This window comes from Ziziphus jujuba, chromosome 11, assembly GCF_031755915.1.
Source record: "Ziziphus jujuba cultivar Dongzao chromosome 11, ASM3175591v1".
NCBI lineage: Eukaryota > Viridiplantae > Streptophyta > Magnoliopsida > Rosales > Rhamnaceae > Ziziphus > Ziziphus jujuba.
Window position 1 is genome coordinate 2112015 of NC_083389.1, and position 72089 is coordinate 2184103.

The window sequence follows — 72089 nt, forward strand, 5'->3', positions numbered from 1 at the left end:
ACCATTACTTTTTGGCTTTTATTTATTTATTTTCTGGACAAATAACTTTAGGAAGGTTTCTATTTTATTCTTTCTATTGTAAATTAATTAATTCCTAATTTAATATAAAGGAATTAATTAATCAAACTTAGATTAGGAAAGGAAGTATACTTTCGGCCAACTAGGTTTCTTTATGTGTGGTGGCCGGTTTTCTTTATTTTTAGGGTTTTATTTTGTGGCTTTGTAGCCTATTTAAAGGCTTATTTTTCAATATGAATACAACTTTGATTTGATTGAGAAATTACTTGTGAGATTAATTATCTCTTTGTTCTTTGAGAACACCTAAAACACCATTAAAGAATTGGTTGTTTTAGCTTGACTTATCAACAGGTTTTCCATCCCCTATTGTGGCGTCTACATTATACCAAGGTTTCGAACCATAGGTTCATTAGGGGTTGAGGTCCATTCCATTAGAACTTGAACTTAATTGAGATCCGGGCTAATATAATACGGGTTTAGGAGCAGGTCGTCCTAGGTTCGTATCATTTAGTATCAGAGCTAAATTTTGTGTTAGATTTGATCTATCTTTATTTGCTTTATTTTTTTTGTGTTATTCTGTAATTTTAGCATTAGGTTAAGGTTGCATCCATCCCCTACACATTCTGCATCTTAAAAAAAAAAAAAATCATTCCTAGTTGAATTAGGATTTCCTAGTTTTATTGTATTTTTGTTTCCTAGTTTGTTGGTTATTTTTCATCATTGTTCTTGTTAATTTTGGTTTTTGCTGATTTCTCTTTGCTGTTTTAGTCTTAAATATTTGCATTCATATATTCAAAGAAGAAAGGAAAAAAAAAAAAAAAAAAAGAGTTTGTGGCAACATATTAAAAAAATAATAATAAAAAAAAACTGCACTTTTGTGTTTATTTGGAGGTCACGGGTTTGGTGTTTGTTTTGGAGTTGGAATTGCAATCTTGGTAATTATTCTTGCTACTTCAGTTGTTGTTTATGTTCTGTGAGTGAAAAAAAAAAAAAAGGAAGAGGTAAAGCTGAATAAAAATAAATAAAAAAATATTTCGATTTGTTGAACATTGATTTGCTTGCTGGAAATTTGTTGGAGCTGCTGGTTTTTTGCTTATTTATTCAATATTTGAGTTGCTGGGGAATTATTTTTGCTGCTGGATATTTGGATTTTGGGTGCTTAAATTATTTGGATTAAAATCAGTTAAAGGATTTGATACAAAAACTTGAATTACAAAGAACAACAACCAACAACTATCCTATATTTTTGTTCAATTTGATTCTTGTTCGTATTTGAATTTCTTTTTCTGGAATTTTATTCTTGAACTCATAATCTACTACCATCTGGTTCAGTTTTCAAAAATTTCAACGTTTTCCCATTATTTTGTGTTTTCTTGTCTAGAAAGCCGAAAAAATTAGGATTTGTTGGATTCTTTCGGTATTGCCGACTTTTTGCTTATTGTTTGTTGAGAAGTTTAATTAAAACATACTAGTGATCTAATTGCTATTTTGTGGGTGTTTTAATTAGAACTTTGAGATAATTCATTGAGTGGAAAAAGGCAAGACTGTGTGAGCTTAAAAGAGGGTAAAAGCCGAAACAAGTGTGCAAACATGAGTGTCGAGTCCTTATTTGAGTGAAACACGTAAGGGAGTGAAGTTGGTAAGGTCCTATTTTATTTCTATTGCATTATTATACTAACATGACAGAATCAAAAATGAGGAGAGGAGATCCACCTTTGAGGATCAATGAGGAGGAGTCCGTAGCATTCCATGGCAATGCCCAAGCGACCGGGAGTGGAGACCAAGTGGACATGAGAGCTGTTTTGGAGTCAATACAGCGGGTTAGTGCTCAAGTTGAGCATGTGAATCAAAGGATGGGAAGGCTAGAAGTTTCCCAAGGAATTCCAAACACAAGAAATAGGCAAGAATTCCATGGAGGACGAGGCCGAGGATGAGGATGTCGTGAGAGACCGAGAGAGGAATTTGATGAGGAGCCATTCGGTGGAGGCTTTGAGGAAGGTATGGACAAAACTTTTGCTGTCCAAGATAGAGCTGGCCGTAGAAGATATAGGAGGGAAGAAACAGATGACAGTCTTAGCAATATCAAGATCAACATCCCACCATTCATGGGAAAAAGTGACCCTGAAGCATATTTGGAATGGGAAGAAAAGATGGAGATGAAATTTGACCGCCATAATTATTCGGAGGCTAAGAAGGTGAAATTGGCAGCAATGGAGTTTGGCCATTATGCACTCCAATGGTGGACCAATGAGCAAAACACCCGAAGGAGAGTTGGTGATGACTTGATTACTACATGGCGACAAATGAAAGGAGCCATGCGGAAGCGATTCGTACCATCACACTATCATAGGTTGCTGTATCAAAGACTTCAATCTTTATCTCAAGGACATGGATCCGTGGAGGATTATTACAAGGAGATGGAGATGCTTATGATGAGATTGAACTTGAATGAAGATAGGAAAGCAACCATGGCAAGGTTTCTTGGTGGTTTGAATCGTGAAATAGCCAATCAACTAAAATTGCAACAATATGTGGAATTGGAGGAGATGTTGCATGTGGCTATTAAATTAGAGCATCAATTTAGGAGGAGGGGTGTAAGATCATGGTTTGGAGGTGTTTCCAACTGTGGAATGTCCAATTCAATTGGTTGGAGGAACAATCCCATCTATGAAAGCAAGCCAAAGCCGAAAGTCAAAGAAGAAAGTTCAAATTGGCCAAAGAAGGAGACTAGAACCGAATCTGTCCAAGCACCAAAGAATGAGGTAAAATTAGATCCTAAACCTTCTAGAACTCATGATGTTGTGTGTTTTAAGTGCCAGGGAGGAGGACACATTGCTAGCCAATGCTCGGATAGAAGAATCATGGTGTTAAAGGGCAATGACGAGCTAGAATCGAAAAGTGAAGAAAGTGAGGATGAAGCCAAGCAAAAGGAGGAGGACTTGGAGGATGAACCCGAAACCTTGCAAGCATCCAATGCTCAATTAAACTTGCTTTCTAGGAGAGTACTTGCTGCATACAAAGAGGAGGATGAAATTCAAAGAGAGAACATCTTCCACACCCGATGTGAAATTCAAGGTAAGATTTGTAGTATGGTTATTAATAGTGGAAGTTATACAAATGTAATTAGTAACATTGTAGTTGATAAATTAGGCTTAATAACTATTAAACATCCATAACCTTATAGATTACAATGGCTTAATTATAGTGGTGAAATAAAAGTGAATAAACAAGCCAAAGTAAAATTTAATATAGGTAGATATGAGGATGTAGTTTTATGTGATATTGTACCCATGATTGCTGGACATATACTATTAGGTAAACCATGGCAATTTGATAAAGATGCTACTCATTTTGGTCGAGAAAATAGTATTGTTTTCAGGTTTAAAGGGAAGAAGGTCAAGCTGGAACCATTATCTCCTAAAGAGGTTTACAAAGACCAATTACAAATGCAACAAAGGAGAGAAGCCGAAAAGCTCAAGGAAAAAGCAAGTATGGCACCAACGGCTTCACCATCCTTTCAAGAAGGTAAGAATGAGGTTGCTGATCAAGGTAAGGTTTCTAACACTCATATTGAGTGGAAATATCAAGGAAAAACCGAATGAGAGGGGAAAGAAAGTGGCAAACCCGAGAGCTTGGAGAAGGAAGGGAAATCTGAAGGTTTGCGTCAATCAAAGGGAGAAAAAGAAAAAGAAAGAAAAGAAAGGTCAACTAGCAACTTTTATTTGAGTTTATGGGATATTAATATGGTTATTGAGTGTAAGAAACCTTTTCTGGTCATGATTTATAAAGAAAATTATTTTAATGATCAAACTAACATTGAAGAACTTGAATTGCCAAGTTCAATGATTTCTCTTTTGAAGGAATTTGGAGATGTCTTCCCAAATGAAATTCCAAGTGGACTACCATCCAATCAAGAGGGAAAAGGTGAGCTTTCTATCCAAGGTAAGTATTCTAATACTCAGGTTGTGTGGAAAAATTTTAATAAAACCAAGAGTGAAAATTTTGGTGCAAAAGCCGAGAGTGAGGAAGGTGAGATGGCCTTGAGTGAGAAAGGAAAAGGAAGACAAGAAAGGAAAAATATAAAATTTTATCTTAGCTTTGGTAATGTTAATAAAGTAATTATGAATAAGAAATCATTGCTGACCATGAATTTTAAAGATACTTATTTAAACATGTCTTTATTGCATAGAACTTTATCTACATTGTTGAGAGTTTTACTTAGTGGCAATTTGAAAATTTGGGAAATATTGTTCGCTAACTTTAAAAAGTGTAATTTTTACCATAATGAGCATGTATTTCTAGATTTTGTTGTAATAGTGTTTGACTTAGGAGAATTGGTTTGGTTGCACTTACGAAAGGAAAGGTTTCCTAAACAAAGAAAGTCAAAGCTCAAGTCGCCTATGGATGGACCTTTTCAAGTTTTGGAGCCGAATAACAAGAATGCCTACAAGCTTGATTTACCGGGTGAGTATAACATGAGTGCTGCATTTAATGTTGCTGATTTAACTCCTTTTTCTGCAGATGATGATCTTGATTTGAGGACAAATCCTTTTCAAGAGGAGGGGAATGATGTGATTCCGCCCGAGCCCGCACCTTCGATAACCCGCTGGGGTGCTGACTCGACACAGATGAAGACTAGGCCAATCACAAGAGCTCAAATTAAGAGATTTAAGGACAACCTGGGAGTATTTATACACGGGGTAATCAATCTCAACAGAGCTTATCCATACTTGAAGATACAAAGCCTATTCTAAGCATCCAAGTGGTGGAAGCCAATACGGACCCGGGTGACGGTTTTGGTACATGTTTGGAGTCTGGGAAGCATGAAATGGTTCCAATTCTTTCTGGGTTCAGTACATATGCCTAAGAGGTCATGGAATCAAGTTAAAGCAGCCTCAAATGCAATCAAAAAGGGCTTGTACGGACAGCATCAACAATTTGGCCGAATTTGCTGTATTGCTTGCTATCTTTACTGTATTTTACTGTATGAGCCTTTTCTTATTTTTCCAAGCATGGGAAACGTGTGGGACTTCATATTCAGCTTATTTGGTATCCTAAAAAGCATCTAGAAGTTGATTTGGAGCTCAAAGAGGTCAAAGATTGATCAAAGTCAACTTGATCAAAAGGCTAGCATTTTTAGTTTCCCAATTTGTTTTTACTTTTTGTTTTAGGAAACTACCGTTACTTTTATTTATTTATTTATTTTCTGGAAAAATAACTTTAGGAAGGTTTCTATTTTATTCTTTCTATTGTAAATTAATAAATTCCTAATTTAATATAAAGGAATTAATTAATCAAACTTAGATTAGGAAAGGAAGTATACTTTCGGCCAACTAGGTTTCTTTATGTGTGGTGGCCGGTTTTCTTTATTTTTAGGGTTTTATTTCATGGCTTTGTAGCCTATTTAAAGGCTTATTTTTCAATATGAATGCAACTTTGATTTGATTGGGAAATTACTTGTGAGATTAATTATCTCTTTGTTCTTTGAGAACACCTAAAACACCATTAAAGAATTGGTTGTTTTAGCTTGACTTATCAATAGGTTTTCCATCCCCTATTGTGGCGTCTACATTATACCAAGGTTTCTAACCACAGGTTGGTTAGGGGTTGAGGTCCATTCCATTAGAACTTGAACTTAATTGAGATCCGGGCTAATATAATATGGGTTTAGGAGCAGGTCGTCCTAGGTTCGTATCAGATATAATTATTATGGAAAGCTCGCATGGCCCAATGATCTTTTATATATTTTTCCGATAGTAATTTTAGATACTATTGTATGTAACATAGGTTTAGCAGTTCTAGAACCATCAATGATTGGCGAACCCATGGATCCATTTGCAACTCCTTTGGAGATATTGCTTGAATGGTATTTCTTTTCTGTATTTCAAATTCTTCGTACGGTGCTTAACAAATTATTGGGCATTCTTTTAATGGTTTCCGTACCCACGGAGTTATTAACAGTACCCTTTTTGGAGAATGTTAAGAAATTCCAAAGCCCATTTCTTCGTCCAGTAGCGACGACCGTCTTTTTTATTGGTACCGCTGAAGCCTTTGGTTGGGTATTGGAGCAACATTACCTATTGATAAATCCCTAACTTTAGGTCTTTTTTAAACTGATTCAATTGTGAAATAAATAAATAAAAACACGATGCGTGTATCTAGGGAATAGTCGCTTCAAAGTGAATTCTCCCTAGATACATTTATTTATTCAATTAAATTTTGGATCTATTCCTAGTATATGGAATGTACTAAAGATTCAAAACTCATTTTTATCTTTTTTTTAAGAAAAAAAAATTAATAATCCATTAAAAGTTATGCAAAATGCTTTTCTATTTCTAGAATGTCCAATATATGTTTTATATTTTCTATGAGAAAATGTTTCAATTTTATAAGTCTTCTCTACTGTTATTCAAAAGGTCTAATAATGCATGTATATTGGACCTTTTAAGGCAATTATAGACCCTAGGGGGCAATTCTAATTGTTCAATAAAAATAGATTTCAATGCTATTTCGTTTCGATTTTTACGTGGTTTAGCCAATTTATCATGAAAAGTTAAAAAGGGGTAAAGTAACTTTGTGTTGGTTTTTTTCTAAATGGAAGTTTTCTTCTTCTGCATGTAAAAAGGAATAAATAAATCAATCAAATTCTAGAAAGCCTAATGAAGTGCTTCTTTAGGAGTTAAAGTTCCATTTGTCCATATTTCGAGTAAAAGTATCTCTTGTTTTTCATTCCCATTTGCATAAGAATGAATACTATGATTGGCATTTCGAACAGGCATGAATACAGCATCTATAGGATAACTTCCATCTTTAAAGTTATTTGGCATTTTAATACGATACCCACGATGCCTTTCGAGTTGTAATTCAATAGGCTATGTATTATCAACGATTTCCATAGAAGGTGGTAAGATGATGTCTTGAGCAATTACATATCGGGGACCTTTGACACAAATAGACGCATCACGAGTTCCATAAAGATTACTTCTCAGTACAATTTCTTTCAAATTCATTAAAATGTCATATACAGATTCTTGAATACCCACTATGGTAGAATATTCATAGGGTATTTTATTAAATTTTTGCGGTTGTGATGCATGTTCCTTCTATTTCTCCAAGCAAAGCTCTTTGAATCACAATGCCTATTGTATCAGCTTAGTCTTTCATAAGTGATGCCAGAATAAAGCATCCATAATAAAGACGCTTACTGTCTACTTGTGATTCAACGCACTTCCACTGCAGTGTTTGAATAGATACTGTTACCTTCTCGTGAACCATAGTAATATTATTTAATCACATCATTGAATTATTTACTTCTCTTGAAATATCTTCAATGTTTATTTTTATGCATGCCTTTTTTTAGGAGGTCTACAGCCATTATGTTGCGTAGGGGTTACATCTCGTATGAAACTTAATAGTATACCACTTCTACAAATAGCTCTTAATGCCGCATCTTTTTCGACACTAGGGCCTTTTATCACAACTTCTATCCGTTGCATACCTTGATCTATTACTATCCGAATAGCATTTCCCATTACGGTTTGAGCGGCAAATGGTGTCCCTCATATTGTACCCTTGAATCCACAAGTACTAACGGAAGACCACGAAATTGCCCGACCCCTTACATCTATAGTAGTCACAATAGTATTGTTGAAACGTGCTTGAACATGAATAAATCCCTTTGGTATTCTATGTGCATTTTTATGTGAACCAATACATCTATTCTTATGTGAACCAGTTCTTGGTATAGGTTTTGCCATATTTTATCATCTCATAAATATAAGTCAAAGATATATGGATATATCCATTTCATATCAAAACAGATCCTTTATTTTTATTTTTGTATTTGTACAATGGTTCCTTTAGATTTATAGAGTCCTTTTTAGTTTAGAAAGATTATCCTTGTCTTTGTTTATGTCTCGGGTTGGAACAAATTACTATAATTTATCATGCCTACAGATCAATCGACATGTTTCAGAAATTTTATGCACAGAGGCTCTTATTTTCATATTTATCATTCCTTAACTTAATTCTAACTTTCCTTATTGGAAGAAAATAAGTTGCTTGACATTTTTAACTTCGAATTCTATACCCCAGAAATGAATGTTGAATTTGAAAAAACCATCTAATCACTGGAATCTTTTTTCAGAGTCTATAAACTATACGTCCGCTGGTTGAATCATAAAAACTTGCTTCACTTTTGTTTCAATTTTCTCATCGTATACATATAAAAAAACTACTTATAATCGTTCCTCAAACATAATCAAGAATTAGATTTTCATTATCTAAACGAATTTAGACTATACCATTGGGCAGTCATGCAGAAATTCAACCTTCACGAATCCTTTTTTTTCTTTCATTTTAGATCAAACTTCTTGAGGTATCAACTAATAAGGATGGGTGATATTAGAAAACCGCCGTCTCTCTTTTTTTCTTTTTTTTTCACAAATATGAAAGTTCCGCATATAATTCACATATCAGAAGCAGTACCATATATAACACAAAAGTTCTCCACCAATTTATTCTAATCGAGCCTCTTTGTAAGTAATTATACCCCTAGAAGTAGAAAGAATTACAATCCCCATTCCGCATAAAATTCTAGGAATTCATTGATAGTTAGAATATATTCATAGACTGAGTCGACTGATCTGTTTTAAATTTAAAACAGCTTTATATCCTATTCCTTCTACGTCGTAGGGTTAAAACAAAAAAATCTTTGTTCTTTTCCTGATATTTCAGCATGTTTTCAATAAAACATTCGAGTAAAAGGATTTTAACAATGTTTTCAGTAATGTTAGTAGATGGTATTCGAACTGTTCTTTTTTTAATTCATGTCAGCATTTCGTATAGAGGTTATTATGTCAGCAGTAGTGTCTTTATTCATGATAAACTCATAATATTGTTGTACTCAAATTTTGATATAATCAACATGCTCTTTTTCTGTTTTTCTTTATTTTTTAATTATGAATTCTTAAGGGCATATACGTGAGACACAACCAATCTACTACTAATAATAAATCTCAATTTACTAAATAATCTTAATCAATTTCAGTTAAATACTCAGTAAATACTTAGTTAAATATTATAACTATGTTAATTATATTAATTATGTTATAATTAATTATACTAATTATGTTATGGTCTCTTCTTATAATACTTCAGGCGCTAATGAAACTATTTTAGTGAAATTTAACTGTCTTAATTCCCAGGTGATCGCACCAAAAATTCTAATTCCTTTTGGATTTCCTTCTTGAATAACGACCGCAACATTATCATCATATCATATTATCATACCGTTCTCACATTTGAGATCTTTATAAGTATGTACAATTACAGCTTTGATCACTTTTGATCATTCTAAAAGTGTATCTGGTGCTGCTTCCTTGATTACAACAATAGTAACGCCACCAATATGAGCATATCGTCGATTTTCAAGCTTCATTGTTATCTACTACATTCAAATGGCTTTGAGGTTGAATCACTTTTTTATCTGTTTTTTCGATTAAAACAAAGGGCGAAGTAAGAAAACAAAAAAAAAATTAAAAAATGTTGTTTGTTCAAAACAAAAAAGGAAACGTGCAATTATTTTTTTCATTTCATCCAAAAAACCTTTTCTTTTAGTTCTACATTTCGATACCAAAATAATGAATTGAGTTCGTATAGGCATTTTTGATGCTGCTAGTGAAATAGCCCTTCTGGCTCTGCTCATTTCATAAAGTATTCTACTAGGCTTGATGACAGCTACCCAATATTCAGGAGATCCTTTCCCTGAACCCATACGGGTTTTTGTAGGTCTTATTGTAACTAGTTTTTCTGGAAATATACATACCCATACTTTCCCACCGCGGCAAACATTTTGTGTCATTGCTTGTTGATCGGCTTCAATTTGTCAAGATGTGATCCAAGCGGGTTCAAGCGCTTGAAGAGCATATCTACCGAAGCAAATATGATTACCTCAATAAGATATTCCTTTCATTCTTCCTCTATGCTGTTTATGGAGTTTGGTTCTTTTGGGCTTATAGTTGATGGTTGTTTATTAATTCCATCTCTACTACATAACTGGACATGAGAGTTTCTTCTCATCCAGCTCCTTGCGACTGAAACAATTAAAAAATAATATCTATGTATTTATATTTATGTATTTAATGAATAATATACTAAAAAGTATATTGTTTCGTGAGATTTTTTGAAATTTCATCTAATCTATTAGAAACTTGTATATCTTGTTTTGATATATAACTAAACATGGATTCGATTTATAGATAATTTTTTATTTAGAGATACAGTTAGAGATAATAGCATAGATAAAGTCATTTTTATATAAGGTTATAACAAATCTTTATTTTGTTTTGCTTTTTATTATCATATCAGATCGGCCAAAATTTAGAAATCCAATAAAATCAAAAATTTTGCTGGCAAATATTTACTCTTTCAATATTCAATTGTAGGATTAGTTTATGACATGACCTTTCAGAATAAATGAATTGGTTTCTGGTTCATTCCACCATCCTACCCAATGAATCATTATGATTCATTTTCAATATAATCTTATGTATTCACAAGTTCTATCATTCCCATCGCTTCTTGATTAATGGTTAAGTCTGACTTCTACAATGGAGCCCCTAACAAAATTTGATTTGTTCTCGAGTCAATCCTCTTAGTATTTATTGGCTCGGGGCTCTTGATTCTTTTTCTATGAATGGCTTTGTATAGTTATAGACCAATCAGTATTAATGCTTTATTACATTCCTCGTTATGAGATGAATCATAGACCCTACATATTGGAATCATATATCATTGATATATATATATATATATTTTTCGCTCTTTCTCTCGTCCTTCCATTTATCCACATTTTTTTTTTCTTTACAACTCAGACTCAGATTAGTTTTTTCTTTTTTGTTCTTTGTTTATGCAAAAAGATTTCAGTTGCTACGTTGGTATGACCAATATATCATATCTCGACCGGTTTTTTATATCCAGATAATGCGAAATGATGAGTTGGTTATTAGTTCTATATTTATGTTAGTTTTATAATAGTTATTAGTCCATACTATGGGCTGGTACTTCTTTCTTTTTTTGAATCCTAATCTTAAAAAAAACCAATGAGTCACACATTAAGCATAGTAATTATATCAAATGATTAATCGAATTTTTATTCAACCTTATAGAATTGTTCATTTTTGTTTTAAGTTAAGAGAAAAAAAATGAAAGAATTTGTCATTTTCTGTTCTATTACTGAATGGATAGAATAGAACTAAAGATAAGTCAAGTAAAGGCCTATTATTCCTCTTCTATAAATATCAAAATTTTGATGCCTAATACCCCATAAATAGTTCAAACTGTATAGGAATAGCTATCAATTTTAGCTCGAATGGTTCGTAGAGGAACTCTTCCTTCTCTGATCCATTCGACACGTGCAATTTCTTTTCCATCAATACGCCCTGCAATTTGTACTTGACTTAACTAATTCAATAGCTTTTTTTATTGCTTCACGAAATGAAACTCTATTTTTTAATTGTCCGGCTATAAATTCCGTAAGAATATTAGGGTTTCCATAAGGGTTTTCAAATCTTGTAATAGCAATGTTGAGTTTTCAGTTCACACAATTATGTTCCTTTTGTATAGTCATCTATAATTCTTCGATTCTTCTAGGTTCTATAAATAGCTTTGGGAATACCATATAAATTATGACTTGAATCAAATCGATTCAATTTCTATACATGAAATTCCCTTGACATTAGAAGATATTTTCATATTTTTTTGTACATAATTCTTGATACAGTTTCGTATTTTTTTATCTTCTTTTAGATCCTCCGAATAATTTTTTGGTTGTTCAAATCAAAGAGAATGATGGCCTTGGGTTGCACCAAGTCTGAAACCAAGTGGACTTATTTTTTCCCCATAGTCCCCCACTACTATACATATCATGACATGTCATATCAATGTACTTTTTTTTTATTCATCCATGTTTTTCTAAGCATAATATGGCATATTTTATTTGTATTTTTATTATAAAAAAATATTTGTCATTTAACTTTAACCTTAAAATTCTTCAAAGACAATTTTGTTCTTTAAGTAGTCTGTATAATAATATACAGCTGTATGTTTTAGTACAACAGTTATATGATAAGTGGGTCTTTTTATTGGATAACCTCATCCCCAAGCTCGATGTTTTAATTTTTTTCACAGTAATGCCTTCGTTGACTTTTGCTTTACTAATTTTTAACTTTGCTTTGGTGAAACCTCTATTGTGATTAGCATTTGCTGCTGCAGAAGAAACCAATTTTAAAATGGGAGCACATGCTCGATAGGGCATGAGTTCGAGTATCAGAAGTGTTTCTTCATAAGAATGCCCATAAATCTGATCAATTACGCTTCAACTTTGTGAGCAAACATATCTATAAATCCACCTATAGCGTATTTTTCTACATATCGGTCTGTCTTTTTCTTCTTTCCCATAAGGTTTACCTCTCACTAATGAACAATAAAACTATATTCACTTTTTGTATTTATTAAAAAATTATTAACGATGAGATCTATTATCATTTTTTGCATGTCCTCAAAAACTTAGAGTAGGTGAAAATTCTCCCAATTTATGTCCTACCATATGATCTATTATATTAATTGGCAAATGATCTTTTCCATTATGGATAACAATAGTATGCCCGATCATTGTCGGTATAATAGTAGATGCTCAGGACCAAGTGACTGTTATTTCTTTTTATGCTTTTGTGTTAATCGTATTTATTTTTCTTAATAAATGACTCGCTACAAAAGGATTTTTATTTTTTTTTAGTGAATGTGTCAAAATTAATTACTCCTTTTTTTTTCATAAAAACAATGAAACAAATTCTATTTACTATGGTAATGAAGAATCAAATTATCACTAAATTTATTCCTTTTTCTACTTCTTCTTCCAAGTCCAGGATAACCCTAAGGGGTTACGGTTTTTTTTGCTACCAATTAGGGCCCTCCCTTCACCACCCCCATGGGGATGGTCTATATGATACGAACCTAGGACGACCTGCTCCTAAACCCGTATTATATTAGCCCGGATCTTAATTAAGTTTAAGTTCTAATGGAATTGACCTCAACCCCTAACTAACCTGTGGTTAGAAACCTTGGTATAATGTAGATGCCACAAGAGGGGATGAAAAACCTATTAATAAGTCAAGCTAAAACAACCAATTCTCTAATGGTGTTTTAGGTGTTCTCAAAGAACAAAGAGATAATGAATCTCACAAGTATTTTCTTAATCAAATCAAAGTTGTATTCTTATTGAAAAATAAGCCTTTAAATAGGTTTGAAAGAAACAAAATAAACCCTAAAAACCCTAGGAAAAACCGGCCACACACATAAAGAAACCTAGTTGGCCGAAACTATACTTCCTTTCCTGATCTAAGTTTGATTAATTAATTCCTTTATATTAAATTATGAATTAATTAATTTACAATGGAAAGAATAAAATAAAAACCTTCCTAAAGTTATTTTTCGAGAAAATAAATAAATAAAAGCCAAAAAGTAATGGTAGTTTCCTAAAGAAAAAAATAAAAATAAATTACGAAACTAAAAATGCTAGCCTTTTTAATCAAATTGACTTTGATCAATCTTTGACCTCTTTGAGCTCCAAATCAGCTTCTAGGTGCTTTTTAGGATGCCAAATAAGCTGAATATGAAGGCCCACACGTTGCCCATGCTTGGAAAAATAAGAAAAGGCTAATACAGTAAAATATAGTAAAGCCAGCAAGCAATACAGCAAATTCGGCCAAATTGTTGATGCTGTCCGTACAATCCCTTTTTTATTGCATTTGAGGCTGATTTAACTTGATTCCATGACGTCTTAGGCATATTTATTGAACCCATAAATCATTAGAACCATTTCATGCTTCCCGGACTCCAAAAATGTACCAAAACCATCACCCGGGTCCGTATCGGCTTCCACCACTTGGATGCTTAGAATAGGCTTTGTATCTTCAAGTATGGACAAGCTCTGTTGAGATTGATTACCCCCTGTATAAATATTCCCAGGTTTTCCTTAAATCTCTTAATTTTAGCTCTCGTGACTGGCCTAGTCTTCATCCATGTCAAGTCAGCACCCCAGCGAGTTATCGGTGGAGCGGGCTCGGGCGGAATCACATCACTATAGGGTTCATAACTACTCCTCTTACTGCACGACACTTACCTAGCCAACATATTGATCCGACTCTACCCAAAATTTTTCGGTTCACCCCAACATTCCCCACTTGTCCGACTATTGCTTAGCAGTTTTTGGGCATCCCATGGACCTCTCCAAAAGGTAATTTTAATGTGGCTGATTTCCCCTTTTTTGCAATCAATTTTGTTATAGGACCTACTGCTCTATTTAATTGTCCACCCTTTCTAAGCATGATTTCTATGTTATGTATGGACGTGCCTAAGGGCATATCGGTTGCAGTAGATTCTTCTTTTTGATTAAGCAAAACCCCTTCCCAAACTATACAAGCTTCTTCCAAAGCATACGACTTTCTGGATGTAGATGATGATATCTATACAGATGGATCTTATATATATCATATAATGAAGTACCACATAAGTGGATATATAGGAATCAAAATCTGCCGAATCACTCATGTTATGATCTTCTAAATCCTAGGTCTTCCCATTCCTTCATCTGGCTTATGTTCTTCATGTAGCATTCATACCAAATGACTCTATGAAATTACATCGATACTTCCACATATTACGGGTAACATAGGAGACATCTCTCGTTTTCCCCCCAGGAATCCTTAGAATTACCAATGCTTAGCTTTCAATTCGCCTTTGACCATCAAATGAAATGTGAATAACCCATCCTCCTCTCTTTGAAACAAGAGGCGCTTCTGGTTCTTTCCGTGCTTGAAATAATTTTGTCTTCTCCATCTTACTATATCTCTATAGTCAATAATTTAATATGAGGAACTAGTGAACTCAATCACTTACTGCCATTACTCTTTAGTTTTTTGTTGAGGTCTATCCTGTAGAGGTACTCAAATTGGATCAGCGATCAATTTCTAGGTTTCGTCATAAACCTAATTGGTTACTTCCAATTATAGGAACTACACTCAAAGGTAGGGCATTTCCCATATTTATAGGAACTTTTGTACCACAAACAATGGTATCTCCAATTATAGCCCCTCTAGGATGTAAAATATATCTTTTCTCATGGTCCCCATAGTGTATGAGACAAATGTATGCATTTCAATTAGGATCATACTCTAGAGTTACGATTCTACCATATATGTCTTTTCCATTTCGTCAAAAATCAATTTTCGGTATAGATGCTTATGACCTCCCCCTCTATTCCATGCGGTAATGATTCCTCTGGAATTATGACCTTTATCACAAAAATGCTGCCCATAGATCAAATTATTTCATGGATTAGATTTCACTTGACTATTTATGGCTCCTTTGCATGTGCTCGGGGTAGAAGTTTTGTATAAATGTATCTCCATGCTATTATGTATTTTGATTTAAGTTCTTTTCTTTCTAACAGGTGGAATAGAATAACCTGGTTGAAGCATAATGATCATACATCTGTAATGCATTGTATGTCCCATAATAGGTCCCGTTCTTCTACCCTTTCCCGGGAGTCAATAACTATTCATAACAATTACCTTGACACCGAGTTCGACCCAATGCTTTATTTTTGTCCTAGTTGATTGTGATTCGAAATTAGAAGTATAGTGATTTTTCAATAATAACCGAATACTTTTGTCTGTAAATATTGCATATTTGATTCCATCCATAAATCTGTTTTCTTCCCTATGAGTTCTAGTCTCAATAAGAATGCCAGTTTTTACTGTTCATATGTTATGATATGAATAGACCACACTAATTCATTATGTATGGATGATGAGATTCCACTGATATAGAGCCAATTCCAATAGACTTATTTTATTGGAGGGTCCCATTGGCATGCATGTAGTGGGAATTGAACCTTTGGGCGCTTTAACCATTCAGCATGGATGCTTACTAGGGATCCTCGTACATGGTGAATAACCAAATTCCAATTCAAATGAAATCTTTAGGATAAGTCAATGCAATTTAGGAGGACTCAATGAAAGGACATCAATTCAAATCCTGGATTTTTGAATTAAGAGAGATATTGAGAGACAACAAGAATTCTCACTATTTCTTAGATTCATGGGCCCAATTCAATTCAGTGGGATCTTTCGTTCACATCTTTTTCCATCAAGAACATTTTGTAAAACTCTTAGACTCTCGAATTTAGAGTATCCTACTTTCATGCAATTCACATTTACAGGGTTCAATAAGTAATCGATATTTCACGATCAATGATGTAGTACTATTTGTCGTAGTGGTCCTTATATATCGTATTAACAATCAAAAGATGGTCGAAAGAAAAAATCTCTATTTGATACGCCTTCTTTAGTCGAATTAAGATCTCATTCAAAGAGAAAGATATCAAATATCTGGAGTTTCTTTTTGTATATTCTATGGATGATCTGATCCGTAAGGACCATGATTGGGAATTGTTTGATCGTCTTTCTCTGAGGAAGACGCGAAACATAATCAACTTGAATTTGGGACGGCTATTCGAAATCTTAGTGAAAGACTAGATTTTTTATCTCATGTTTGCTTTTCGTGAAAAAATACCAATTGAAGCTAACGATTTCTTCAAACAACAAGGAGCTGGGTGAACTATTCAATTAAATTATATTGAGCATGTTCCCATCTCTTCTTGAGAAACAAGTGGGCTATTTCTTTGCAAAATTATGCTCAATTTCATATGTGGCAATTCTACCAAGATCTTTTCTTTAATTGGGGGAAGAATCCGCACGAATCATATTTTTTGAGGAAAATATCGAGAGTGAATTCGACTTGGTTAGACAATGTGTGGTTGGTAAACAAGGATCGGTTTTTTAGCAAGGTACGGAATTTATCGTCAAATTTCAATATGATTGCACAAGATCCAGTTCTGTTCAAGTAACAAATTCTAGCCAATTGAAAGGATCTTCTGATCGATCAAGAGATCATTTCAATTCCATTAGTAATGAGGATTCAGAATATCACACATTGATAATCAAAGATAGATCCAACAACTAAAAGATAGATCGATTCTTTAGGATTCGTCCTTTCTTCAAATGAAACAAATAGAGATAAAATCAGACCGATTCCCTAAATGCCTTTTTGGATATTCCTCAATGTCCTAGCTATTCACGGAACGTGAGAAGTGGATGACTAATCATCTGCTTCCAGAAGAAATCAAAGGATTTCTTAGGAATCCTGTTGGGGTGAGAAGGTTATGACCAAGAGCAAGCTAGCTTGAAGTGTTAGCAACAAGCAAGCTTTTGGTGATGCTCTTGGGAATGGTTGTGTGTGAGTTGTGTTTTTAGGTTTTGGTTATGGTGTTTTCTAGTTTTTAGGGTTCCTAAAGTGTTCTAAGATGTTGAAGAAGAGATAAGAATAAGGGGACCACGTTGGCTTTTGAAAATAAGGCTTTGTTGTGTAGCCATTTCATTTATTTTACAATATAAGCTTCAAATTACAACTAGTTCACACATGCCAAGCATGTGAGCTTACAAAATGAGTAAAGTATTTGAAATTTAAAAAGTAAAATGGTCAACACCTAAATTTTCATACACAAAAGAGGTAAAAACCAGCTGCAACATGTCTATTCCAAATATGGTAAAAAGTGGCACATGGTTTGAACTAAGTTCCTATTGTTTAACTAGTTTGGGTAAACAACCAAACTAGCTTCACCTACTTAGTTCCCCTTTGTATCTGCTTATGAAACTTGGTTTGAAGTATCTTTGGTCATCAAGAAATATTGTTCCAAGAGCTAGGAAGGTTCTAGAACCGGATCATGGGCCAAACAGCTCCAAACCTGACCCATACTCTGCATACTGGGCCCATCAGATATAGCAATCTGTTTGGAATAGAAAGTGGACTTTCCCATGTCATTTTGACCTGAAATTTGAACCACAGTCTTCTATATATGTCTGTAGACATCCCTCAACATTTCAGCCCAACACTCCATTTGAAACCTAAGATATAAGATAAATAGTGGAACTATGTTGCTGGAAATTATGAATCCAGCACCATAGGCATTTCAAGCATAACATTCCTACTCTTTTGTGCATAATTTTGCCTATACTTTTGCATACATAACTTAGACACAAAACATTATCAAAATATACATTGCATCAATTAAAAACATACAAAAAATATAAACTCATAAAAGGAAAGGATTTGATACCAAGGTGTGCATGCTAGCCGGTGACATGCACCATCAAGCGGCAAAATTGCCACACTTCAACACTCCTCCTTGGCAATTTTGTATGAGACATTGAGAAGTCCTCTCAATATCTCAAATTTCTTCTTTCCCAATGGCTTGGTGAAGATATCCACCAAGTTCTCCTCAGAAGTCGCATACTCCAACTTCACTTCACCACTTGCTTCAAATTCCCTTAAGGAATGATACTTGACCGGTATGTGCTTGGTCCTCCCATGTTGGACTAGATTTTGTGCAATTGCTATTACTGAAGTATTGTCACACAATATTACCGTGGCTTCCTCTTGCTTCAAGCTCAAGTCCTCCAATAATTTCCCAAGCCAAACACCTTGATTAGCACTACTTGAGCAAGCAATATACTCAGCTTCTGCGGTGCTTTATGCAACGGTTTGTTGCTTCTTGGAATTCCATGAGAAAGGACCATTTCCAAGAGTGTAAATGTAGCCTGATGTGCTCTTGCTATCATCCAAAGAACCAGCCCAATCACTATCACTATAACCAAGCAAAGCTTCATTCATGCCATCCTTGTACCATATACCAAAATCACTAGTACCTCCATGTCATCCTTCACCAACTTGGTGCCTTCATTCATAGGTGTGGCAATGCTATTACAATCCTCCATGTCAAACTTCTTGAGCAACTCCTTCACATAGCTTTCTTGAGATATGAAGATGCCTTTTGATGATTGGATAACTTCAATTCCAAGAAAGTATTTCATCTCTCCAAGGCTAGACATCTCAAAGTTCAATTCTAGCTCACTTTTGAAGTTGCTCACTGCTTTCTCATTACCACCGGTCACTAGGAGGTCATCAACATAAAGAGACACCAACACCATGCAACCATGAGTCCTAATATACAATGTAGGCTCATTAGGACTCCTCCTTAATCCATGCTTTGTTAAAAAACCATCTATCTTGGCATACCATGCCCTAGGAGCTTGTTTAAGGCCATACAAGGCCTTTGTGTAGCTTGTATACCTTCTCTTCACTTCCTTTCTTCACAAAACCTTCAGGTTGCATAACATAGACCTCCTCCTTCAATATTCCATTCAAGAAGGCTGACTTCACATCAAGGTGATATACTTTCCAAGACTTTTGTGCCGAAATTGCAAGGAGAAGTCTTATGGTTTCCATCTTTGCAACCGGTGCAAAAGTCTCTCCATAATCCACACTGGCTTGTTGTGCATATCCTTTGACAGCAAGCCTTGCCTTGTTCTTATTTATGGACCCATCTGGATTGTACTTGGTCCTAAAGATCCACTTCACCTTAATAGCATTCTTTCCCTTCGGTTTTGTTACCAAGCTCCATCACAATAGCATTCTTTCCCTTCGGTTTTGTTACCAAGCTCCAAGTGTCATTCTTGTTTATCACATCGATTTCATCTTGCATGGCTTGTCTCCACTCTTTTCTTGCCATAGCCTCATGGATATTGATTGGATCACTCAATGCCACATTACACTTTTCATAAATCTCATTAAGAGGTCTTGTGCCCCTCACACCATCACCAATCTCCAAATCAGCCCCTATGGAGGTTTCTAGCTCATTCTCATCATATTCATCATCATGGGAAGCACCTTCATCATTTCCTTGTTCCTCATCATTATCATGAGCTTCAAGCCGATTGTCTTCATCCATACTAGCCAACTCCTCCTTACTACAAACCCATTTTGCTTCCTCATCAACTTTCACATCTCTACTTATCACAAGTTTCTTGGTTTCCAAGTTATACACTCTATATCCCTTGGTCACATCACTATAGCCAACCAAGACACCAACTTGTGACCTTTCATCAAGCTTTCCTCTCTTTTCTTGTGGTACTAGGATGTAACAAATGCTTCTAAATACCCTTAGATGATCAAGAGAAGGCTTATATCCAAACCAAAGCTCAAATGGGGTTTTACTCCTCAAAGACTTGGAGTAAAGCCTATTTTGGATGTAGATGGATGTATTAACTCCTTCGGCCCAAAACTTCTTTGGCAAGCCACTTTCAAACAACAAACATCTAGCCATCTCCATGACGGTACGGTTCTTCCTTTCACATACACCATTTTGTTGTGGTGTGTATGGTGTAGTGAATTGATGAACTATAGCATGATCCTTACAAAGTTGTTTGAAAGCCTCACTTGTGTATTCCCCACCATTGTCCGTCCTTAACACCTTTATAGTGCAACCGGATTGATTTTGCACTAACTTCATAAATTCTACAAACTTCTCCAAAACTTGTGATTTTCTTTCAAGGAAATACACCCAACACATTCTTGAGTAATCATCAATGAAAGTTATGAAATACTTGCTGCCATTTAAGGATGGAACACTCATAGGACCACAAATATCCGAATGTATAAGTCCTAGCTTCTCCTTTGATCTCTAAGAACAAGATTGAAATGCTAGCCTAGTATGATTTCCTTTTTGACACACTTCACACACATGTTCTTACTTCTCCACCAATGGCATGTCTCTAACAAGTTCATGTGTGCCTACCAATGACTTAAAGCTAGCATGGCCTAGTCTTTTATGTCAAAGTTGAGAGGTGTTCTCAACTTTGGTGTTCAACGCAACCGATGCACCATTTTCATCCATATTCAACCTAAAATTCTTGTTCTTCATTCCAACACACATTAATTCATTTCCATGAGGATCAACTATGGTGCATGTCATGTTTGAGAAGTGTAATGCATATTTGTTCTCAAGCATTTGACCTACACTAAGTAAGTTCTCACATAAAGAAGGTACATAGAGAACATCATGGATAGTTTTGATACCTTTGGTGGTGTGTATCACCACATATCCTTTGCCTTTCACTTCCATCAAGGCTCCATTTCCAATTTTAACTTTGTTGTGGCTGTTCCTATCTAAGTTTGTGAACCACTCATGCTTGTGAGACATATGGTGTGTTGCTCCACTATCAATGATCCATCTTTCATCATTCTTGATGCTACTAAAACAAGTAGCAACAAACAACTCTTCGAATTCACTATCACTTGCATTATCTTTAGCAACAGTTACTTGTTGCTTATCTTTCTTGTTAGCCTTGCATACTCTCTCCACATGACCCTTTTGTTGGCATTTATGGCAAAATGCATCCGGCCTCCACCAACACCTTCTTGGATGATGACCTTTCTTCTTGCAATGGTGATAAGGTTCATAGGACTTTCTCTCGGGTTTGCTAGTTTCACCTTTCTCCTTTATGACCTTAAGCTTGTTCTTCTTTTGATTTTGTGTCTTTTGATATTGGTTAGACACAAATGCAGCCTCCATTGATTCTTCATGTCTAATCCTCCTCCTTTGCTCCGTAGCTTGCAAGGCATTCGCGAACTCGGTCAAGGAAATTTCATTTAGGTTCCTTGACTCCTCCAATGAAGATATCTTAGCTTCAAACCTCTCGGGCAAGGAGACCAACACCTTCTCCACAATCCTTTAGTCACTTAATCTTTCACCTAGCACCCTAATTTGATTCACCACATTAAGAAGCCTTGTGGTGAACTCCTTAACCGTTTCTTTGTCTTTCATCTTGATAGTCTCAAACTCCCTCCTTAGGTTAAGGATTTGCGTTTGCCGTGTCCCTGTACTCCCTTGTAACTCATCTTGAAGTTTGTCCCAAGCTTCTTTGGCACTCTCACATTCCATTATCCTTGTGAAAATGGTATCACTAATACAAGAATGAATGGCGGTGAGAGCCTTGAAACCTTTAGCCAATTCCTCCTCATGGTGCTTGATTTGGTTGATCATTTTCCCTTGTCTCAAAGGCTCGGGTTCTTGGGGATTTATGGTGACCTCCCAAAGACCACAAGCCTTCAAGTAGGCTTGCATCTTGATACTCCAAATGTTGTAGTTCTCCCCATTGAAGATAGGAGGAGAAGGAGTTGAAAAACTTGAAGAAGCCATGTGAATGTTGCTTACGAGTATGAAGGAATATGAAAATATATTTGTGCTTTCAAGTATCTCTTCACTCTCAAGGAACGAACCAGCCCAAAAACCTTATAAATCTCACAAAAATGTGCCTTGCTCTGATACCACTTTGTTGGGGTGAGAAGGTTATGACCAAGAGCAAGCTAGCTTGAAGTGTTAGCAACAAGCAAGCTTTTGGTGATGCTCTTGGGAATGGTTGTGTGTGAGTTGTGTTTTAAGGTTTTGGTTATGGATTTTTCTGGTTTTTAGGGTTCCTAAAGTGTTCTAAGGTGTTGAAGAAGAGATAAGAAGAAGGGAACCACGTTGGCTTTTGAAAATAAGGCTTTGATGTGTAGCCATTTCATTCATTTTACAATATAAGCTTGAAATTACAACTAGTTCACACATGCCAAGCATGTGAGCTTATAAAATGAGTAAAGTATTTGAAATTTAAAAAGTAAAATGGTCAACACCTAACTTTTCATACACAAAAGAGGTAAAAACCAGCTGCAACATGTCTATTCCAAATATAGTAAAAAGTGGCACATGGTTTGAACTAAGTTCCTATTGTTTAACTAGTTTGGTAAACAACCAAACTAGCTTCACCTACTTAGTTCCCCTTTGTATCTGCTTATGAAACTTGGTTTGAAGCATCTTTGGTCATCAAGAAATATTTTTCCAAGAGCTAGGAAAGTTATGGAACCGGATCATGGGCCAAACAGCTCCAAAACTGACCCATACTCTGCATACTGGGCCCATCAGATACAGCAATCTGTTTGGAATAGAAAGTGGACTTTCCCATATCATTTTGACCTGAAATTTGAACCATAGTCTTCTATATATGTCTGTAGACATCTGGAAACATTTCAGCCCACAAATCCATTTGCAACCTAAGATATAAGATAAATAGTGGAACTATGTTGCTGGAAATTATGAATCCAGCACCATAGGCATTTCAAGCATAACATTCCTACTCTTTTGTGCATAATTTTGCCTATACTTTTGTATACATAACTTAGGCACAAAACATTATCAAAATATACCTTGCATCAATTAAAAACATACAAAAAATATAAACTCATAAAAGGAAAGGATTTGATACTAAGGTGTGCATGCTAGCCGGTGACATGCACCATCAAGTGGCAAAATTGCCACACTTCAACAAATCCTACAAGATCCATTTGTTCTTTTTTCTCTGACAAATGGTGAGAACTTCATAGGGTTCGGATCCTACTGAGAGGTCCACTAGAGATCAGAAATTGTTGAAGAAATAACGAGATGTTTCTTTTGTCCTTTCCAATTGATTAGAAAATAAAGAAATAGTTAATATATTCAAGATAACTATGTATTTACAAAATACCGTCTCAATTCATCCTATTTCATTAGATTTAGGATGTGATATGGTTCCAAATGATGAATTGGATAGTTCCAATAAGATTTATTTCATCTATTCCATGACAGGAATAGTGGGATACACGTTACACCATGATTTTGAATTAGAAGTTCAAGAAATGGCAGATCTATTCACTTTATCAATAACCGAGCTGGATCTGGTGTATCATAAGGGATTTTCCTTTTCTATTGATTCGTATATATTGGATCAAAAACAATTCTTGAATGAGGTATTCAACTATAGGGATGAATTGAAAAAGAAATCTTTATTGGTTCTACCTCCTATTTTTATAAAGAAAATGAGTCTTTATATCGAAAGATCAGAAAAAAATGGGTCTAGACCTCATGCGGGAATGATTTGGAAGATGTAAAACCAAAAATAGTGGTATTTGCGAGCAACAACATAATGGAGGCAGTCAATCAATATACATTGATCCGAAATCTGATTCAAATCCAATATAGCACCTATGGGTACATAAGAAATGTATTGAATCGATTTTTTTTAATGAATAAATCCGATCGCAACTTCGAATTCGAAATTCAAAAGGATCAAATAGGAAATGATACTCTGAATCATAGAACTATAATTAAATATACGATCAACCAACATTTATGAAATTTGAAAACGAGTGAGAAGAAATGGTTTGATCATCTTATTTTTATTTCTCAAACTGAGAGATCCATGAATCGGGATCCTAATGCATATAGATAAAAATGGTCCAATAGGAGCAAGAATTTGCAGGAACATTTGGAACATTTATTTATGAGCAGAAGAGCCATTTTCATTTTTAAGTAATGTTCGATCTATTACATATTAATCAATATTCGATTGGTTAGTCTGAGGTTATAGACAAAAAAGATTTGTCTAAGTCACTTCCTTTCTTGTTGTCCAAGTTTCTTCTCTTTTTGTCTAACTCACTTCCTTTTTTCTTTGTGAGTTTCAAGAATATTCCCATTCATAGGTCCAAGATCCACATCTATGAATTGAAAGGTCTGAATGATCAACTCTGCAATCAGTTGTTAGAATCAATATGTCTTCAAATCGTTCATTTGAAAAAATGGAAAACCTTCTTATTGAATGATCATGATACTTCCCAAAAAGCAAAATTCTTGATTAATGGAGAATCAATATCACCATTTTTGTTCAATAAGCCAAAGTGGATGATTGACTCATTCCATACTAGAAATAATCACAGGAAATCTTTTGATAACACAGATTCGTATTTCTCAATGATATCCCATGATTAAGGCAATTGTTTGAATCCTGTGAAAACCATTTCATAGAAATTCATTGATATCTTCTTCCTATAAGGGAAAATGACTTCAATTCTTGAATATTCCACGTCACTTTTGCTTCCATTGTAACAAAGGATTCCCTTTTTATGTGGAAAAGGCCTGTATCAATAATTATGATTTTATGTATGGACAATTCCTTAATATCTTGTACAAATCTTTCCATTTTCCAATTCGATCCAATCCATTCATTGGTAGAGTGATTTACTCGATCGCAGACATTTTTGAAACACTTCTAACAGAGGGACAAATAGTCAATTTTGAAAGAATGCATTGTCAACCTCTTTCAGATATGAATCTGTCTGATTCAAAAGGGAAGAACTTGTATCAGTATCTCAATTTCAATTCAAACATGGGTTTGATTTACACTCCATGTTCTGAGAAATATTTACCATCCGAAAAGAGGATAAAAGGGGGTCTTTGTCTAAAGAAATGCCTTGAGAAAGGGCAGATGTATAGAACTTTTCAATGAGATAGTGCTTTTTCAACTCTCTTAAAATGGAATATATTCCAAACATATATTCCATGATTCCTTACTTCGATAGGATACAAATATCCAAATTTGATATTTTCATATGCTTTTTCAGACCTATTGCTGATACTAAGTAGCAGCTAAAAATTTGTATCCACTTTTCATGATATTATGCATGGATTAGATATATCATTGTGAATTCTTTAGAAAAAACTGTGTCTTCTATAATGGAATCTGATAAGTGAGATTTTGAGTAAGTGTTTACATAATCTTCTTCTATCCAAAGAAATGATTCATCGAAATAATGAGTCACCATTGGTATTGACACATCTGAGATCGCCAAATGTTTAGGAGTTCTTCTATTCAATCATTTTCCTTCTTCTTGTTGCTGGATATCTCATTTCGACACACCTTCTCTTCGTTTCTCGACCCTATAGTAAGTTACAGACATAGTTTGAAAAGGTCAAATCTTTGATTATTCCATCATACATGATTGAGTTGCGAAAACTTTTGGATAGGTATCTGACATCTGAACTGAATTCTTTCTAGTTTAAAGAATCTCTTTCTAGTTGCTCTGGAACAATTAGGAGATTCTCTAGAAGAAATACAGGGTTCTGCTTCTCGCGACAACATGCTATGGGGTGGTGGTCCCACTTATGGGGTCAAATCAATAGATTCGAAGAAGAAATATTTAAATATCAATCACATTGATACCGTCGATTTCATAAGTATCGTACCAAATTTGGTAAATTGAATCGGTGTTTTGAGAAATACAAGACATCTAAGTCATACAAGTAAAGAGATCTATTCATTGATAAGAAAACGAAAAAACGTGAACAGTGATTGGATTGATGATAAAATAGAATCCTAGGTCTCAAATAGTGATTCAATTGATGATAAAGAAAAAGAATTCTTGGTTCAGATCTCCACCTTGACGACAGAAAAAAGTATTGATCAAATTCTATTGAATCTGACTCATAGTGCTCACTTATCAAAGAATGACTCTGGTCATCAAATGATTGAATAATAGGGAGCAATTTACTTACGATACTTAGTTGACATTCATAAAAAGTATCTAATGAGTTATAAGTTCAATACATCCTATTTAGCAGAAGACAGATATTCTTTACTCATTATCAGATAATCATTTATTCACAAACCTCCAGTGGGGCTAATAATTTTCATTTCCCATTTCATGGAAAACCTTTTTTTGCTTCACTTACCCCTATCCCTCTCTAGGGATATTTTTAGTGATAGGTTCTATAGTAACTAGATGATCCTATTTGGTCAAATACCTAGTGAAAAACTCCTATGTCCCTTTCATTATAGTATTACTAAACAAGTTCCTAAATAAAAAGGGTTTTCTTATTGATGATAATGACGACATCGACTGTAACCTTCATATAGAGCTAGAGCTTCTAACTATGATGAATACGCTAACTATGGATATGATGCCAGAAATAGATCAATCTTATATCACCCTTCAATTATAGATCTTTTTTTTTTCTTTTTTACATTTTTTATCATTGGTTCTTTGTTAAGAAAGACATGTAGATCATTTTTTTTTAATAACTAAGATGGATAATTTATAAGCGTTGAACCAACATATATATGTATATAATTGATATTATTCTAAGAATGATACTATTTTAGTATATTTTTATTCACAACATGTATAATTTTTGTTTAAAAATAATATAAAATGCCATGGTATGCATATTATCATGGCCTTTTATGTCAACTTTATTGTATGTTGAGGCTGGCTAGCTAATGCAGTAACAATGAATATGTATGTATGTATGTATGGTACCATTACAATTTATGATACGGCAACTTCGTGTTACTTTTATGATATGGTATCGTCTTCCAAATGAAATTTAGAGAACCAATTCTTCTTAGGTATGTAACCAAAGGCAAAGACTTGCAGGCTAAGATTTTTTTTTAAAAAGAAATTTTGCAAGAAAAAATTGTAAAATACAACAATTAATCGTAATGAAAAATAAAAATTAAAGCCATATATTTTAAATTTAACAAAACCATAGAAAATCAATGTAACAAATATAATGACCAATTTAAAATAATGGAATATTTTCTTGTATTATAGATTTAAACTATGATATATGGTAGGTGTGGAAATTTTGCTTAAATGAGTTAATTATCCAACCTAGACACTAGGCTGGATCTAGAGTTTTTATTCTTTTTTTAAGCATATACATTAATATATATATATATATATATGCAAGTGTGTGTGTGTGTGTGTGTGTGTGTGTGAGTGTGTAAGATATTGATATAGTAATTAATGTCCAATTACTTGTGCTTCCACTTATTTATATCTGTATGTGAAGTGCCTAACTCATGCACAATGCGTGGGACTAGCACAAATTATATATATATAAATATATGTAGATATGTAGTTTTGACAGATAATGAACAATTAAGCTATTTTCTTTGGCACGTACTTAAAAATATAGTGACAGGTAGCACCATGATTGGTTTGGTGGCACTGGAAATGTTTCATACCCACCAAATGTTGGCATTAGAGAGTGGCCACTATAAGAATTGCAATGACAGGAGACATAATTAATGCGCCGTGTAAAATAAGAGTCGATGCTTCGCAAAGCATCCCCTGATATGGTGTCGTTAAAATGACCAATAAAAAACCGATGCTTTGAAAATTGTCGACTATTAGTCAAGAAAAGCCTACGCTTTTCTTTAATAAAAGCATCGTTAAATGTGTCAAAAATACCGATGCTTTTTTGAAAAAGCATCCCCAAATATACCGTAATAATTGATGCTTTTCTTAAAAAGGCATCGCTAAAATTTTACAAAAAACTCACTTTTTCTATAAATGTATCGACTATTCTATAAGTTTGTAGAGACTTTTTTTAGAAAGGTGTTGGCTTTTCTTTACATTTTCAATGATGCTTTTAAAATATCATCGCTAAAAGTTTACAAAACAGCCAACTTTATTTAAGAATCATCGCTGAGGACCCTAACAATAGCCAATGGTTTTACTAAAAAGCGTCATCTTTTCTCCTTTTTGGTGATGCTTTTTCAAAAAAGCATCACCTTTTCCTTTTCTTTTTTTTTGGTTGAATGGTGCTTTTAGTTTTGTCAAATTCGGATTTTTTAATAAAGTTTTATGCAAAATATTTAATATACAACAAAATTAAAATAAATATTTACATAACAAAATAATATTTCAAATTAAATTAAATATTAACTCATGTAATACTTTTAAAAATTGGTTAAATATTTTATATTGTTGTATATAAACAAAATCAATTACATTATTATACTCATTGAGATGAAAAGCTTGAGATCATAATTAATACCCATTCAGCTTTAAACTGGTTGACATCATCTTGAGACCAAGTTACACCCTCATACTGAACATCAAAAAATTATGTCAAAAAGTTATTAATACATACATAAAATAATTCAATATTAATTATTATAAAGAAATTAAGTAGATGAAAATGTTAAAATTACCATTGTTCCTAAGTTTTGCCGAGGTACATTTCTCCTAATGACATCCCTCATTATCTTCATGATATAATAACCACGTTCGGTGTTCATAGGCTACTTAGAAGTCTAAATTTGTAAACATGAATTTAAATATAATATTTGATAAGAAGACTTTAAATATGAAACTCAAACTCATATAATAATTCAATTTAATATTATCAACAAAAAATAAAATTAAATTAAGCATACCTTTTTCCAATGATGCAAAATCCGACACAATCTAATAAACAAACCCAAACACAACTTAAGGCCCAGTCAATCACCTAATGCAGTAAACTTCGATCATCATGCTAACCCAATCCACTGCACAACGAGTGACCAAAATCAAAATGAAAACCCAACCTAATGCAAAAGCAAGAACAAAATCCCAATTCTAAGTAAAATTGCGACAAAAACCCTAGTTCCAAGTAAAATCATAAACAAAATATCAACTCAAGTAAGATTAAGAAAACCCACCGATTAAATTTAAAGAAAAACCCATGACCCAAAATTTTTTCACCTACAACCTGTACAACACAGAAACCAACAATAGACACACCAAAAAATCCAGCAATCAAGCAAGAAAAAAAAAAAAAAAAAAACAAAAAATGGTCGAAAAAGGAAATGCACCGATGAACCTAGCATGGCCACTGTTCAAAATGGAAGAGAAACTAGTGAATATGTGTTCATCGACAGAGACAGAGGAAAAAGAAAGAAGAAATCCACAAAATCCAGCTAACCCGACTATTCAACTCTTCTTAATGCACAACAAAGTTTAGATCTTTTAGGGCTTGTACTTGGTAAAAAGATGGGGGTTGAAAAACACACCCAATATTTTTTAAAATATTAATTATGATTTTAAAATATCAAACGGTGAGGCTTGAAAAAATTGGAGGCAAATACAAATGATTTTAAAATTTGAAAGAAAAACTAATTTGCTTAATATTTATTCATTTTTGTGTAAATTACCACTTATTTATAATATTTTAGTACATTTGATTCATATTCTAAATGGTACATTTCATGGGTAAAAAATTAAAAGTAAAAATTCAAATAAATACACGATGCTTTTATCATAAAAAGTGTCGCCTATGTATTTTTAAAATAATTAAATTTATCATATTTTTATTAACTATCGATTAATGTTTATAACAATATGAATAAAATATAAAATTAATTAAACTATCAAAAATTAAGACAATAGGTGACACCATTTTATTAAAAGTGTACTCTAATTGTTTTAAATTATAAAAAAATTAATTTTATCTAACTTGTAATAATTTAAAAATAATTAATTTTAAATTGAATCACAAATAAATTAAATGAATAGATTAATTATTTTTTTTATATTGTTAATTAATATATTTAATATTTATATACGTACGAATACAACATAAATTAATTAAAATTTCAAAAATTAAGACAAGAGCTAACGCTTTGGATGTTAAAAGTATCGCCTAATTGATACGAACCTAGGACGACCTGCTCCTAAACCCGTATTATATTAGCCCGGATCTAATTATGTTCAGGCTGTAATAGTCACCTCAACCTCTAACCAACCTATGATTAGAAACCTTGCTATATAATGAAGATGCCACAATAGGTGATGGAAGGCCTATCGATAAGTCAAACTAAAACACTCATTCACTAATGGTGTTTTAGGTGTTCAAAAGAACAAAGAGAATTCAATCTCACAAATAATTTTTTGTGTAAAATTCAAGCTTCATTCTTATTGAAAAATAATCCTTTAAATAGGCTACAAATCCATGAAATAAAACCCTGAAAACAAAGGGAAAACCGGCCATACAAAGTAGTTTCCTATGGTGGCCGAAATTCTCACTCCTTTCCTAATCTAATTTGGATTAATTAATTCCTTTATTTTGAATTAGAAATTAATTAATTCACAATGAAAATAATAAAATAATAAATTTCCTAAACTTATTGTTCCAGAAAATAAATAAATAAAAACTAAAAAGTAATGGTAATTTCCTAAAACAAAAAGTAGAATCAAATTAGGAAACCAAAATACTAGCTTTTTGACTAAGTTGATTTTGACCAATCTTTGACCAATTTGAACTCCAAATCAGCTTCAATATGGTTTTTAGGATGCCAAATAAGCTGAATATGAAGTACCACATGATGTGATTCCGCCCGAGGCCGCTCAACCGATAACCCGCTGGGGTGCTGACTCGACACGGATGAAGACTAGGCCAATCAAAAGAGCTCAAATTAAGAGATTTAAGGGAAACCTGGGAGTATTTATACAGAGGTTAATCAATCTCAACAGAGCTTGTTCATACTTGAAGATACAAAGTCTATTCAAAGCATCCAAGTGGTGGAAGCCAATACGGACCTGGGTGACGGTTTTGATACATTTTTGGAGTCCGGGAAGCATGAAATGGTTCCAATGCTTTATGGGTTCAATATATATGCCTAAGAGGTCATGAAATCAAGTTAAAGCAGCCTCAAATGCAATCAAAAAGGGCTTGTACGGACAGCCTCAACAATTTGGCCGAATTTGCTGTATTGCTTGCTGGCTTTACTGTATTTTACTGTTTTAGCCTTTTCTTATTTTTCCAAGCATGGGCAACGTGTGGGACTTCATATTAAGCTTATTTGGCATCCTACAAAGCATCTAGAAGCTGATTTGAAGCTCAAAGAGGTCAAAGATTGATCAAAGTCAACTTGATCAAAAAAAGCTAGTATTTTAGTTTCCTAATTTTATTATACTTTTTGTTTTAGGAAACTACCATTATTTTTAGCTCCTATTTATTTATTTTCTGGACAAATAAGATTAGGAAAGTTATTATTTTATTATTTTCATTGTAAATTAATTAAGTCTGATATTCAGTGAGTGAAGAAAAAAAAAATAAGAAAAATAAGAAAAGGCTAAAACAGTAAAATACAGTAAAGCTAGCAAGCAATACAGCAAATTCGGCCAAATTGTTGAGGCTGTCCGTACAAGCCCTTTTTGATTGCATTTGAGGCTGCTTTAACTTGATTTCATGACCTCTTAGGCATATATATTGAACCCATAAAGCATTGGAACCATTTCATGCTTCCCGGACTCCAAAAATGTATCAAAACCGTCACCCAGGTCCGTATTGGCTTCCACCACTTGGATGCTTTGAATAGGCTTTGTATCTTCAAGTATGAACAAGCTCTGTTGAGATTGATTAACCTCTGTATAAATACTCCCAGGTTTCCCTTAAATCTCTTAATTTGAGCTCTTTTGATTGGCCTAGTCTTCATCCGTGTCGAGTCAGCACCCCAGCGGGTTATCGGTTGAGCGGCCTCGGGCGGAATCACATCATTCCCCTCCTCTTGAAAAGGATTTGTCCTCAAATCAAGATCATCACCTGCAGCAAAAGGAGTTAAATCAACAACATTAAATGCAGCACTCATGTTATACTCACCTAGTAAATCAAGCTTGTAGGCATTCTTGTTATTGGGCTCCAAAACTTGAAAAGGTCCATCCATAGGCGGCATGAGCTTTGACTTTCTTTGATTAGGAAACCTTTCCTTTTGTAAGTGCAACCAAACCAATTCTCCTGGGTCAAATACTATTACAACAAAATCTAGAAATGCATGCTCATTATGGTAAAAATTACACTTTTTAAAGTTAGCAAACAATATTTTCCAAATTTTCAAATTGCCACTAAGTAAAGCTCTCAACAATGCAGATAAAGTTCTATGCAATAAAGACATCTTTAAATAAGTATCTTTAAACTTCATGGTCAGCAATGATTTCTTATTCATAATTACTTTATTAACATCACCAAAGCTAAGATAAAAATTTATATTCTTCCTTTCTTGTCTTCCTTTTTCTTTCTCACTCAATGCCATCTCACCTTCCTCACTCTCGGCTTTTGCACCAAATTTTTCACTCTTGGTTTTATTAAAATCTTTCCACACAACCTGAGTATTAGAAGACTTACCTTGGACAGCAAGCTCACCTTTTCCCTCTTGATTGGATGGTAGTCCACTTGGAATTTCATTTGGGAAGACATCTCCAAATTCCTTCAAAAGAGAAATCATTGAACTTGGCAATTCAAGTTCTTCAAAGTTAGTTTGATCATTAAAATAATTTTCTTTATAAATCATGACTAGCAAAGGTTTCTTACACTCAATAACCTTATTAATATCCCCTAAACTCAAATAAAAGTTGCTACTTGACCTTTCTTTTCTTTCTTTTTCTTTTTCCCCCTTGGATTGGCGCAAACCTTCGGATTTCCCTTCCTTCTCCAAGCTCTTGGGTTTGCCACTTTCTTTCCCCTCTGTTTCGGTTGTTCTTTGATCTTTCCACTCAATATAAGTCTTAGAAACCTTACCTTGATCAGCAACCTCAATCTTACCTCCTTGAAAGGATGGTGAAGCCATTGATGCCATAATTGCTTTTTCCTTGAGCTTTTCGGCTTCTCTCCTTTGTTGCATTTGTAATTGGTCTTTGTAAACCTCTTTAGGAGATAATGGTTCCAGCTTGACCTTCTTCCCTTTGAACCTAAAAACAATACTATTTTCTCGACCAAAATGAGTAGCATCTTTATCAAATTGCCATGGCCTACCTAATAGTATATGTCCAGCAATCATAGGTACAATATCACATAAAACTACATCCTCATATCTACCTATATTAAATTTTACTTTGGCTTGTTTGTTTACTTTCATCTCACCACTATCATTAAGCCATTGTAATCTATAAGGTTCTGGATGTTTAATTATTTTCAAACCTAATTTATCAACCACAAGATTACTTATCACATTAGTACAACTCCCACTATCTATAATCATGCTACAAATTTTACCTTGTATTTCGCAGCGAGTGTGGAAGATGTTTTCTCTTTGTATCTGCTCTTCATCTTTGTAGACAGTAAGTACTCTGCTTGAAACCAAGCTCAACTCGGCTTTAGATGTATCTACAGGTTCGGTTTCATCTTCATTACATTCCTCCTCTTGCTCGGTTTCAGCGCCACTTTCTTCACTTGCGGATTCCAGCTCACCATCACCCTTTAATACCATGATTCTTGTATTTGGGCATTGGCTGGATATGTGTCCTCTTCCTTGGCACTTAAAACAAATTATTTCTCTAGATTTTTGAAGTTTAGGATCAGATTTTATCTCACCTCTAAGTGCTTGGACAGATTCGGTCTTGACCTCCCTTCTTGGCCGGTTGGTAGATTCTTCTCCTAATTTCGGCCTCAACTTGTTTTCATAAGTGGAATTGTTTTTCCAGCCACTTGAACTTGTCCTTCCACTGCTAGAAACTCCTCCAAACCGTGTACTAACACCCCTCCTCTTGAATTGGTTCTCAAGTTTAATGGCTACATGCAACATCTCCTCCAATTCCAAGTATTGTTGTAATTCAAGTTGGCTGGCAATGTCACGGTTTAACCCTCCAAGAAATCTTGCCATTGTTGCCTCTCTATCCTCCCTCATGTTTAACCTCATCATTAACATCTCCATCTCTTTATAATAATCCTCCACGGACCTACTTCCTTGAGACAAAGATTGAAGCCTTTGATGCAGCAACCTTTGGTAATGGGATGGCACAAACCGCTTCCTCATGACTCCTTTCATTTGTCGCCATGTTGTAATTAAGTCTTCACCAACCCTCCTTCGGATGCTTTGCTCATTTATCCACCATTGGAGTGCATAATGGCCAAACTCCATTGCTGCCATCTTCACCTTCTTACCTTCCGAATAGTTGTGGCAATCAAAAATCATCTCCATTTTCTCTTCCCACTCCAAATAAGCTTCGGGATCACTTTTACCCATAAAAGGTGGGATATTAACCTTGATATTTCCCAAATCTTCATCTGTATCTTCCATCCTATATCTCCCACGGCCAGCTCTATCTTGGACAGCAAAGGTTTCGTCCATACCTTCCTCAAAGTCACCGTCCAATGGCTCCTCATCAAATTCCTCTCTCGGCCTCTCGCGACCTCCTCGTTGTCGGCCTCGTCCTCCATGGAATTCTTGCCTATTTCTTGTATTCGGCCTTCCTTGTGAGGCTTCTAATCTTCCCACTCTTTGGTTTACATGCTCAAATTGAGCACTCATCCGCTGTATTGATTCCAAAATAGTTCTCAAGTCCACTTGGTCTCCACTTCCGGTAGCTCGGTCATCGCCATGGAATGCTACGGACTCTTCCTCATTGATCCTCAAGGGTGGATCCCCTCTTCTTATTCTAGAATCTGCCATGTTAGTAAAATACTGCAAAAATAAAATAAACCCTCACAATATTCACTCCCTCACGTGTTTCATTCAAACAAGGTCTCGACACTCGTGTTTGTACACTAGTTTCGGCTTTTACCCTCTTTTAAGCTCTCACACTCTTGCCTTTTTCCACTCAATGAATTATCTCACAGTTCTAATTAAAACACCCACAAAACACCCAACAAATCCTAATTTTTCGGCTTTCTAGACAAGAAAACACAAAATAATGGGAAAACGTTGGAATTTTTGAAAACTGCACCAGATGGTAGTAGATTATGAGTTCAAGAATAAAATTCCAGAAAAAGAAATTCAAATACGAACAAGAATCAAAGAGAACAAAATTATAGAATAGTTGTTGGTTGTTGTTCTTGTAATTCAAGTTTTGTATCAATTCCTTTATCTAATTTTAATCCAAATAATTTAAGCACCCGAAATCCAAATATCCAGCAGCAAAAATAATTCTCCAGCAACTCAAATATTGAATAAATAATAAAAAAACCAGCAGCTCCAACAAATTTTCAGCAAACAAATCAAACTCCAACAAACCGAAATATTTTTTTTTCTTTTTTTTTTTTTTTATTTGGCTTTACCTTCTTTTTTTTTTTCACTCACAGAACATAAACAACTGCAGTAGCAAGAATAATTACCAAAATTGCAATTCCAACTCCAAAACAAACACCAAACCCGTGACCTCCAAATAAACAAAATGTGCAGTTTTTTTTTTTTTTTTTTTATATGTTGCCGCAAACTTCTTTTTTTTTCCTGTTTTCTTTTTTTTTTTTTTTTTTGAATATATGAATGCAAATATTTAAGACTAAAACAGCAAAGAGAAATCAACAAAAACCAAATTAACAAGAACAATGATAAAAGAGAACCAACAAACTAGGAAACAAAATTACGATAAAACTAGGAAACCTAATTCAACTAGGAATGAATTTTTTTTTTTTTTTTAAGATGCTTAACGTGTATAGGATGGATGCAACCTTAACCTAATGCTAAAATTGCAGAATAACACAAAAACAAATAAAGCAAATAAAGATAGATCAAACCTGAACAAAATTTAGCTCTGATACCAAATGATACGAACCTAGGACGACCTGCTCCTAAACCCGTATTATATTAGCCCGGATCTTTAATTAAGTTCAAGTTCTAATGGAATGGACCTCAACCCCTAACCAACCTGTGGTTAGAAACCTTGGTATAATGAAGACGCCACAATAGGGGATGGAAAACCTATTGATAAGTCAAGCTAAAACAACCAATTCTCTAATGGTGTTTTAGGTGTTCTCAAAGAACAAAGAGATAATTAATCTCACAAGTATTTTTTTAATCAAATCAAAGTTGTAAAGTTATATTATTAATGAGAAATAAGCCTTTAAATAGGCTTTGAAAGAAACAAAATAAACCCTAAAAACCCTAGGAAAAACCGGCCACACAATGAAGAAGTCTACCTTGGCCGAAACTTTCCTTTTCCTAATCTAATTTGGATTAATTAATTCCTTTATTTTGAATTAGGAATTAATTAATTTACAATGAAAATAATAAAATAATAACTTTCCTAATCTTATTTGTCCAGAAAATAAATAAATAGGAGCTAAAAATAATGGTAGTTTCCTAAAACAAAAAGTAGAATAAAATTAGGAAACTAAAATACTAGCTTTTTTTGATCAAGTTGACTTTGATCAATCTTTGACCTCTTTGAGCTTCAAATCAGCTTCTAGATGCTTTGTAGGATGCCAAATAAGCTTAATATGAAGTCCCACACGTTGCCCATGCTTGGAAAAATAAGAAAAGGCTAAAACAGTAAAATACAGTAAAGCCAGCAAGCAATACAGCAAATTCGGCCAAATTGTTGAGGCTGTCCGTACAAGCCCTTTTTGATTGCATTTGAGGCTGCTTTAACTTGATTTCATGACCTCTTAGGCATATATATTGAACCCATAAAGCATTGGAACCATTTCATGCTTCCCGGACTCCAAAAATGTATCAAAACCGTCACCCAGGTCCGTATTGGCTTCCACCACTTGGATGCTTTGAATAGGCTTTGTATCTTCAAGTATGAACAAGCTCTGTTGAGATTGATTAACCTCTGTATAAATACTCCCAGGTTTCCCTTAAATCTCTTAATTTGAGCTCTTTTGATTGGCCTAGTCTTCATCCGTGTCGAGTCAGCACCCCAGCGGGTTATCGGTTGAGCGGCCTCGGGCGGAATCACATCACCACATATTGGCCATGCTTGGAAGAGGAAGAAAAAGCCAACTCAGCAAAATACAGTAAAGTTAGCACAAAATACAATAAAAAACAGGCCAACTTTGAAGCTGTCCGTACAACCCCTTCTTGAATGCCTTTGAAGCTGGATTGACTTGATTCCATATCCTCTTAGACATATGTATTGAATCCAGAAAGAGTTGGAACCATTTCATGCTGCCGGTTGTCCATATTTGCACCAAAACTACTACCCGGTTTCGTATCGGCTTCCACCACTTGGATGCTTATAATAGGCCTTGTATCTTCAAGTATGGACAAGCTCTGTTGAGATTGATTATCCCCTACATAAATGCTCCCAGGTTGTCCTTAAATCTCTTAATTTGAGCTTTTGTGATTGGCCTAGTCTTCATCCATGTCGGGTCAGCACCCCAGCGGGTTATCGGTTGAGCGGGCTCGGGCGGAATCACATTACTAATGCTTCTAAATTATAAAATAATTAATTTTGTCAAATTTTTATTAATTTAAAATTGAAATACAAATCAATTAAATAAAGGATTAATTATTATCTTCATATTGCTAATTAATATATTTAATTAATATTTTAGTATTATTTTATTCATATTTTTATTAACTATCTATTAAAATTTTCAAAATAATTAAATTTATCGTATTTTTATTTCCTATCTATTAAATATGTATTAACTATCTAGCAAATTATTAATTTTAAAATAATAAAAGTATTATATGAGTTAATCTTTCATTTATTGGAAATATTAGTTTGTTATGCAAATATTTATTTGAACGTTGTTGTCTATTAATTATTTTGCATGAATTTAACTATTAAACAATCATAATTTAAGAAAACTAAAAGCAACTTTCAAATTGGAAGGAAAAAAAATAAAAATAAAAGGCAACACTTTTTTTATAAAAGCATCACTAAATATGTAAATAAGCGACACTTTTTTTGAAAAGCGTTTCTAAATACTAAAATAAGCGACACTTTTCTAAAGTGTCGATAAATATTAGGATAACATACTTTTCAAAAGCATCGCTAAATGTTAGAATAGGTGACGCTTTTCTGAAAAAGGGTCACTAAATGTGGTAAAAGGGGCGATGCTTTTTTTGAAAAAGCATTGTCTATTACTTTTTTTTAAGGGTATATTACACTGCACACCCTCGAGATTTTTTTTTATTACAACCGAATATCTTCGTGCTTATATTTTTATAACTTCATAAAGGTATCTGGTTATAATTAAAAGAAACTTCTAAGATATGTAATGTAATATACCTTTTTTTTTAACATAAAAAAAAATTTAAATAATTTTTCAAGGCCTTTAATAATACAATTATTAAGAATAGATCTCTTAAAAATAATTTTATTTTAAAAATTATTCTTACAAGGATAAATAATTGATATATCATTAATTTATAGAATATATCATTGAAAAATATAACAAATATTTATGGCCCTAATTTTATATGGAGAATTCAGGCAAATGCCCTTATTTTGAGATTCTTAATGAAAAATATCCCTCCTCTTTTAACCTTTTTTTATCTACCCACCTTCTTTTCATTATGGCAACTGTACCCCTTTTCAATAAAGCCATACAATTTTTTTCTCCCTCTTACCAATGTCCCAGCTACCACATTTCACATCCAATTTTCCGATTTCTCTTACTAGTAACCCTTCTCATATTCAAGTTCTTTCTCTGGTTGAATTCGAAGGACGATCTCAAAGATGTGGAAGGAGGTTTTATGCTCAATTTGAGGCATCCAAATGGTGGACCACGACACATATGACATTGACTACGAAGCAGTGGAAAGAGAAAGAGAGAGAGAGAGATAAAGAGAATGAGAGAGAGTAGGTGTGGGTTTACATCAAGATAAGGAACAAACAGTAGATGCCAGGGAGAGAGATATAGGGTGTAAGTAAGTTAGAAGGCAGGTGGTTGTGGTTTCAGACCCCTCTCTCTCTCTGTTATCTGTCTTCATTTTTTTTTTTTTTTTAGTTATTCATTCCATTTCCTTTTCCTTCATCTCCACACTATCCTTTTCTTTCTCACTTTGTCTTTATCTATGATCTCAGGTATAGGGTTGTAGTACAATCCTTTTCCCTCTCACCCTCTCTTTCTCTACGATCTCTGCTATGGCATCACAGTACTCAGTCACCAGTCCCATTACTCAGCTCCTTAACTCCTCCTCCAATAGCTGCTCAGCCTCCTTCAATCGATAATGGAGTATTCCTCATCAATTTCGTTCGATTGTATTGCAAATCAAAGCACACTCGTAGGAAATTCAAAGCTCTGATGATCTCTCGGTTAAGACCTCATGGTCGGTCAAAGCGGTGCTCAATCTTTAACATACTAGTATATCCTTGGATGAATCACCTTCTCATCCTAACTTGAAGCCACAAGTATGTCTAGCTTTTCATCCGTAATGGTGCCCTTTTTTTATTTATGCCTAGCTTTTCATTCGTAACGGTACCTTTTGTTAATTTATTATTATTATTTTTTTAAGGTTCCTTCAGAGGTTTTGAATGGAATTTTCTGTTGAAAGGTTGTGCTTGCTTATACTCTGAATGCAAGAATAAGGTGATAGTAATATGTGTTACAATTCCATCATTATGATTAAGTTGTTAGCTAGAACATGTTTTTTGCCAATGGTTATATGGAAAGCTTTGGTGCGGCAGAGTTGAGGATTTTTCTTCTGGAAGTTTAGCATGTCATTCTTTACAATGACCCACTAATAAAATTTTTCGTCAAATGTTAAAATTTAACTAAGTCTTTTTTCATTAGTTTTCGTTAGATTAGCACTTTGGACCTGGACTTCCAATTAATTTATTGCTGGTACTTCATCAGTGTTTAATTTTCTTATGCTCTAGTGTTTAATTGGCCAAATTTCACATTGATTATGTGCTCTTCTTTATATTTTCTTTTTAACGTTCATTCTTGATGTGATTTCTTGAACAAACGATTGGTACTTCAAAGAGGCATAATGAATTAAGGAAATTGTTTTCCATATAAAGTGGATATGCTAATGTCAAACAAAAGAAGAACTTGCGAAAGAACTAAAACCTTAACAACCTTATAAGAAAATACATTTTTCATTATTTTTATTATGATAATAAGTGTTATTTTGAAATTATGATTTCAATGTTCTATGAGGTTTTTGTGCTCCCCAAATGGTGTCACTTACATGTATTCTATATGGGGAAAGATGGGCACATCACTTCATAGGTCTTCGAAAGGACAGGCAATAAGGTCAAAACCTCCATACCTTATGGTAAAATCTATTTTCAATATCTTTTTATTTTGCTTTTATCTTGTGCGTACACCTATTTATATTATGAAAACTAGATACTGACTTTTGTAGCTTGTTCATGTATGTTTCATTCTAATATAAAGATAAGTCTACCTCTTATTTCCTACATGTACCTTATCTATGCATTTCTTCCTCCATATTCGAAGTACAATTTGTTTGAAAGTTATGTCCTATGTCCACTATCTTCTTAGTGTTTACTCATTGAAATTTATCTTTTAAGCATATCTTGGTTATGCAGCCCTTTTTTGGCATGTTTGGATATGGAGGACCTATTGCATATATGCATTTAGAAAGGTATGAGTTGCACCTTCATTTGTGTCCTCATTTTGATTGAATATTCCTAAATCTTTAATTTTACCTTTTTTCATTTTACTTCCCTGTCCTTGGCATGCTTTTGTTTCTTCAAAGACAAGGAATTCTGAGAAAGTATATATGTTACATCTGACTCTGAACATACTTGGAACGTAGTTAAGTTGCATACCAATTTCTTGATCTGTCAGAGGGCGATTTTCTAATGCTTTTATTTGATTTCTCTTACATCTTTACAATAGAACAACCCAATGGTTTTCAATCTCTTGCACTAGTGGACAACTTCATTTCCATTTTCGACTGATGGTAAATCCCTCAAAAGATAAAATTAGGGACACACCCCACGGAAGTTTTACAAAGGTAGATTGTTGAATCATTATGTTTGCTGTCTAATTTTACATCTATTTCATCTTTTAATGTCATTGTTTTTATTGATAAAATTTTCCTTTACGTTGCCTCTTTTTCTAGTAGATTTGGTTAATACAATTTTTGAGTTGCTTTTTTAAAGTCCTTCTAGAAAAAGGCATGTGATCTTAGTAGTTATCCAGATTGACATAGCTTGTGAGTTCTTAAAGCTATGGTTTTTGTAAACTTTAAACAGGCTTGTAATTCTGTTTCCATTTCCAAAATAATAGCAGGTTGAAATTTTTGAACCTAGAATCAAAAGGTTGGACATATCTCAACTTCAATGTAGGCTAAAGGACATATAATTTCCTTACATACAGGTCTAGCTTTATGATATTAGTTTCTTTCGTTATTCTGGCTTGTACTTTTAAATATCAATAGTGATGTAGCTTTGTGTGCTTTCCATTCTTCTTTGTGCTATCATTTGTAGGATGCACATCCTATGGTACGTGGTTCTAGGTGAAGGTGTTTCCAAATTTGGTAGGATGGTTCTAATAAATTCATGAAGAATGCTTGATGCAATGTCTTGCATAACACATTAGAATAGATTTTTCTAGTTAAGTTCTTGAAGAACTTTTTATATTTCCTTTTTTACTTAATCATACATTCTTGTTGTTTGCTAATATTAATTTTAAAAGTCAAGATGTTCATCCATTTTGTTGATTAATATTTTAAGTTTCTTCCAATGAGTTATGGGTTGCATTGCACTTTATGTTATTAAAAATAACCTCAATATGTTGTGTTCCTACATGAGCTACTGTAATTGGCTAATGCACAAAATATCATACGCATCATTGTGGTACACATTCATACATAGGCATAACAACATTATTATTTTTATGAAATGATACTCTTTCAAGTCCTTTTTCTTTCTGTCCCCCAAATTCATGTTCATCTATATAATCTTCTCTACCTTTAAATAAATAGATTTGACATTAGCAGGAATCTTGAGTGCTCTTCTTTCGTATTGGCACTTGGTCTTAACCCTATATGTTAGTAGTTGATAGATTTTTTTGTTTTCCACCCTACAATTTACAAATCCTACTATTGATCCTTTTAGAGAAGGGTTAGTTATGTCTCTCGAAGTGAACATTGGGAAGCAAGGAAATATATCAAAGGTTGGACCTGAAAATATTGCACAAGTTTGTCAGCATTTTCCTGTTACACTCACTCATATTTAATGGTTAACTATGAAATAATTTTTGTAGTTGAACTTTTCAAACTGTGCTAAGTAAATGCAATTTAGTTGAACTTTTTAGTTGAACATTTCAGTTTATGCTTATCTGCATTTTCAATGTTAATTTGAACAGGAAACCTATACAAAATGGATGCTTAAGATGACGGATGGGCCACAGGTTTTGGAGAAGAATAAGAAGAACAAGTACTACAGTTTTTCTTTGTCTTCGAAGGACAAAACGATGTCGTCTTCGACTGGTCCTAGTTGTTGTGTTATTTTGTTCCCGAACGAATCTCAAAAGCCCTGGTGCTCTGGTCTTTCTATACCCCATTCGCTAATATTCTTCATCTTGTCAATAGTAATTACCGATGAACCACTGGTATTACCAATGGTTTCCATCGGTAATTATTAAAGAAACATGTGAAAAAAATTTATTGGATTATCGATGGCCCATCATTAATCAAGTTAATATGTAATTTTTGGCTTTTCCAACTCGTTTTTTTGTTTTCTTTTCTTTACTTTCATTCTTATCATGAAATAAAGTTGCATTGAGCATGTTCTTGGTGCAAATATACAATATCAAAGTAGTGTATTCAATTATGGTCAATTCGGTTGAAAATTTTGAAAATTGTCTATTATTGATGGTGTCCATCGATAAAGTTTCCTACAAGCTTCCAAAAAATTTAGTGGATTACCAATGACTTCCATTGGTAATTATGTTCATCTGTAATTTTTGCACTGTTTTCCAACTCTTTGTGTTTTCTATTTTTTACCATGATTCGTATCATGAAACAAAGTTGCTTTGATCATGTTCTATGGTCCAAATACACATTGTCAAAGTAGCTGTGTTTTATTATGTTGAATGGAATTGAAATCTTTGAGAATGAACTATTACCGATAGGCCATTGGTATTATCGATGGTGTCCATCGGTAAATCTTCCAGCATGAATTCCTTAATTTGGATGGGATTACCGATGGTTTGCATTGATGATACCGATGACATGTCAGTAATCATGCTTAATAAAAAATTTGTACAATTTTCACAACTCTTTTTTTGTTTTATTTTCTTTACGATGATTCTTATCATTAAATGAGGTTGAAATGAACATCTTCTATGGTGTAAATACACATCATGAAAGTAGTAAAATTGGATGTCAAAGTCAAAAACATAAAATCTAAATTGAAAATTTATTAAAGTACAACTCAACAGTATATTTCTTGCTAAACCAATGAATGTCTTATGGCCTAAATAAAAAATCATCATCATTGCTCCTGTCCTTAATAAACTTCAAAGCAAACACCCCACAATAACCCCTATATAATTGCATTCATGAAATAGTGTCAAGGAAGTGACAAATTAATGTTTGTATGCACCGTGTAAGAGGGTCGAAAAATTATAAATGAAATCAAATATAAACAAAAAGCAATCTTGTTTTTCTGACATTTAAGCACAATAAAATATCATCAATAGAAGTTAATTTCAAATGACAACACATTCATATCCATTTTGTTGGTGGGGTGCATCTTTGATGATTGTCATTGTGAATGGATCTAAACTTCGAAGCACGTCTGGTTTCTTATCGTAATATCCCCCATCCCTCAATAAGGCAGCATAAACATGAGGCATTCAGCATTTTTAATCTCTTATTGGTTTGCAAATACTTAGTGAGCCATTTCTTAGCCTTGTAAACCAAGATTTTTTCTTAAAAAAAAATTACAATAAAAAATTGTAAAATAATACACTTTATCGTAACAAAAAATAAAAATAAAAACCATATATTTTAAATTTAACAAGACCATATAAAAAATCTATGTAATAAATATGATAACCTATTTAAAATAATAAATTTTTTTTATCGTAAATTTAAATTATGATTTATGGTAGGTGTGGAATTTAATCTGAAATGAATTAATTAACCAGCCTAACCACTGGGATGGATCCAGAGTTTTTTATTTGTAAACATGTACATTAATATATATATATATATGTGTGTGTGTGTGTGTGTGTGTGTGCGTGTGCGCGTGTGTAAGATATTGATATAGTAATTAACACCCAATTCCTTGTGTTTCTACTTATTTATAGCTATTTGTCACGTGCCTAATCAATGCTTGATGCGCGACACTAGCACAAAGTTTCTATATATATACATGTAGATACGTAGTTTTGATAGACAACGAACAATTGAGCTATTTTCTTTGGTACTTGCTTAAAAATATAGTAATTGATTTAGTAGATCCAAGGCATGGCCACTGGCGGTTTGTTCACATTTGGCCAAATTTTTAATGGCATTGGAGAGATTATAGAGTATAAGGGGAAGCACAAATATTGGTCTGGTGGCCCTGTAAATGTTCTATACCCACCAAAAGTTGGCATAGGAGAGTGGCATTCGTTTCTTTATCTCAGCGCTTGTGAATCACTTGCTTGTTCATCAGGGGGTGTCGTCTATTGTGGCATGAATGATAAAGGAGGAGAGATTCAATGGATTGTGGCATTGGACAATAAAGCCGATGTCATAGAAAATCTAATAACTATATAATTAAGCTAGCAAGCTAGTATATATTATATTTAAATTAATATTGTACTGGTTTATGTCACTGCTTGTCCATACATGTATAATCATGCATGCATGAATTTAGCATTTAGATTTTAGGCACATGATCATATAAATATATGCTATTAGTTTATTAGTTTTATCAAATTCACTATTAGTCATTTTAACCCAAAAAAATCATTACAAGACATATATAATTGTATTTATATGTTCTTATATATTGAATGTAGGTATACACTGAAGTCCGTGCACTAGCTAAGGTTGACTGGGATGTGATAAAACAAAAGCTGCCTCTTAATCAAACTCTAGCAGCTATGATGGATGCTTCACCCATGTTTCAATTACTAATGGCGATTTCCCTGAAATTCGAGCAGTACTCACACCAAAGTTCAAAAGCAACAACTAGGTTGCCAGCTAGCACTAGTCATAAGTAATAAGCATGCATCATGTATTGTGTGTGGAATAATGTCATGATACGCACATTATCATGGCCTTTTGTGCTATCTTATGTTGAGGTTGCCTAGCTAAGGCAGTCATAATTAATATGTATGCATGTATGTATGGTGCTATTACAGTTTATGATATGGCAATTTTATGTTATTTTTATGATTTGCTATGGTCTTTCAAATGAAATATTATTAAATTGTGTAATCCTTTGATTTGCAAATATTTAGAGAATCATTTTTTTCATATGCATGTAACCAATAACGGAGCCTTGTAGGCAAAGACTTTTTTTTCCCAAAAAATATTTATAATATTTGTGCTAGTGTTGCGCATCAAGCATTAGTTAGGCACGTGACAGATAGCTATAAATAAGTGAAAACACAAGTAATTGGGAATTAATTACTCTATCAATATCTTACACACACACACACACACACACACACACACACACACATATATATATATATATTAATGTACATGCTTACACAAAAAAAAAACTCTGGATTTGTCCTAATGGCTAGTTGGGTAATTAATTCATTTCAATAAAATTTTCACACCTACCATAAATCATAGTTTAAATTAACAGTTAAAAAAATTAACTATTTTAAATAGCTTATTATATTTATTACATGGATTTTTTATATAGTTTTGTTAAATTTAAAATATATGATTTTTATTTTTATTTTTCGCTACGATAAAGTGTATTATTTTACAATTTTTTATTGTAACTTTTTTGTGATAAAAAATCTTGGTCTTCAAGGCTCTACCCGTGGTTACATACATAAAAAGTAACGGCTCCCCAAGTATTGCATACTAGTGGATAATACAATTTAGTAATATTTCATTTTAAAGACTATAGTATATCATAAACGCAACATAAAGTTGTTATTTCATAAACATTAATGGCAACAACCATACATGCATACATATTAATTATCCCTAGATTTGCAAAATAGCCTCAACTTACGACAAAGTTGACACAAAAGACGATGATAATATGCATATCATGGCATCTTATATTACTTTTAAACAAAGATTATATGTAACATGAACAAAAATGTACTAGAATAATATTTTTTTACTAAAATATCAACTATATACATACATAAGTTTAGCAACTATAAATTATACATCTTTGTTATTTTTTTTTTTTTTAAAAAAGATCAATATGTATTTTTTAGCTAAAAACAAATGATAAAAAAATGTATAGATGACATATTTCTTTTTTTGATAATTATTTTTCTTTTCATATCTAAAATTAGATACAATACTTTGTGAGGTGATGGTTGTATGGTAAAATAATTTAATTGTTTTGTATCAGTATTCGAGATGGTTACATCGACAAATTTGCTAATACAATATGGTACTAAGATTAATTAAATTGAAAAGTTATGTTAAAATTTGGATTGCATGCACGTGAGGTGTAGTGAATAGTACACAAGAAAATATGTTAAAATTATGGAGTGCCAGAGGAGCATGGAGTGCATGTGTATGGTGCAATAAGCAGTATCCAAGAAAATGTCTTAGAATTCTCTTCTGCCTCACTGTATTTCTTTTAATGATTTATAATAATTTCTCTTTCTTTCTCATCTTTTAAATTTATAATTTTTTAAATTATAAATATAAATGATGTACGTTCAAATAAATTTTATTTAATATTTTATACTATTTTAAATAAAAAATATATACTATGAATAAAAATTTATTAAAATAATATATTTTCTATGAAATATAAATTATATACATACATGCCAAGGTTAGAGAACTAAAAATTATCCATCTGTATCATTCAATAAAAATAAAATATAATGATCTATACATCTTTGTTAGGAAGAAAAAACGTACACAAGATATCTTTTATTTTTTGATAATTTTTTTTTCATATCTAAAATTAGATACAATACTTTGTGAGGCGACGGTTGTATAGTAAAATAATTTAATTACTTTGTATAAGTGTTTGAAATGGTTGTATCGACAAATTAGCTAATACAGTATGGTATTAAGATTAATTAAATTGAAAAGTTATGTTAAAATTTGGATTGCATGCATGTGAAGTGTAGTGAGTAGTGCCCAAGAAAATATGTTAAATTATGGAGTCTCCGTGGAGTGCATACATGTGAGGAATCTTGATTAGTATCCAAGAAAATATGTTAAATATATATATATATATATATGTTTTGAATTATGGAGTGTCCGAGGAGCAGTGGAGGGCATGCATGTGAGATGTGGTGACCAAAAAAATATGTTAGAAATTTCTTCCGTCTCATACTGTGTTCATTTTGATTATTTATAATAATTTTTCCATGTGCACATATTTCAAATTTATAATTTTAAATTATAAATGTAAATAATTTATTGATTGAATTCATTTTATTTCACATGTTATATTATTTTAAATAAAAAAATACTTATATTATGAATAAAAATAATTTAAAATAATATTTTTTAATGAAATATTAGTTACTTGCATATATATCGCCGCTCACGAACTAAACATTATGCATGTTTATTGTTGAAAAAATATAATGATCAATTCATCTTTGTTAAGCAAAAAAAAAAAAAAAAAGGTACAGTAGCTATATTTTATTTTTTAATAATTTTTTTTTTCAAATCAAAAAATAGATACAATACTTTATTAACTTACTAAAATAACTTAACTATTTTGTATAAGTTTTCGAACTGGTTGTATCAACATATTAGCTAAAAAAATATGACATAAAAATTAACTAAATTGATAAATTATATTAAATAATGTTATTATTAGTGTCATAAATGCAGTGGAGCGCATGCATGTGAGGTGTCGTGAGTAGTATCTAAGAAACTATGTCAAAATTATGGAGTACTAGAGGAGCAGTGGATTGCATGTGTGTGAGGTGCGATGAGCAGTATCCAAGAAAATATGTTAGAATTTTCTTCCGCCTGATTGTATTTCTTCTAATCATTTATAATAATTTCTCTTTCTTTCTCATCTTTCAAATTTATAATTTTAAAATTATAAATATAAATGACCTACGATCAAATCAATTTTATTTAATATTTTAGACTATTTTAAATAAAAAATATATACTATGAATAAAAATATATTAAAATAATATATTTTCTAATGAAATATCAATTATATACATACATGTCAAGGCTCAGGAACTAAAAATTATCCATCTCTATCATTCAACAAAAATAAAAAATTATGATCTATACATATTTGTTAGAAAGAAAAAAACGTACAAAAGATATTTTTTATTATTTGATAAGTTTTTTTTTTGGTTTTCATATCTAAAATTAAATACAATACTTTGTGAGGCGATGGTTGTGTAGTAAAATAATTTCATTACTTTGTATAAGTGTTTGAGATGGTTGCATTGACAAATTAGCTAACACAATATGGTACTAAGAATAATTAAATTGGAAAGTTATGTTAAAATTTGGATTGCATGCACGTGAAGTGTAGTGAGTAGTGCCAAAGAAAATATTTTAAAATCATGGAGTGTCAGTAGAGCAACGGAATGCATGCATGTGAGGCATCTTGATTAGTGTCCAAGAAAATATGTTAAAAAAAAAACAAGGAAATATATTTTGAATTATAGAGTGCCTGAGGAGCAATGGAGGGCATGCATGTGAGGTGCGGTGACCAAGAAATTATGTTAGAATTTTCTTCTTTCTCACACTGTGTTCATTTTTATTATTTACAATAATTTTTTCCATGTGCACATATTTCAAATTTATGATTTTTAAATTATAAATATGAATAATTTATCGATTGAATTAATTTTATTTAACATATTATATTATTTTAAATAAAAAATACCTATATTATGAATAAAAATAATTTAAAATAGTACTTTTTAATGAGATATCAGTTACCTACATATATATTGCCGCTCACGAACTAAAAATTATGCCTGTTTGTTGTTCAAGAGAAAAATAATGATCTATTCATCTTTGTTAACAAAAAAAAAAAAAAGTACAGAAGCTATATTTTATTTTTTGATAATTTTTTCTTTTTGTTTTCAATTCTAAAAATAGATACAATACTTTATTAACTTACGAAAATAACTTAACTGCTTTGTGTAAGTTTTCAAAATGGTTGTATCTACAAATTAGCTAGTAAAATATGACATTAAGTTTAATTAAATTGAAAATTTATATTAAAATTATGTTAATATTAGTGCCATAGGTGCAATGGAGTGCATGTATGTGAGGTGCCGTGAGTAGTATCTAAGAAAATATTTCGAAATTATGGAGTACGAGAGGAGTAGTGGAGTGCATGTGTGTGTGGTGCGTTGAACAGTATCCAAGAAAATATGTTAGAATTTTCTTCCGCCTCACTGTATTTATTTTCATTATTTATAATAATTTCTCTTTCTTTCTCATCTTTCAAATTTATAATTTTTAAATTATAAATATTAATTATCTACGATCAAATCAATTTTATTTAATATTTTATATTATTTTAAATGAAAAATATAGACTATGAATAAAAATATATTAAAATAATATATTTTCTAATGAAATATCTATTATATACATACATGCCAAGGTTCAGGAACTAAAAATTATCCATTTCTATCATTCAACAAAAATTAAAAATAATGATCTATACATCTTTGTTACAAAGAAGAAACGTACACAAGATATTTTTTATTTTTTGATAATTTTTTTTTTGTTTTTATATCTAAAATTAGATGGAGTACTATTTTAATTGTCGATTGCATGAATAAATAATTTAATTACTTTGTATAAGTTTTCGAGATAGTTGCGTCCACATATTAGCTAATAAAATATGATACTAAGATTAATTAAATGGAGAAAATTTTGTTTGCTCTAGGGCACTACTGCTGACTCTTTAGCATTTCTTTTATGCTTATCGTGGGTAACTTAATTTTCAATTGGTATGTGACGTCACGGTGCATGACATCAGCAGTATAGAACAAAAGTTTGATACATGTGGCATTAAATTATGAAGCGTTAGAGGAGTGGTGGAGTGCATGCGTGTGAGGTGTCCAAGAAAATATGTTAGAACCTTCTTCCATTTTGTAGTACTGTATTTCTTTTAATTATTTGAAATAATTTTTCTTCTTATTTCACTATTTTAAATTTATGATTTTTAAATTATTGATGTAAGTAGTTTATTAATTGAATAAATCTTTTGTATTGTTTTTTTAAAAAAATTAAAAAATATATTTTGAATAAAAATATACTTAAATAATATCTTTCTTATAAAAATATCAATTATATACATACGTAGTTCGATTCAGCAACTATGAATTATATATTTTTGTTGTTTAACAAAACAAAAATTATCAATAAAAAAATAAAATGATTAGTTATTTATAAAATTTAAAAAAAAATTAAAAAATTATTTTAAATAAGTTATTTTATTTATTACTTGTATTTTTTGTACGGCTTTGTTAAATTTAAAGTATATGATTTTTATTTTTATATTTTGCCTTATGATCAAATGCTGTATTTTATAATTTTTTTTTCGAGAAAAAGTCTTTGCCAGTAAGGCTCCGCTACTTGTTACATGCATACGAAAAAAATGGTTCTCTAAGTATTTACAAACCAAAGGATAACACAATTTGATAATATTTTATTTAAAAGACCATAGCATATGATAAAAGTAACATAAAATTGCCATGTCATAAACTGTAATGGCACCATACATGCATGCATACATATTAATTATGACTGCCTCAACATAGGATAACACCAAAGGCCATGATAATGTGGATATCATGATATTATTCCACGCACAGTACATGATGCATGCTTATTACTTATGATCAGTGCTAGTTGGAAACCTAGTTCTTGCTTGTGAAGTTCGGCATGAGTATTGCTCAAATTTCAGGGAAATTGCCATCAGTAATTGATAAATGGGCGAAGCATCCGTCATAGTTGCTAGAGTCTTGATTAAGAGGCAGCTTTTGTTCTATCACCTCCCAGTTAACCTTAGCTGGTACACGGACTTTAGTGTATACCTACATTTCAATATATAAGAACATATAAATACAATTATATATGTCTCACAATGATTTTATTTTTCTTTTTATGTTAAAATGACTAATACTGAATTTGATAAAACTAATAAACTAATAGCTTATACTCATATGATCATGTGTCTAAAATCTAAATGCTAAATGCATGCATGCATGACTATACATATAGGGACAAGCAGAGACGTAAACCAGTACAATATTAATTTAAATATAATGTATACTAGTTTGCTAGCTTAACTATATAGTTACTAGATTTTCTGTGATATCGGCTCGATTGTCCCACGCCACAATCCATTGAATATCTCCTCCCTTATCATTCACGCCACGATAGACGATGCCCCTAGATGAACTAGTAGGAGGTTTAAGAGTGTTGAGATGAAAAAATGAATGCCGCTCTCCAATGCCAACTTTTGGTGGGCATGGAACATTTACAGTGCCGCCAAACCAATCTTGTGCTCCCTCTTATACTCTATAATGTTTCTAATGCCATTGAAAATTTGGCCAGATGTGAACAAACCGTCAATGGCCATGCCTTGGATCTGCTAGCTTAGTTACTATATTTTTTATGCAGGTACCAAAGAAAATAGCTCAATTGTTTGTCATGTATCAAAAAATGCATATCCACATATATATATATATATATATAGATAGAAAATTTATGCTAGTGTTGCGCATCGAGCATTAGTTAGGTATGTGACAGATAGCTATAAATAAGTGGAAACACATGTAATTGGGCATTAATTACTATATCAATATCTTACACACAGAAACATATATATATATATATATTAATGTACATGCTTACAAAAATAAATAAATAAATAAATAAAAACTCTACATTCGTCCCAATGGCTAGGTTGGGTAATTAATTAATTTCAACAAAATTTCCACATAAACCATAAATCATAGTTTAAATTTATAGTAAAAAAAAATAACTATTTTTAATAGCTTATTATATTTATTACATGGATTTCTTAAATTTAAAATATATAATTTTTATTTTTATTTTTCGTTACGATAAAGTGTATTATTTTATAATTTTTTATTGTAAAAGTTTTTTGATAAAAAACTTGGTCTGCAAGGCTCCACCCATGGTTACATACATAAGAAGTAATGGCTCCCTAAATATTTGTAGACCAGAGGATAATACAATTTAATAATATTTCATTTTAAAGACAATAGTGTATCATAAACGTAACATAAAGTTATTATTTCATAAACTGTAATGGCAACAACCATACATGATAATATGCATATCATGGCATCTTATATTACTTTTAAACAAAGATTATATATACTGTGATAAAAAATGTACAAGAATAATATTTTTTTTATTAATATATCAATTTTATACATACATAAGTTCAGCAACTATAAATTATACATCTTTGTTAATTTTTTTTTTAAAAAAAAGATCAACATGTATTTCTTAACAAAAAACCAATGATAAAAAAACGCACTGATGACATATTTATTTTTTTGATAATTGTTTTTGGTTTTCATATCTAAAATTAGATACAATACTCTGTGAAGTGATGGTTGTATGGCAAAATAATTTAAATACTTTGTAAAAGTGTTCGAGATGGTTGCATCGACAAATTAGCTAACACAAGAAAATATGTTAAAATTATGGAATGCCCATGTGCTCATAATATATCAATTGAATTAGCTTTATTTAACATGTTATATTATTTAAAAAAAATACTTATATTATGAATAAAATTAACTTAAAATAATATTTTTTATGAAATATCAGTTACCTACATATATATCGCCGCTCACGAACTAAAAATTATGCATGTTTATTATTCAAAAAATAAAAAATGATCTATTCATCTTTGTTAACCCCAAAAAAAAAAATGTACAGAAGCTATATTTTATTTTTTGATATATATATATTTTTTTTGTTTCCAAATCTAAAAATAGATACAATAATTTATTAACTTACTAAAATAACTTAACTACTTTGTATAAGTCTTCGAACTGATTGTATCAATAAATTAGCTAATAAAATATGATATTAAGATTAATTGAAAAATTATATTAAAATAATGTTAAGGTTAGTGCCACAGGTGCAATGGAGTGCATGTGTGCGAGGTGCGGTAAGCATTATCCAAGAAAATATGTTAGAATTTTTTTCCGTTTCGCTGTATTTCTTTTAATCATTTATAATAATTTCTCTTTCTTTCTCATCTATCAAATTTATAATTTTTAATTATAAATATAAATGATCTACGATCAAAACAATTTTATTTAATATTTTATATTATTTTAAATAAAAAATATATACTATGAATAAAAATATATTAAAATAATATATTTTCTAATGAAATATCAATTATATACATACATGTCGAGGTTCAGAAACTCAAAATTATCCATCTCTATCATTCAACAAAAATAAAAAATAATGATCTATACATCTTTGTTACAAAGAAAAAACGTACACAAGATATTTTTTATTTTTTGATAATTTTTTTTTATATTTTCATATCTAAAATTAGATACAATACTTTGTGAGATGATGTTATATAATAAAATAATTTAATTTCTTTGTATAAGTGTTCGAGATGGTTGCATCGACAAATTATCTAATACAATATGGTACTAAGATTAATTAAATTGAAAAGTTATGTTAAAATTAGGATTGCATGCATGTGAAGTGTAGTGAGTAGTGCCAAAGAAAATATGTTAAACTTATGAAGTGACAGTGGAGCAATGGAGTGCATGCATGTGAGGCATCTTGACCGGTGTCCATGACAATATGTTAAAAAAATGAAAAAGAAAATATGTTTTGAATTACGGAGTGCCCAAGGAGCATTGGAGTGCATGCATGTGAGGTGTGATGACCAAGAAAATATGTTGGAATTTTCTTTCTTCTCACACTCTATTCACTTTCATTATTTCTAATAATTTTTTTCCATGTCTCATATTTAAAATTTAAAATTTTTAAATTATAAATATAAATAATTCATCAATTAAATTAGTTTTATTTAACATGTTATATTATTTTAAATAAAAAATACTTATATTATGAATAAAAATAATTTAAAATAATATTTTTTAATGAAATATCAGTTACCTACATATATATCACCGCTGATGAACTAAAAACTATGCATGTTTATTATTCAAAAAATAAAAAATGATCTATTCATCTTTGTTAACCCAAAAAAAAAAAGTGTACAGAAGCTATATTTTATTTTTTGATAATTTTTTTTTTGGTTTCCAAAACCAAAAATAAATATAATACTTTATTAACTGACTAAAATAACTTAACTACTTTGTATAAATTTTTGAACTGGTTGTGATGCGAATCCACCCGAGACTGTTCGACCGACAACCCGCTGCGGTGCTGACCCAATACAAATGAAGGTGGGACCGATCACTAGGGCCCAAGCCAAGAAGTTCAAGGACAATCTTGCTGTCTTCATACAAGGAATAAGTCATAGTCAAGAGGGGTTGGCCATATCTAAAGAACCAAGGTCTGTTTTACTCATACAAGCAATAGAAGCCAAAACAGGCCCGGGTGACATTTTTGGTGATAATAAGGAGGCCGGGTTGTATGAATTGGAACCCCATCCTTATCGGTTCAATTCATATGGAGGATGAGTCATAGAAACCAGCCAAAGCAGCTTCAAAGCCAGCCAACAAGGTGGTTTGCGTACAAGGGGAAGAAAAGGCCGGATTTGCTGTATTCCTTGCTGACTTTACTGTATTTTACTATATTAGCCTTTTCTCATACTTCCAAGCAAGGGCAACGTGAGGAACTTCACAATAAGCTTATTTGGCATCCCACAAAGACTATTGAAGCTAATTTGGAGTCCAATTGGATCAAAGAAGGGTCATTACCAACATAGCCGAAATTTACCATTTTTAGTTTCCTAATTTGTTCTTACTTTTTGTTTTATGAAACTACAATTACTTTTAGGTTTTTATTTATTTATTTTCTGGACAAATAACTTTAGGAAGGTTTTTATTTTATTCTTTCCATTGTAAATTAATTAATTCCTAATTTAATATAAAGGAATTAATTAATCAAACTTAGATTAGGAAAGGAAGTATAGTTTCGGCCAACTAGGATTCTTTATGTGAGTGGCCGGTTTTACCTAGGGTTTTTAGGGTTTATTTTGTTTCTTTCAAAGCCTATTTAAAGGCTTAGTTATCAATAAGAATTAACTTTGATTTGATTAAGAAAATACTTGTGAGATTAATTATCTCTTTGTTCTTTGAGAACACCTAAAACACCATTAGAGAATTGGTTGTTTTAGCTTGAGTTATCAATAGGTTTTCCATCCCCTATTGTGGCATCTACATTATACCAAGGTTTCTAACCACAGGTTGGTTAGGGGTTAAGGTCCATTCCATTGGAACTTGAACTTAATTAAGATCCAGGCTAATATAATACGGGTTTAGAAGCAGGTTGTCCTAGGTTCGTATCAGGTTGTTCAACAAGTTAGCTTATAAAATATAACATTAAGATGAATTAAATCAAAAAATTATATTAAAAATATGTTAATATTAATGCCATAGGTGTAGAGGAGTACATACACGTGAGGTGTCGTGAGTAGTATCCAAGAAAATATGTTAAAATTATAGAGTGCCAGAGGAGCAGTGGAGTGCATGTGTACGAGGTGCGGTGAGCAGTATCCAAAAAAATATGTTAGAATTTTTTTTTTTTTTGTCTCGCTGTATTTCTTTTAATCATTTATAATAATTTCTCTTTCTTTCTCATCTATCAAATTTATAATTTTTAAATTATAAATATAAATGATCTACGATCAAATCAATTTTATTTAATATTTTATATTATTTTAAATAAAAAATATATACTATGAATAAAAATATATTAAAATAATATATTTTCTAATGAAATATCAATTATATACATACATGCGGAGGTTCAAGAACTAAAATTTATCCATCTCTATCATTCAACAAAAATAAAAAATAATGATCGATACATCTTTGTTACAGAGAAAAAACGTACACAAGATATTTTATATTTTTTGATCATTTTTAATTTTTTGTTTTCATATCTAAAATTAGATACAATACTTTGTGAGGTGATGGTTGTATAGTAAAATAATTTAATTACTTTGTAGAAGTGTTCGAGATGGTTGCATCGACAAATTAACTAATACAATATGGTACTAAGATTTATTAAATTGAAAAGTTATGTTAAAATTTGGATTGCATGCACATGAAGTGTAGTGAGTAGTGCCCAAGAAAATATGTTAAAATTATGAGGTGCCAGTGCAGTAGTGGAGTGCATGCATGTGAGGCATCTTGACTAGTGTTCAAGAAAATATGTGAAAAAAAGAAAAGAAAATATGTTTTGCACTATGGAGTGCCCGAGGAGCAGTGGAGTGCATGCATGTGAGGTGTGGTGACCAAGAAAATATGTTAGAATTTTCTTCCTTTGCACACTTTGTTCATTTTATTATTTATAATAATTTTTTCATGTCTCTTATTTAAAATTTATAAATTTTAAATTATAAATATAAATAATTTGCCTATTGAATTAATTTTATTTAACATGTTATATTATTTTAAACAAAAAATACTTATATTATTAACAAAAATAATTTAAATAATATTTTTTAGTCAGTTACCTACATATATATCATCGCTTATGAACTAAAAATTATGCATCTTTATTATTCAAAAAAAAAGATTAATGATATATTCATCTTTGTTAAGCAAAAGAAATAAAAAAAAATACAGAAGCTGTATTTTATTTTTTGATAATTTTTTTTTGGTTTCCAAATCTAAAAATAGATACAATACTTTATTAGCTTACTAAAATAACTTAAATATTTTGAATAAGTCTTCGAACTGCTTGTATCAACAAATTAGCTAATAAAATATGACATTAAGATTAATGAAATTGAAAAATTGTATTAAAATTATGTTAATATTAATGCCTTAGGTGCAGTGGAGTGCAAGCATGTGAGGTGTAGTGAGTAGTATCCAAGAAAATATGTTAAAATTATGGAGTGTCAGAGGAGTAGTGAAGTGCATGTGTGTGAGGTGCGGTGAACAATATCCAAGAAAATATGTTAGAAATTTTTTTTTTTTGGTCTCATTGTATTTCTTTTAATCATTTATAACAATTTCTCTTTCTTTCTCATCTTTCAAATTTATAATTTTTAAATTATAAGTATGAATGATCTAGGATCAAATCAATTTTATTTAATATTTTAAACTATTTCAAATAAAAAATATATACTATGAATAAAAATATATTAAAATAATATATTTTCTAATGAAATATCAATTATGTACATGCATGCTGAGGTTGAGGAACTAAAAATTATCCATCTCTATCAGTCAACAAAAATAAAAAATAATGATCTATACATCTTTGTTACAAAGAAGAAACGCACACGAGATATTTTTATTTTTTTTGATAATTTTTTTTTTGGTTTTCATATCTAAAATTAGATGGAGTACTATTTCAATTGTCGATTGGATGAATAAATAATTTAGTTAGTCTGTATATGTTTTCGAGATAGTTACGTCCACAGATTAGCTAATAAAATATGATACTAAGATTAATTAAATGGAGAAAATTTTGTTTGCTCTAGGGCACTGCTGCTGACTCTTTAGCACTTCTTTTATGCTTATTGCAGGCAACTTAATTTTCAATTGGTATGTGATGTCATGGTGCATGACATCAGCAGTATAGAACAAAAGTTTGATACACATGGCATTAAATTATGAAGCATCAGAGGAGCGGTGGAGTGCATGCGTGTGAGGTGTCCAAGAAAATATGTTAGAAGTTTCTTCCATCTTACAGTACTATATCTTTTTTTTATTATTTGAAATAAATTTTCTTCTTATTTCACTATTTTAAATTTATGGTTTTTAAATTATTGGTGTAAGTACTTTATTAATTGAATAAATCTTTTGTACTTTTTTTATAAAAAAAGGAAATACATACTTTGAATAAAAATATGCTTAGATAATATCTTTCTTATAAAAATATCAATTATATACGTACGTAGTTCGGTTCAGCAACTATGAATTATATATTTTTGTTGTTTAACCAAAAAAAAAAGTGATCAATAAAAAAATAAAATGATTAGTTATTTATAAAATTTAAAAGAAAAGTTGGAAAGTTATTTTAAATAAGTTATTACAGTTATTACTTGTATTTTTTGTATGGCTTTGTTAAATTTAAAGTATATGGTTTTTATTTTTATTTTTCCTTATGGTCAAATGTTGTATATTATAATTTTTTTCCCAAAAAAAATTCTTTTCCTGCAAGGCTTCGCTATTGGTTACATGTGCACAAAAAAAATGGTTCTCTAAGTATTTGCAAACCAAAGGATAACACAATTTGATGATATTTGATTTGAAAGACCATAGCATATCATAAAAGTAACTCTTCTTAATCTTCCAAGCTACCTGCCCAATCACTATCACAATAGCCAATTAACTCACACATGTTGCCAACCTTGTATAGTATTTCAAAGTTGGTTGTGCCTTTCATACAAAATATGTTTGACCATATTTTGAGACACCCGAAGTACTTAAGCATCCACTTAGAATGTATCAATTCATAGTCGAAGAGATGTTGAATGAATTTCTAAAACAGAGATTGACAGGAGAGTTCAAGATATATTTAGAAGTATTTATCAAATGCATAAAAGTTAAATTACTTATATAATTGTTTTGTCATTAATTACTTAAAAATATACTTAATTATTCACTTAAAAATTAGTTATTTAATTTTCTAATATGTATATGTGTTTATAATTTTACAGAAACTAAGTAAGCAACATAGAATTGGTGCATTGGGATATGAAATATTGAAAAAATATATGGTATGTTTTCTATTTTTACTTCCATTTAACTATATATGCATTTTTTTATTTTAATCACTTAATTCCTTTATATTAAATTAGGAATTAATTAATTTACAATGGAAAGAATAAAATAAGAACCTTCCTAAAGTTATTTGTCCAGAAAATAAATAAATAACAGCCAAAAAGTAATGGTAGTTTCCTAAAACAAAAAGTAAAAACAAATTAGGAAACTAAAAATGCTAGCCATTTTGATCAAGTTGACTTTGATCAATCTTTCACCTCTTTGAGCTCCAAATCAGCTTCTAGATGCTTTTTAGGATGCCAAATAAGCTGAATATGAAGGCCCACACGTTGCCCATGCTTGGAAAAATAAGAAAAGGCTAATATAGTAAAATACAGTAAAGCCAGCAAGCAATACAGCAAATTCGGCCAAATTGTTGAAGCTGTCCGTACAAGTCCTTTTTTATTGCATTTGAGGCTGATTTAACTTGATTCCATGACCTCTTAGGCATATGTATTGAACCCATAAAGCATTGGAACCATTTTATGCTTCCCGGACTCCAAAAATGTACCAAAACCGTCACCTAAGTTCGTACCAGTCTCCAGCGCTTGTATCAGCAAAACAGGTCTTGGTTCTTTGGTCATGATCATTCCTTCTTGATTATGATTTATCCTTTGAATAAGCACAGCAAGGTTATCCTTGAACGTCTTGGCTCTTGCTCCAGTGATTGGTCCCACCTTCATCCGTAACGGATCGGCACCCCAGCGGGTTGTCGGTTGTACGGGTTTGAGCGGATTCGCATCATTCCCCTCCTCTTGAAAAGGATTTGTCCTCAAATTGAAGTCATCTCCTGCACCAAAAGGAGATAAACCAGCAACATTAAATGTAGCACTAACACTATACTCACCCGGTAGATCAAGTTTGTAGGCATTGTCGTTTATCCTCTCCAAAACTTGAAATGGTCCATCGCCCCTCGGCATGAGTTTGGATTTCCTTTGTTCAGGAAACCTTTCTTTACTTAAATGCAGCCACACCCAATCTCCAGGTTCAAGCACCATTGATTTTCAGCCTCACCTTTGCATATTGCTCGGTCCTCCTCTCAATGTTTGCCAATGTCTTCTCATGAATCTGCTTTACAAAATCAGCTTTTTGTTTTCCATCTAGATTAGCACGCTCACTTAAAGGTAAAGGTGTTAAATCTAATGGAGTCAAAGGATTAAAACCATAAACAATTTCAAATGGAGTAAATTTAGTTGCTGAATGTAAAGACCTATTATATGCAAATTCAACATGTGGCAAACATTCTTCCCAAGTTCTTAAATTTCTACTAATTAATGCTCTCAACAATGCAGACAATGTTCTATTTACTACTTCGGTTTGTCCATCAGTTTATGGATGACAAGTAGTTGAAAATAAAAGCTTAGTACCTAACTTAGCCCACAAAGTTTTCCAAAAATAGCTTAAGAACTTAGCATTCCTATCCGAAACAATAGTTCTTGGCATTCCATGCAATCTCACAATTTCATTGAAAAATAAATTAGCAATATTGGATGCATCAACAGTTTTATTACATGCAATAAAATGTGCCATCTTAGAAAATCTATCTACTACAACAAATATTGAATCCTTACCTGTCCTTGACCTAGGCAAACCAAGAATAAAATCCATAGACAAATCTACCCAAGGGTAGGTAGGAATCAGTAAAGGCTTGTACAATCCATGCGGCTTCAAAGTTGATTTTGTTTTTCAGCACTTCAAACATCTTTCACAAATTCTTTCAACATCTCTCCTTATGTTAGGCCAATAAAAATGTTCTTGCAGCAAGGATAAAGTTTTTAAAACACCAAAATGACCCATTAAACCACCCCCATGTCCTTCCCGAACCAATAATTCCCTAATGCTACAATTAGGCACACAAAGTTTGTTTTCCTTAAACAAATATCCCTCAAATATGTAAAATTTATTAAATCCATGTTTCAAACAGGTTCTAAAAATTTCTCCAAAGTCACTATCATGCTCATAAAGTTCTTTCAATTGTTCAAATCCAAACAATCTAGCTTCTAAGGTAGAAAAGAGTACATACCTTTGGGTCACATATGGAAAGGTTTCAATAAATTCAATCCACTGGACATGCCTTCGGTTGAGCTTTCCTTGACTCTTGATATACTTCAAAGACTCATGATCCATATGAATCATAAACTCTTTTGGCATGAGATAATTCTGCCACGTCTCCAAAGTCCTCGCCAAAGCATACCTCTCCTTGTCATAAGTCGGGTAGTTTAGGGCAGCTCCATTTCATTTTTCACTAAAGTAGGCTATGGGTCTTCCTTCTTGCATTAAGACAGCTCCAATACCTACACCCGAAGCATCACACTCAATTTTAAAAGTCTTAGAAAAATTTGGCAAAACTAATAAAGGTGCATTACACAAATTTTCTTTCAATAGATTAAAAGATTTTTCTTCTACTTCCCCCCATTTAAAGCCGACATTCTTCTTGACAACTTCATTCAATGGTGCTGCTATGGTACTAAAATCCTTAACAAATCTTCTATAAAAGCTTGCCAAGCCATGAAAGCTCCTCACTTAGGTGATAGAAGTAGGAACCGGCCACTCTTGAATTGCTTGCACCTTAGCTTGGTCAACTTTGATTCCTACAGCACTTACTACAAATCTTAGAAACACAAGCTCATCTTTGCAAAAATCACATTTTTTTAATGTTAGCAAACAATCTTTCCTTTCTAAGAACTTGCAAAACTTGCCTAAGTTGATCCACATGGTCATCCAAATTTCGTCTATATATTAGAATGTCATCAAAATAAACAACCACAAATTTACCAATAAATGGACGCATTACATGATTCATAAGCCTCATGAAAGTACTAGGTGCATTAGATAATCCAAAAGGCATAACTAACCATTCATACAGCCCATATTTAGTTTTGCATGCGGTTTTCCATTCATCTCCTTCTTTCATCCTAATTTGATGATAACCACTCCTAAGATCAAATTTTGTAAACATGCAAGCACCATGCAACTCAACAAACATATCATCTAATCTAGGATTGGGATGTCTATATTTGATAGTAATGTTATTTATAGCCCTACAATCAACACACATTCTCCATGTACCATCTTTTTTTGGCACTAACAAAATAGGTACAGCACATGGATTTAAACTCTCACGAATATAACCTTTGTCAAGTAAATCACTTACCTGTTTTTGCAGCTCCTTTGTTTCTTTAGGATTGCTCCTATAAGCTGGTCTATTTAGCATGGCAGCCCCTGGAACAAAGTCAATTTGATGTTCTATCCCTCGAATAGGTGGTAGTCCACTTGAAAATTTCATTTGGGAAGACATCTCCAAATTCCTTCAAAAGAGAAATCATTGAACTTGGCAATTCAAGTTCTTCAAAGTTAGTTTGATCATTAAAATAATTTTCTTTATAAATCATGACCAGAAAAGGTTTCTTACACTCAATAACCTTATTAATATCCCCTAAACTCAAATAAAAGTTGCTACTTGACCTTTCTTTTCTTTCTTTTTCTTTTTCCCCCTTGAATTTTCGCAAACCTTTGGATTTTCCTTCCTTCTCCAAGCTCTATGGTTTGCCACTTTCTTTCCCCTCTCTTTCAGTTTTTATTTGATCTTTCCACTCAATATGAGTCTTATAAACCTTACCTTGACCAGAAACCTCAATCTTACCTCCTTGAAAGGATGGTGAAGCCGTTGGTGCCATACTTGCTTTTTTCTTAAGCTTTTCAGCTTCTCGCCTTTGTTGCATTGGTAATTGGTCTTTGTAAACCTCTTTAGGAGATAATGGTTCCAACTTGACCTTCTTTCCTTTAAAGCTGAAAACAATACTATTTTCTCGACCAAAATGAGTAACATCTTTATCAAATTGCCATGGTCTACCTAATAGTATATGTCCAGCAATCATGGGTACAATATCACATAAAACTACATCCTCATATCTACCTATATTAAATTTTACTTTGGCTTGTTTGTTTACTTTCATCTCACCATTATCATTAAGCCATTGTAATCTATATGGTTCAGGATGTTTTATTGTTTTTAAGCCCAATTTATCAACTACAAGGTTACTTATTACATTAGTACAACTCCCACTATCTACAATCATGCTACAAATTTTACCTTGTATTTCACAACGAGTGTGGAAGATGTTCTCTCGTTGAATTTGTTCTTCATCCTTATAAACAGCAAGTACCCTCCTTGAGACCAAATTTAGCTCAACATTTGATGTGTTTAATGGTTTGGCCTCATCATCAAGTCCTTCATCTACTTGTTCGATTTCAGCCTCACTAGCCTCACTCTCGGATTCCACCTCTCCATTACCCTTAATTACCATTATCCTTCTATTCGGGCATTGGCTGGCTATATGTCCTCTTCCTTGGCACTTGAAACAAATAATTTCTCTTGACTTTTGAGGTTTAGGTTCAGATTTTACCTCACCTTTAATGGCTTGGGTAGATTTGGTTTTAAATTCTCTTCTCCGCCGGTTGGTAGCTTCTTCACCAAGTTTCGGCTTCAGCTTGCTTTCATAAGTGGAATTGTTTTTCCAGCCACTTGAACTTGTCCTTCCACTGCTAGAAACTCCTCCAAACCGTGTGCTAACACCCCTCCTCTTGAATTGGTTCTCAAGCTTAATTGCTACATGCAACATATCCCCCAATTCCAAGTATTGTTGTAATTCAAGATGGTTGGCAATATCACGGTTTAACCCTCCAATAAATCTTGCCATTGTTGCCTCCCTATCCTCCCTCATGTTTAACCTCATCATGAGCATCTCCGTCTCTTTGTAATAATCCTCCACGGACTTAGTTCCTTGAGATAAAGATTGAAGCCTTTGATGCGGCAACCTATGGTAATGGGATGGCATAAACCGTTTCCTCGTGGCTCCTTTCATTTGACGCCATGTCGAGATTAAATCATCACCAACTCTCCTTCTGGTATTTTGCTCATTGGTCCACCATTTGAGGGTATAATTTCCAAACTCCACTGCTGCCAACTTCGCCTTCTTACCTTCCGAATAGTTGTGGCAGTCAAAAATCATCTCCATTTTTTCTTCCCACTCCAAATAAGCTTCGGGATCACTCTTACCCATAAAAGGTGGGATGTTAACCTTGATATTTCTCAAATAATCATCTGTATCTTCCCTCCTATATCTTCCATGGCCAGCTCTATCTTGGACAGCAAAGTTTCATCCATACCTTCCTCAAAGTCTCCACCGAATAGCTCCTCATCAAATTCCTCTCTCAGTCTCTCGCAACCTCCTCATCCTCCATGGAATTCTAGCTTATTTCTTGTGTTTGGCATTCCTTGTGAGGCTTCTAGCCTTCCCATTCTTTGATTCATATGCTCAACTTGAGCACTAACCCTCTGTATTGACTCCAAAACAGCTCTCATGTCCACTTGGTCTCCACTCCCGGTAGCTCGGGCATCGCCATGGAATGCTACGGACTCTTCCTCATTGATCCTCAAGGGTGGATCTCCTCTTCTTATTCTAGAATCTTCCATGTTAGTAAAATACCGCAAAAATCAAATAAATCCTCACAATATTCACTCCCTCACGTGTTTCACTCAAACAAGGTCTCGACACTCGTGTTTGCACACTAGTTCCGGCTTTTACCCTCTTTTAAGCTCACACTCTCTTGCCTTTTTTTCACTCAAAGAATTATCTCAAAGTTCTAATTAAAACACCCACAAAACAGAAATTAGATCACTAGTAGTTGGCTGAAACTATACTTCCTTTCCTAATCTAAGTTTGATTAATTAATTCCTTTATATTAAATTAGGAATTAATTAATTTACAATGGAAAGAATAAAATAAAAACCTTCCTAAAGTTATTTTTCCAGAAAATAAATAAATAACAGCCAAAAAGTAATGGTAGTTTCCTAAAACAAAAAGTAAAAACAAATTAGGAAACTAAAAATGCTAGCCTTTTTGATCAAGTTGACTTTGATCAATCTTTCACCTCTTTGAGCTCCAAATTAGCTTCTAGATGCTCTGTAGGATGCCAAATAAGCTGAATATGAAGCCCACACGTTGCCCATGCTTGGAAAAATAAGAAAAGGCTAATACAGTAAAATACAGTAAAGCTAGCAAGCAATACAGCATATTCGGCCAAATTGTTGAGGCTGCCCGTACAAGCCCTTTTTGATTGCATTTGAGGCTGCTTTAACTTGATTCCATGACCTCTTAGGCATATGTATTGAACCCATAAAGCATTGGAACCATTTCATGCTTCCCGGACTCCAAAAATGTACCAAAACCGTCACCCGGGTCTGGACCAGTCTCCAGCGCTTGTATCAGCAAAACAGGTCTTGGTTCTTTGGTCATGATCATTCCTTCTTGATTATGATTTATCCTTGGAATAAGCACAGAAAGGTTATCCTTGAACTTTTTGGCTTGTGCTCTAGTGATTGGTCCCACCTTCATCCGTAACGGATCGGCATCCCAGCGGGTTGTCTGTTGTACGGGTTCGAACGGATTCGCATCACCTTCCTTGGAGTGCAAAAATATCATCTAATTCTTCCACTAGATTGTCTTCAAAATTATCTTCCTGAAATCCTACTCTAGGCTGACCATGACGTCCTCATCCTAGACGTCAACCTCAATGTAATTCCACCCTTGGATTCGATCCACCTTGTGATGTTTCTAACCTGTCCATCATTTGATCTAGTTGATCAAAATGAGCATTCATCCTTTGAAGTTGTTCCAAGACTACCATTATGTCGAAAGGTTCACCTCCAATTCCCGTTGCTCTGGAGTCACACTTGAACCCTACTAATTCTTCTTCATTAATTCTAAATGAGCCATCTCCTCTCCTCATCCTTGAATCTGCCATGTTAGTATAAACTTATCAACAAACAGCAACAAAAAGCAAGCAAATATCAAGTGAATTGATAAAACCTTGTCTTAGCCTAACTTACCAAAAATAAGGTAATTCAACAAGTAATTTTTGAAATCAATAAGAAACTGCCTAGAATATTAAGAAACCAATAATTTAAGGATAAAATTTACGAAAGATATCCAAGCAACAAATAAGAACAATTTTGAACAAAATATGGAATAGTTGTTTGTTGTAGTTCTTGTAATTTAAGTCTTTGTATCAAATCCTTTACCAATTATGATCCAAACAATTTTAGCGCTTAAAATTCAAATTTCGAGCAACCAAATATTGAATATATAGGCAACAACTCAGCAACTCCAATAATTTTCCAGCAAACAAATTCGAACTCCAAACTTCAACTAAAAACCGGCCTTTTACAATTTTTATTTTTTTTTATCTTCGGCCTTTTTTTTTTTTTTTATCTACTCACAGAATATAAACACAACTATAGTAGCAAAAATCAACACCAAAAATTGCAATTCCAACACCAAATCCAAGACCACACTCCAAACAAAAACAAATTGCACAATTTGTAGGATTTATGCAATATGCTTTCAAACTTCTTCTTCTTTTTTTTTTAATATATGAATGCAACTATTTAATATTAAAATAGCAAATAAAAATTAACAATAAACCAAATTAATAAGAACAATGATGAAAAACAACTAACAAACTAGGAAGCAAAATACGGTAAAACAAAGAAACCTAATTTGACTAGGAAATTTTATTTTATTTTTAAGGCAGAACATGTACAAAGTAAGAATAATCTTAACCTAATGCAAAAATTGCCAATTAATGCCAAAAAAAAAAAACAGATATATCAAATCTAAACAAAATTTGGCTCATGTTAGCCCGAATCGACAAATTAAGTTCAAGTTCTTATGGTCACCTCAACCCCTAATCAACCTATGACTAGAAACCTTGGTATATGATGAAGATACCACAATAGGTGTTGGATGTTCTATTGATAAGTGATGTGATTCCGCCCGAGCCCGCTCCACCGATAACCTGCTAGGGTGCTGACTCGACACGGATGAAGACTAGGCCAATCACAAGAGCTCAAATTAATAGATTTAAGGACAACCTGGGAGTATTTATACAGGGGGTAATCAATCTCAACAGAGCTTGTCCATACTTGAAGATACAAAGCCTATTCTAAGCATCCAAGTGGTGGAAGCCGATACGGACCCAGGTGACGGTTTTGGTACATTTTTGGAGTCCGAGAAGCATGAAATGGTTCCAATGCTTTATGGGTTCAATACATATGCCTAAGAGGTCATGGAATCAAGTTAAAGCAGCCTCAAATGCAATCAAAAAGGGCTTGTACGGGCAGCCTCAACAATTTGGCCGAATTTGCTGTATTGCTTGCTGGCTTTACTGTATTTTACTGTATTAGCCTTTTCTTATTTTTCCAAGCATGGGCAACGTGTGGGAGTTCATATTTAGCTTATTTGGCATCCTAAAAATCATCTAGAAGCTGATTTGAAGCTCAAAGAGGTCAAAGATTGATCAAAGTCAACTTGATCAAAAAGGCTAGCATTTTTAGTTTCCTAATTTGTTTTTACTTTTTGTTTTAGGAAACGACCATTACTTTTTGGCTTTTATTTATTTATTTTCTGGAAAAATAACTTTAGGAAGCTTTTTATTTTATTCTTTCCATTATAAATTAATTAATTCCTAATTTAATATAAAGGAATTAATTAATCAAACTTAGATTAGGAAAGGAAGTATAGTTTCAGCCAACTAGGTTTCTTTATGTGTGGTGGCTGGTTTTCTTTATGTTCTAGGGTTTTATTTCATGGATTTGTAGCCTATTTAAAGGCTTAGTTATCAATAAGAATAAAACTTTGATTTGATAAAGAAAATACTTGTGAGATTAATTATCTCTTTGTTCTTTGAGAACACCTAAAACACCATTAGAGAATTGGTTGTTTTCACTTGACTTATCAATAGGTTTTCCATCCCCTATTGTGGCGTCTACATTATACCAAGGTTTCTAACCACATGTTGGTTAGGGGTTGAGGTTAATTCCATTAGAACCTGAACTTAATTAAGATCCAGGCTAATATAATACGGGTTTAGGAGCAGGTCGTCCTAGGTTCGTATCATTTGGTATCAGAGCTAAATTTTGTTCAGGTTTGATCTATCTTTATTTGCTTTATTTGTTTTTGTGTTATTCTGGAATTTTAGCATTAGGTTAAGGTTGCATCCATCCTATACATGTTCAGCATTTAAAAAAAAAAAAAAATTCATTCCTAGTTGATTTAGGATTTCCTAGTTTTATCGTATTTTTGTTTCCTAGTTTGTTGGTTGTCTTTTATCATTGTTCTTGTTAATTTGGTTTTTGTTGATTTTTCTTTGCTGTTTTATTCTTAAATATTTGCATTCATATATTAAAAAAAAAAAAGAAAAAAAAAAGTTTGCAGCAACATTTAAAAAAAATAATAATAATAACTGCACATTTTGTTTATTTGGAGGTCACGGGTTTGGTGTTTGTTTTGGATTTGGAATTGCAATTTTAGTACTTACTCTTGCTACTGAAGTTTTTTATGTCCTGTGAGTGAAAAAAAAAAAAAAAGAAGAGGCAAAGCCGGATAAAAAAAAATAAAAAAATAAAAAAAAATATTTCGGCTTGTTGGAGTTTGATTTGTTTGCTGGGAATTTGTTGGAGCTGCTGGTTTTTTTGTTTATTTATTCAATATTTGAATTGCTGGGAAATTATTTTTGCTGCTAGATATTTGGATTTTGGGTGCTTAAATTATTTGGATTAAAATCAGTTAAAGGATTTGATACAAAACTTGAATTACAAAGAACAACAACCAACAACTATTCTATATTTTTGTTCCATTTGATTCTTGTTCGTATTTGAATTTCTTTTCTTGGAATTTTATTCTTGAACTCATAATCTAATACCATCTGGTGCAGTTTTCAAAAATTCCAACGTTTTTCCATTATTTTGTGTTTTCTTGTCTAGAAAGCCGAAAAATTAGGATTTGTTGGATTCTTTCGGTATTGCCTACTTTTTGCTACTGTTTTGTTGATAAGTTTAATTAAAACATATTAGTGATCTAATTGCTGTTTTGTGGGTGTTTTAATTAGAACTATGAGATAATTCATTGAGTGGAAAAAGGCAAGAGTGTGTGAGCTTAAAAGAGGGTAAAAGCCGAAACCAGTGTGCAAGCACGAGTGTCGAGACCTTGTTTGAGTGAAACACGTGAGGGAGTGAATATTGTGAGGATTTATTTTATTTTTGCAGTATTTTAATAACATGGCAGATTCTAGAATAAGAAGAGGAGATCCACCTTTGAGGATCAATGAGGAGGAGTCCGTAGCATTCCATGGCGATGCCCGAGCTACCGGGAGTGGAGACCAAGTGGACATGAGAGCTGTTTTGGAGTCAATACAGTGGGTTAGTGCTCAAGTTGAGCATGTGAATCAAAGGATGGGAAGACTAGAAGTTTCAAAAGGAATGCCGAACACAAGAGATAGGCAAGAATTCCATGGAGGACGAGGTCGAGGTCGAGGAGGTCGTGAGAGACCGAGAGAGGAATTTGAGGAGGAGAATTTCGGTGGAGACTTTGGGAAAGGCATGGACGAAAACTTTGCTGTCCAAGAGAGAGCTGGCCATGCAAGATATAGGAGGGAAGAAACAGATGACAATCTTAGCAATATCAAGATCAACATCCCACCATTCATGGGAAAAAGAGACCCCGAAGCATATTTGGAGTGGGAAGAAAAAATGGATATGATATTTGACCGCCATAATTATTCAGAGGCTAAGAAGGTGAAATTGGCAGCAATGGAGTTTGGCCATTATGCACTTCAATGGTGGACCAATGAGCAAAACACCCGAAGGAGAGTTGGTGATGACTTGATTACTACATGGCGACAAATGAAAGGAGCCATGCGGAAGCGATTCGTACCATCACACTATCATAGGTTGCTGCATCAAAGACTTCAATCTTTATCTCAAGGACATGGATCCGTGGAGGATTATTACAAGGATATGGAGATACTTATGATGAGATTGAACTTGAATGAAGATAGGGAAGCAACCATGGCAAGGTTTCTTGATGGTTTGAATCGTGAAATAGCCAATCAACTAGAATTGCAACAATATGTGGAATTGGAGGAGATGTTGCATGTGGCTATTAAATTAGAGCATCAATTCAAGAGGAGGGGTGTAAGATCATGGTTTGGAGGTGTTTCCAACAGTGGAAGGTCCAATTCAAGTGGCTGGAGAACAATCCCATCTATGAAAGCAAGCCAAAGCCAAAAGTCAAAGAAGAAAGTTCAAACTGGCCAAGGAAGGAGACTAGAATCAAATCTGTCCAAGCACCAAAGAATGAGGTAAAATTAGATCCTAAACCTTCTAGAACTCATGATGTTGTGTGTTTTAAGTGCCAGGGAGGAGGACACATTGATAGCCAATGCCCGAATACAAGAATCATGGTGTTAAAGGGCAATGACGAGCTAGAATCGGAATGTGAAGAAAGTGAGGATGAAGCCAAGCAAGAGGAGGAGGACTTGAAGGATGAACCCGAAACCTTACCCGCATCCAATGATGAATTAAACTTGCTTTCTAGGGGAGTATTTGCTGCATACAAAGATGAGGATGAAATTCAAAGAGAGAACATCTTCCACACCCGATGTGAAATTCAAGGTAAGATTTGTAGTATGATTATTGATAATGGAAGTTGTACAAATGTAATTAGTAACATTGTAGTTGATAAATTAGGCTTAATAACTATTAAACATCCAGAACCTTATAGATTACAATGGCTTAATGATGGTGGTGAAATAAAAGTGAATAAACAAGCCAAAGTAAAATTTAATATAGGTAGATATGAGGATGTAGTTTAATGTGATATTGTACCCATGATTGCTGGACATATACTATTAGGTAGACCATGGCAATTTTATAAAGATGCTACTCATTTTGGTCGAGAAAATAGTATTGTTTTCAGGTTTAAAGGGAAGAAGGTTAAGCTGGAACCATTATCTCCTAAAAAGGTTTACAAAGACCAATTACAAATGCAACAAAGGAGAGAAGCCGAAAAGCTCAAGGAAAAAGCAAGTATGGCACCAACGGCTTCACCATCCTTTCAAGAAGGTAAGAATGAGGTTGCTGATCAAGGTAAGGTTTCTAAGACTCATATTGAGTGGAAAGATCAAAGAAAAACTGAAAGAGAGGGGAAAGAAAGTGGCAAACCCGAGAGCTTGGAGAAGGAAGGAAAATCCGAAGGTTTGCGCCAATCCAAGGGGGAAAAAGAAAAAGAAAGAAAAGAAAGGTCAACTAGCAACTTTTATTTGAGTTTAGGGGATATTAATAAGGTTATTAAGTGTAAGAAACCTTTGCTGGTCATGATTTATAAAGAAAATTATTTTAATGATCAAACTAACTTTGAAGAACTTGAATTGCCAAGTTCAATTATTTCTCTTTTGAAGGAATTTGGAGATGTCTTCCCAAATGAAATTCCAAGTGGACTACCATCCAATCAAGAGGGAAAAGGTGAGCTTGTTGTCCAAGGTAAGTCTTCTAATACTTAGGTTGTGTGGAAAATTTTTAATAAAACCAAGAGTGAGAAATTTGGTGCAAAAGCCGAGAGTGAGGAAGGTGAGATGGCCGTGAGCGAGAAAGGAAAAGGAAGACAAGAAAGGAAAAATATAAATTTTTATCTTAGCATTGGTGATGTTAATAAAGTAATTATGAATAAGAAATCATTGCTGACCATGAATTTTAAAGATACTTATTTAAAGATATCTTTATTTCATCGAACTTTATCTGCATTGTTGAGAGCTCTACTTAGTGGCAATTTGAAAATTTGGGAAATATTGATTGCTAACTTTAAAAAGTGTAATTTTTACCATAATGAGCATTTATTTCTAG

The 72089-nt window shown here is 32.7% G+C and overlaps 1 pseudogene; it reads left to right on the forward strand.

The window, feature by feature from the left end:
- Positions 1–17234: 17234 nt before the first annotated feature.
- LOC132799901 (protein Ycf2-like) lies at positions 17235–26830 on the forward strand (annotated as a pseudogene).
- The last annotated feature ends 45259 nt before the right edge of the window (positions 26831–72089 follow it).